The sequence below is a fragment of the Miscanthus floridulus genome, chromosome 11 (assembly GCF_019320115.1).
Source record: "Miscanthus floridulus cultivar M001 chromosome 11, ASM1932011v1, whole genome shotgun sequence".
Taxonomy (NCBI): domain Eukaryota; kingdom Viridiplantae; phylum Streptophyta; class Magnoliopsida; order Poales; family Poaceae; genus Miscanthus; species Miscanthus floridulus.
Genome location: NC_089590.1, coordinates 9,629,211 through 9,701,299, shown reverse-complemented (window position 1 = coordinate 9,701,299; position 72,089 = coordinate 9,629,211). Strand labels below are relative to the sequence as shown.

The following is a 72,089-nucleotide window of genomic DNA, read 5'->3' as shown; positions in this document are numbered from 1 at the left end:
GTCCAGTTTAAAGATAACAGAATCGACAGACCTATATCACCAATGACAATTGGAAATACCACACTGGATAAACAAACTCAATAGATCAGAAATGAACAGTTCTACAGTACAAATGCAGCATTCACATTGAACAAAACAATTACATCTACATCCAAAAAAAATTTAGTTTTATCTCTTGAAAATTGGCAGTACAAAATGAACATAAAAATATTAGCTAACACTCTACCCCTACCCCCCCCCCCCCAACAAAAAATAGGATTTGAGAAAACTTATTCTAACATATTAAGTCATCATATACTACGTGAAAAAACAATTTATAGCAACGGGGATTTTTTTAGGGGCAGCTGGCATTGTAGCAACCCCAACAGTGGCGTACTCGGGCTCCAGCACAGCAGCCGTCCCTACAAATGGCACAGTAGGGGCGGCTGGTAATACGAGCCGCCCCTACAAATGCGTCGATTTGTAGGGGCGACTGGTATGTAGAGGCGGCTATTACCAGCCACCCCTGCTGTGTCCATTTATAGGAGCGGCTAACTCATCAACAGAGAAATTAATTTCGACGGCCAGTGAAACCCGAGCCGCACAACCAACTTGGGCCAGGGCTGCGCTGACCTTTCGGTTGGCCCAAAAGCGGGCGCATAAAAGCACCCGCCCTAACCCTAGCCCTTCTCTCAGCCGCCACAACCTCCCCGGGCATCTCTCTCTCACAAAAGCGGCAGCGCACCTTGGCCCCCAATTGGCGGCGCACCCTGGCCCTAATCGGCGGCGTTCCCTCCCCAGCCCCCAAGTGATGGCGCACGAGGCTAGGTCGACGGCGGCGGCGCATCAGCCATCCTCGGCCCACGACGGCAACGGTGGCAGTGGATCAGCCTTCCTTGGCCTGCAACGACGACGGTGGATCTGTCTTTCTCAACCCGCAACGGCGCCCCCAGTCACCAAGTAGCGCCCTCCCTCCTGGCCACAAGCAGTGGCTCGTTGAGGCAAGGTCGGCAACGACGGGCGGATCCATCTCCCTTGCCCCTTGACGGCGCATCCCCCAAGTGGCAGCGCCCCTATCTCCTCTGGCACCAGCATGAGGTTTGGTAGGCGACAGCGATGGATCCGGCTGCCTTGTGTCATCTCCACGTCGTTTTGGGCAGCGCTAACCCCATCTCTGTGCTGGTCGGTTCCCCTCTCTTCCTCCCTCCCTAATCCATATGATTTCGCTTCGATTTTGATCACCATGCAGCAGATCCATTTATATCTAATCAGTTAAATAGATATAATTAACAAAGATTTCATCTGTTGTTTCATTTAATAATATTATGAAGCAGTGCCTGCGAGTGTGAGTGTGTCTGATGTATAATTTTCAGGGAGCCTCATGAATCATGTTCTTTGCATGCTTTTCTACGATTGTTTTCATATTTGGATTCTTTCAATTTGCAATGGCAACCAAAAAGGTACTAGTGAGATGAGTAACTAATTTGTTGGTATAATGCCAGGAAGCTTGATCCCTTTGAATTGTGAACCTTTGACTGCAGATATACATGGATGCTTACAGAAAATGCCTAGGATGTCTGACTATCTTTGACTCTGGTTGCTTTAGTTCTCTACTGTAGTTCAGATTTGATTATCTTTGAATAACTCTTTTTCTGGTTCAGTTATGCTTGCAGGCCGATACCAACACAAAGATCAAGCACATATATTCAGCAAGGTTTGAGCTGTCACTTCTCTGAACCTTCCTTTTATTTGTTTCTGTGTCGTCAAGTATCCGTCTCTGTATCTCAACAGTTCTTCAAATTCTTATTAAATTTTTAGTCAGATGGATTATAAGTTTGACTGTTGTTGTCTCTTTCTATTGCCTAAGTTAATATTTATATTAAATTGGTTGATAATTTATATGTGTGTTTGACTGCTGTTGTCTCTTTCTATTGCCTAAGTTAATATTTATATTTAATTGGTTGATAAATTTAATGATGGATTGTATATATTCTTGTGAATTAGACTTGTTATGGTAGTTTATATAATGCTCTTATGCTTGTGGTCAGATTTGAATTATATATGCATATTTGAATTTTTTTGGCGGAAAAATATACTGTAGGGGCGGTTCTAGACTGAACCACCCCTACAAACAGGTATTATAGGTGCAGCTGGTACTACAGCCGCCTCTACAAATCGATTTTGTAGAGGCGGCTGGTGCGCCCCTACAAATCGATTTATAGGAGCGGCTGATAACACCAGCCGCCTCTACAAATCGATTTGTAAGGACAGTCTAGGAACCTCCCCTACAAATGCATGATTTGTAGAGACGATATGGTAGGGACGGCTGGTCGAGCCGCCTCTACAAAGCCTTACCAGCCGCCCCTAGAAATCATTCATGTAGTAGTGATAGCATAAACTTAGTCTAAGTGGCATATGAAGTTATTGTGCATTTATTCACACTGAATCGTAACTCATTCTACTAAAAATCATATGAATTTGTTTCCAAGAAACAAACATTATGAACATCTGATAGAACATAAGAAGATTCTAAAATGAACAATAGTAAGGAACAATTGCCATAGAATTATATTATTGGATCAGCTGATTTCCAAAAATCACTAGCAGAAAAAAGGTAACTAATAGATTAAAGTATCCGAAGAAAAAAAATAAAATTTCATGTTGAATAATTATTAGCAGTACCAAAAAAAAGGAACAGGATTATGCAACAAAATAGTCTGGTTGCAACAAATGCAGCATGTCTACAACCTAGAAGAACTAATGTACTTATAAAAGTGCCACTCTAAATTTAGGAAAAATACTGGACATTTTAGGCAGTATAACAATATTAGACTTCTGTGACCAATAAGAACTAAAAATTCCACGCTGAATAAAAAATCTCATTAGAACTAAAATGAACAGTTCTACCCTACAAAAGCAGCATTCTTCAGATGCAACAAAATAAGCACATCTAAAACCTCCAAAATCTATTTTTAACTCTAAAAGTGGAAGTATAAAATGAACATGAATACTGAACAAATTCCTGAGTATAAGAAGTTTTAAAAAATTGTTAGATACTATATAAGTAACAACTAAACCCATTACATCTTCAGAAGTGGTATAAACCTACCCCACTCCTTGCCAAAAAAAGTGGAAAACTCGCACAGGCATCAGATCTAGCTAAGAGCAAATGGCTTATAGACTCGTAGCAGCACCCAGATCTAACAAATGTTGAAGATGTGCACATAGAGCAATTAATTTTACCTGCAAATTTGACCCAATGATGCGGTGTGCTTGCTGGGGAGCCACCGCTGTCCTTGGTAGTCGAGTGAGTCGAAAAGATTAGGGTTGCATGCGAAGGTTCAGGCGGAGCAACAACATTTTCAAGTATATTATTATTTTCTCCATCCATGGTTTATGGAGAAGACGACCTTCGCATCCGACGGAGAGGGAGATCAAGACAACTGAGAGAGGTAGAGAGAAGACAGATCTGGAAGGAGACACCGATCAAGAGAGAGTATTGATAGCCGTTCTTGAGCAGGAGAAAGTAAGAGTGTCAAAGGTGGAAGAGAGTCAGCTGCAGTAGTAATTGAAGGAACGGAATCGAATGTAAGCAATGGAATGCAAGTATGGAAAGGAGAAAGAGAATAGAAGGTGGGAAAGATGGCAAGGGAGTGCTAGCTCAGCAGTATTAGAATGGAACCTGGGAATAGGTGTGTTGAACCCATGGTTGACCACCACAAATCTTGAAGTAGTACCAACTGCGAGATAAGGTTGGTGGCCGCCAACCATTGTGGAAAAACTAGGTTGAACCCTGGCCCTAAGGGCATCCACAAAGGGCCATTAAGCTCCCTAGGAGAGTCTCCTAAAACAAGTGTTTGTGCTACTGCAGAGAAGATTTTTGGAGACATAGGTTTTTTATTTTTATAGAATTGTGAGCAAGTAGACCACTTCTATCAAATAGTCTATGCTAATGACCATTTACAGTGACAGTCGGCATAGATAACCTCTCTCTACCACTGCAATACACACCCATTTATGATCACTTTATGTAGAATGTTGGATGCTATTGTTTTGTATCAGTATTTTGTAATCATGTATTGAATATTTCAGCTATTAAATATTTTTAACTATATTGTTTTAGATCTTGTCGAGCACTACAATTTTAATAATGGGTGTATATATCTCCATCCGAGATAGTTTGAATTTCCAAAAAAATGAATATCAAAATCCATGAATTTTGAAATGAATAATTTCGAAAAATGTCTTCAAATAATAAACTTTGTCAACTGCAAAGTTGTAGATTGCATTGACAACTTCAACTTTGTTATGCATCATGTCAACATCCAATGTTATTTGAATTTATAAATTTTAGATTTCAAAATCTTAGAGCTTAAAACAAAATTTTGCGATTGTAAACAAATTCAAATAAAAAATTTATCAACTACAAAGTTGAGATCATATCGAGATCTATAAATTTTGTATAAAGTTTGCCTTTTTTTGTCAAAGTTCATGTGAAAAAGTTATGGTTTTTTAGACAACTATTTCGAGAGACGTGCTCTTAAATTGGTCGACTCTGTTAATCAATTTATAGAGGGACTCTTAGAATGCCCGCATCTGTAAATATTCATTTTCAAACTCGAGCATCTTAAGATAATTTTCTCAGCTAATCTATTAACAAAGGCAGACACATTAGGATGCCCTTCTCTATTAATAGTCGATTAACAAAGGTGGTCACTTTAAAATGCCTTCCTCCGAAAATTGGTTAACAAAGGCGAGCGTTTTGTATAGAGCCTCCAGACCATTTATAGAGGAGGCACACAAAATGCCCACCTCTATTAATCAGGAGGCTTGTCTCCTAAAATCCTATTTGTAGTAGTGGATCTCCCCATCTCTCTCTCTAGCAGTGGATGCAAGCTAGGCAATGGCGCGACTTCAAGCTTAGCCTGGTTGTGAGTGTGGGTTTAGGCCACCATTGCCACTACAAGACAATCTTGGACCCTGGCCATGCAAAGGTGTGAGCTCGACGGCTAGCACGATAAGGGAGAACCATGGATCGCATGCATCGACCATCACCACAAGTGAGGCCAGGCTCATCTGCCACAAGAGATGCACTAGCGAGATCTTCCTAGCCAATGCGCACAGGCGAGTTTGTGCCATGGCGGGTTCTGGCTTGAGGAAACTCACGCATAGGCATGATCTTCGATGTTTGGTTTTAGTAATTAAGTAACAACCTAGGTGGACTATATGTGTTTGATGTGGAGACACACATGTGATTAGTCCATAGGTACACTAGTGTGAGCAACCCTTAAAGCCATGGTTGAGAGATGGCATGGTTATGTTGCAAGTGTTCAACTAGTGTTTTGGAGGAGCTCATTGCATATGAGACATGACATGATGTCATGTGGCTAGGTGGAGAAGATCAAGAGACACGGCTTGGCTATGAAGGACCAGGTTGCTAGTGTGAAGGGCAAGTCAGAGGCGCAGGTGTGATGGACTGCCTGGCGGTGAAGCTAGAGCAAGGACTAGGCACCGATGGACCGGGTGCAATAGTGAAGAGCAAATGAAGTTGCCATCACTGAACCAATAATGACACATGATGACATGAAGTAGATCATATCATCACTAATGATGGAAGACTTGTGTTGATTACAAGTGGCTTGATGGAGGTTGCATGCTTGTGTGGCATCACTAATGATGGATATGAAATGGAATGCGGAAGGCAAATGTATATATGCAGAGCATTTTAGTTCACTAGGTCAAAGGTTTAGTAGAGAAGTGCCTGACTAGGTTTAGGATATATAGTCATACTATAAAGCTAGGAAATCTTTTTGTTGCAATGGTTTTCTAGTGCCACCATGTGTAAGTTTAATGTGCATTTGCATTGCGCTTAGTGACAGTGGTGAGATGCAAGTTAAACCCTTTAAAAAATTTGTGAAAGGCTAACTCACGTGCACAAGTTGTTGGAACACTTGGAGAGTGGGCACATTTTAAAAAGGGTGAGATTTCAAAGTGTTTGAGGTGGCTCAGCCTATTTTTCCTATGCGCCTCTGAATTTTTGAGCTGGTTAGAAATTCTGAAGAAATATTCGACTTGATCTCTCTGTTGGCTGTAGGAGCCTCAATCGGAATTTCCAAAGTTCCTCCCTAGAAATTCTGGGTTGACTAGTTCGAGTGAGAGGGAGAAGCCATGTTGTGTTGTACTGTGCGCCTCAGAAATTCCGACAATGGCTCAGAATATCCGAGCACACCTGAAATATCCGTGCCTCCGCCTTAGAAATTCTGGGGTAGCATCTTAGTGGTGCCGTTAGGGTTTACGACTGTTAGCTATGCGAGCATGGAGGCCGCCCCAAAATTTCTGGGCCGCCACCCCAAAAATTCTGGTGTGGGAACCTTTTGCGAAGCAATGGTTGGCAAAGGCTTGGGAGAGTGGATTTAAGACACTCTTGTTCCTCTCTTGTGAGATAGAGCATGGGGCTACATATTTGTTAAGCTCAATCTTCCCCCAATCTAGGGAAATATATCCCATCTCCTCTTTTGACTTAGTTCTCAAACTCGTGAGAGATTGGGAGCTTTTTATTGTGTTACATTTGAGAGATTGCATGTGGTGGCATGAGATAGTCTTTGTAACTTGAGATTTCTTGTTACTCTTGGTGATTGCCATCACCTAGCTGGCTTGGTGCTTGAAGAGGATCATTGAGGGGCTCTTGGTGATTGTTGTCGCCTTCAATCGATTAGCTCTTGTGAGGGGTGTTGTATGTGCTCGCACCATGGGAGATCTCAAAGAGCAACTCTAGTAGAAGTGAGGTGTGAAGAGCATCAAGTGGTCCGGTTAGATCAAAGTACTAGAGCTCTTGTGTGAGCACTCCCTTTTGTGGAGAGAGTGAGCTGTGTGCTCGCCACTAGCAATAGGATCGGAGGCAACCTTGGGCTCGCCTCAATGCGGATTAAGTGCTTGGCAAACTACCAAACCTCAGGATAAAAATCATTGTGTCAACATCTTCCCATTGGTTTGCAATTCCCTAACACAAGCTTGAATTTACTTGTTCGCATATTGTGCTTGTGTTGTTGCTCTTTGTGTAACTACTTAACCTTGTGTAGATTTGTAGTTGTTGATCTCTAGTTGTGCTTGTGTAGCCTCTAGTGAGTACTGCTAGTGTAGAGCTAGTGTAGTGTTAGTTGTGCTTATGCTTTGTGCACTTTGCTTACTAGCATGTGTAGCACCTCCCTGGTGTGTTTAGTTGACTAGTTGCATAGTGTGACCTTGCTAACAAGAATTGTTTAGGTGAGCTCTCACTAGCTTAGCACCTTAGTTTCTTCATTCAGGATCTTTTATAAGGTGCTTGTGATATAGATATAGGGGTGTAGTCTTGGCTAGACTAATTAGTTTAACTCCACATCTATTTATGTTAGCCTGCATGATTAGCTTTAGAAAGGACTATTCACCTCCTAGTCTGTCATCTTGACCCTACACCCACCTACCATAGCTGGTGCTCACACAAGCTAGATTGTCCAACATGTGTGGGGGTGGAGAGTGTGGCGGCGCTAGTGCTGGAGGGAGGAACGAGGGGAAGAGGGAGGTGGATGCGGAGGTGCAGCAGCCAGCGATGGGAGGCATAGTGATGGATAAGGCAAAGGCAAGGTGGAGGCGTGGAGGCCTGCTGGGTGGAGGCATGGAGGCCTGCTAGGCTATGATGAGGTGGTGGTGTGGCAGCTAGCGGGCGGGCAGAGGTGCTTGGTGGAGGACGATAGCAGCCTCGATGTTGACTCGATGGAGACACATCATGGTGCAGCACGAGTGAAGAAGATAACAACAAAGGTGAATGCTAGACTTGGGAGTGAAAAGGCTAGACCTAGATAGCATATTGAAAAGGGCTTGCCATTACAATCTTCAACTTTAGAGATCTGCCATTACAATTCATCAATTTTGAAACTTTCCATTATAATTCTTCCTCTACCTGATCCTTGCCTATTTTCACGTATTCTAGGTGTCTAGGCCCACTTTCAGATCGTATGTTGATGGTCACTTACAACCATTTTGACCATCAACATTCCACCCAAAAGCAAAGTAAAACAACATCACAAGTACCATTTTATGTTTATAATTCACCTAGTTCTACTTGTACTTGGAACAATTATTTGTATGTAGGAAATTTCACAAAAATGGACAAAAGACATGCATAGAAGGCAAGTGGATGTGGTAGGGGGTTGTGGACCCATAGGGCCACGTTGGGTGATGCCAAGTGGCAGTCGCCCAATGGCCCCACCCCCTTGCCACATCACTGATCCACGAGAAGGACTCCACACTGCCTCACCAGTGTTGATCCATGTCAGTTTGATCCAAAGGTGTAAGTTGAGCTGCCTTGGATCCATGGACCCATTGTCATCCACTTGGAGGAGCCAAACCAACCTTCTTAGCGCCTTACCTGCCAAAGCAACTGACCTACCCACATGCAACCGCCATCCTGAGGCCATCCATTGCCATTGCATGAAAAGGTGGTGCCATGGACTGGTCGGCCGATGCCCCCTGCCTCTCCACCGCCTCATTATTGGCTATAAGTACCCCCCTGCCCTCTACACACTATAAAGGGGTAGTGGTGCTCGGTGGAGATCATCACTCATGCATTCCAAGCTCTCAAGAGTAGTAGCTTAGAAGTAGTAGCTAGGTAGTAGTGATAGGGTAGAGCGGAGCTCACCTCGGAGTCCGGAAGAGTCTTCTGGTCTAGTATAGCTCCTTTGTAATCTTTTATTTAGCATTTACTTTATTTAGTACTTTACTTTGTCAAGTACTTTATTTAGTAATATAGCTCTGCTTAGTTCAAGTCATGTCTTGCTCTTGTTTATCATTAGTGAGCGTAGGTGCTTGTTCTCTGGCAATGGCATCATAGTTATCTTAGTGTTTAGTTTGTTCATCGTTAGTACTTGTTCTACCATTTGGTTAGGGTGCTTCGATGTTATTTCATCGGAGCTCCGATTGAAGCAGCGAGTTTATAGATGAAGCATGGTGCTTAGACTACATCTTTCCTGTAGGTATGGCTCAATCTCCAAATAGATTATGGTAGATGGCAGGTGGTCATAGCCCTGTCCTTCCTCTGTATTCCACCACACTAGGTCTAGTTATTAAAATGTAGCGCTCGTTGTGCTTTGTGCTTGATTGAATTCAGGGCAGGTACACCCCTCGTACTAAGGACAATCTTATTGTCATTATATTACATTTGTTGCTTAAGATTACTTGCTCTATCTCTTCCACTCAGCTACACTAGACTTCTAGCTACTGCTGTTTGTTGTGACATACCCTTTTACCTTTTACCTCCATCAACCCCGTGTTGTTAAATGCACCTACATAGCTTACCTAACCATAGTTCCCAAACATGCCCATCCGCCTTCCTTTGGGAAAAATATAAATTTCACACTTGGTTCTCACCAAGCGAAGTGCTACACGATAGTTCTGTGCGCTTGTGGAATCCCCTTTGCTATATACACATACGAACCGTCAACAAGGATTTCTGGCGCTGTTGCCGGGGAAGGCAATTGGTGCATGTTAGCAATCTGTCGTTTGGTGCTGCTAGCTAGGCTCTTAGCCTCCATTCTAGCAACCATGTTTTCCCTTCCCATTCTTTCATTTACCTTTCCTCTTCCTAACATGGTTATGGCCAATAAGACCATCCATGAGTTTTCTACCCCTTCGGCTGCTAACGTAGCCACAAGTCCCAATGCCATTAATGCAGACACTCACTTTGAGCTTAAGCCTACATTGATCACGATGGTGCAAGCTAGTCCTTTCTGTGGTAAAGCCCACGAGGATGCTAATGCGCATCTCCAACACTTTTTGTAGATTTGTAGCACGTTTACCATTAAGGCAGTGACCCAAGAGGCCATACGTCTTCATCTTTTCCCCTTCTCCTTATTGGAAAAAGCGAAACAATGGTTCTACTCTAACCGCAACACTGTAGATACATGGGATAAGTGTTCCAATGCTTTCCTAGTTAAGTTCTTCCCAATGGGTAAGACCAATGCTCTTCGCAACAAAATCTCTAGCTTTCAACAGCAAGCTGATGAGTCGATTACTGAAGCTTGGGAATGAATGAAAGAGTATGTCACCGCATTCCCACACTATGGTATGGAAGACTGGCTTTTGATCTAGAACTTTTACCATGGCTTAGTCTTGCTAGATAGGAGCAATTTAGATGCTGCCGCAGGAGTAGCATTTTTTTGCTTAATGTCACAGATGCCAAGGCATTGATCGAGAAGATGGTTTCCAACCAAGGATGGAGCGATGAATGACTATAGCCCCACAAAGAGGTATGCATTCTCTTAAAGAAGCTGACATGCTTGTAGCTAAGATGGATCTACTCACAAAGAGACTCAAAAATTGCAAGATGATGAGTGCCCAAGAAACTGTACAAGCCATGGACACCCACATGACTTGTGAAGTTTGTGGAGAGACCGGACATTCAGGATATCTCTGCCCCTGAGACCCATGAAGATCTCAACTTCATCAATAATGACAATGGGTTTTGTCCTCAAAATCAAGAATGGAATCAGCGCTCCAACAACCAAGGAGGTAATAATTACAATAATTGTAAGTCACAACACCAGAGTAATCAAGGTAATAATTATCCTTTCCTTAAGGATCTTGTCTATAGTCAAGGTAGAATGATTGATAGTATAAAGAAGAAACTCCATGCTAATGACAAGATGTTGGAAAATATAAATGCTAAATTGGATGATTTTTCTTCCGCTATAAAGAATCAACTTAGCTTCAATAAGATTCTAGAAACCCAATTAGCACAATTAGCAGGTGCTCTCCCATCTAATGAGAAAGGAAGAATACCTAGCAAGCCTAAAGAATTCATGGAGACTGCCAACCTCGTCACATCAAGGTATGATTTTGGTTCAGATGGTTGGGGAGTTCCTATTAAGAAAGGTGATCCGAGAAGTCCTGTCATTACTTGCTCTATTGGTCCTCATACTTTTCAAAATGCAATTTGTGATCTTGGATCTAGTGTGAACATAATGTCTAAAGAAACTTAGGAAAAGTTGTTCTACATAGACTTAGCACCAACTTCTGTTTATTTGCAACTAGCTGATCAATCAGTTCGCTACGTAGAAGGTGTAGCCACCGACCTTTTGGTCAAAATTAGAGATGCTTATGTCCCTGCTGATTTCATGATATTAGACATGGGAAATGACAAGGATACACCACTCATCCTTGGTCATCCTTTCCTCAATACCGCTAATGCTTGTATATATGTGGCATCTAGAAAAATTCAATTCCACTTTGCTAGAAAGAAAGAAACATTTGCTTTTGCCCCTGGAAAACCAATCTTTGATGAGAAACAGGTAAGGAAGAAGCAGCCAAAGAAGAAGAAATCTAGAAAGCCAAAACCAACTGAGCAGAAGGAAGAGCCCGGTAAGAATAAGCCAAAGCCAAGAAGGACATGGCGCAAGAGAAGGAATCATCCTCTACATCATCATCGCCTGATCCTACGAACATCTCTGAAGAAAATAAGGAAGAAGCATTCCCGTACAAGAAAGAAGAACCCCCGCACAAGGAAGAATAGCCATGAGCTAGCATTGGAAGGTACGCTTTTATAGCATTTTCATTGCATTTAGTATAGGTTGCATTTGCATATTTCCCTTTCCAAACTTTGCATCACATGTTTAGATTATTAGTTGCATCTCATGCTTAAATTTTCAATAAAGGTACTTAGAAAGTACTAGCATTTAGAATAAGTTCACAATAATATAAAAAACTCATAATAAATAGGTCTAGTAGTAATGCATTATCATAGTAGTAGTAATAAATAAAGAAAGAATCAAAGAAGAGGCGGCCGAGAAGAAGACTCCAACCTACGCAAAAGGCGAGCTTGGGGGAGAGCCTCCCCCACTTAGGTATGAAATCATTCAAACACTCTCTTTTATTTGCATCAGTTCCTTATATTGAGAAATATATATATACAATGATAAAGAAAATAATGATCGTGTGATAACTAATGATAACAATAAAAATGATTATGTTTAACTGATGTAGAAGATAAGAGGAGTATCATTAAAGCTGCCTTAATCACTCTTGCTCTAAAAAATTGATGTGTAATTCCTCTTGAAAATGATGAATAGTTGCTATGTGACACTTTGCAAAAGCTTGCTATACAACCCTTTTACTTCTCAAGTTTTGAGCATGTGAAATTAGAGTTCATCTTAAGTTGAATGCTTTTGTGGGTTGCAAATGCTAGAATCAAGTCTAGGCTTTTGTGAGATGTGTTGTGGCAATGACTAGAGTAAATCTTTTAACTTGTCTGAGGAATAATTGAGACAATCTGGAGTTTTGTTTTACAAAAATGATAAAAGCTCTTGCTAGAAGTTTCTCAATGGTGAAAAATTCCTACCAGAGCCAAATACATGTTTACTGATATGATAAGCCTACACAAAAAAACTGTTTGTTTGTTTTGAGCTTTGTCAAGCCTTGTTGATTTGAGTGGAGAAGCTTATCATACCTTTTGATCAAGATCACGTACACTCCACATATATATGCTACTTCTACACTAGAAGTATGCAACCACCCATTTCATATTCATGCACCCCTGCTCCATAAGAGACATATATTGATTCTATAACACCCCAGGTGTTTGTCACCAGTTAAGCAATGGGTTTGAGCTCAAACATGACATGTTAAGTGGTGATGAAGGTGTCAAGATCAAATCTACAAGAGTGAGCTCCAACTTAAACTTGGACAACACACCCTTACTTACATGTGTACCCTTGTGAAGATTATGCAAGAGTAATGTTAAACATGCTTATTTCACTGTATATTACATCAACATGCATCCATCTTGACCAGTGGAAAAGTTTCATGAAGTTTGGAGCCAAAAAAAGTCACATGAAATGATGGGTTACATTCTTGCTTGAATTGCACTATTAAGTGAATGGAATTATAGGTCATCAACCAAACCTTGATACCTTGCCCAAATGACTCTAATTGAACTCTACAAAAAAAGTCATGAAGGGTTTGTGTTGAGCAAATGTCAAGAAAAGGCCTCAATTGGTCAAAAACCCAAATTCTAGGGTTTAACGAGATGCTGCTTTGACCAAGATGAAGAAATGGTTTTTGTAATAGATATGAGGTTTGACCTTTAATAAAAGTTGAATTTTGAGTGGAGTACAATAAACTTTATTTTTGGACCAAGACCTGATTCAACTCCTAAGTGGCTCAAATAGAGGACTCAAGATGGAATCAATTGATGTTTCTGGGCTCTAAATAATTCTGTCTAGAATTCATCACCATTGACATTGGTGTTTCACATTCTCATATTTTTGTTAAGAAACTCAAATTAAGCCAAATATAAAAGTTGGAATATATGTTTTGGAGAAGGACATAAAAATTGGAATAAATTTGACCACGTTTTGACCATGTAATTCGAGCTCAAGCAGAGAAAGGCTTAATCCTTGATTAGTCGCTGACACTATCAACTTCAGGCTTCATTATGCGCTAATGGAGAGATCTAATGGCTAGGCACCCTTAAAGAGTTTTGTAGATCATTAGGTGGGCTAAAACTTCGCTTTTGGGCCTAAGGTCCAAAACGGCCAGTAGCTGGCCCAAAAACAGCGCCCACCTTACCCACATCGCTGACTGCCACCTATTCAGGAAATTGTCTCAAAGGGCGACGCATGTCCAAGATGTGGCCTCCATACTTGAGCTGTGCACCCCACCCTGCTCCATGCATCGGGGATGCCCTGCCTAAGCTGTGCTGCTGCCAGACATTGTCCCGTACCAAGCTCCACTCCGAGCTCGCCTTATCTTCCCTTTCTTTCACTTTCACCGTCGCTGCCACTCCTCCACGGCCGCTACCACCATGGAGAGCCGCTAGGTAGAGCCTAAACTGCTATCATAGATGCTGCTCCCTCTCCTCCTCCTCTGCGTAGCTCTATAGCCGCCTGCTCCACTGCCACATGCCGCTCTCTCACTAGCGCTGCTGCTGCTGTCGCTTGCGGCCATGCCCGCCATGGACGCTAGAGCAGAGCTTGACACCACCCACACCCCCCATCCCCTCTACACCTCCTCCACTCTTGCAACCACCGCCACCACCTTCGCGACGGCATGTTCCACATCACGCGCGCGCTCGCCCTAGCTGGCGTCGCTAGAGCCTGCCACCGCCACCACCATGGCTGGCTCCCAAGCCAAGCTCGCCGTCACTGCTATGAGCTTCCTTCATCCCAACTGGCCTCACATTCATGTTCCTTGAGCCGCCCCATGCGCGCCACGCCTCTCCTCCAAATGCCTCCACCACTGTGCGCGGCTGCCGCGACCGTCGCTGGCTCACGTGGCCAGCCCTCCACCGGCCATCTCCGTCCATGATTGGACCTCCTATGGGTGTAGCTGGGCATGTTGATGCTCTAGGACCCTCCTTCACCGCGGACTGAGCACCACAACGGCCAGAATTGCAAGCTCCGGCGAGCTGCCCTGCTTCTAGCTGGGTGAAGAAGAGGAGGGAGCTTCTCGCGTAAATAGGGAGTCTTCTAGGGGGTTAAGTGTAGAATCCAAGACTCATACAAATAGTGTTATTAGGACTTGTTTGCTTGGTTTAATTAAAGTTTCTTGCAGGGTCTTCTATGCAAATGTGTTTTTCATTTATTCCTTTTTAATTGGATGAAGCTTTGAAAAATCCTAATAAATTGTAGAAAAATCCAAAAATAGCAAATGAGTACTTTTTGGAATCCTTGTAAATAGATGTACACATTAGACTCACAATATTTTATGTTTTATTAGAAAGTTTTCACTGTTTTTATTTATCTATGATAATTAGGGTTTTCTAGGAAGAAATTCATATCTAAAGTTATGGTGCTCCAATTGCTGTCAAATGTTTATGGTAGGCTACTGATGCTATGTGTGTGCTGTGGTTAAAATTTCATGCTCATTGTATGCAGCATGAAGGAGTTATTGATTTATCTTGTTTAGGGTTTGACAAATAGCTTTAAATGGTTTTAAATAAGTTATAATTTTTATGTAGGTGTAAAAATAGAAAATGTGCTTCCACTACCTTTGTATGATGTTGTGCTACCATAATAACATATAATATGGCTATGTGTTTATAGAAAACTATGGCCTTTAGATTTATCTTGCTTTTACATGTTTTCTCGCAATAGCAATTTATCTTTTTCATAGTAATTAAATTATAAAACTTGAGCATGTGAAATTCATGCAGTAGCCATGTTTTGATAACATCTCTCATCAATAAAAATGCCATCTCCACATGAGGTGTTTGTCACATCACCTATAATTAATATATATGTTTTAGTATATAATTGGATAATGAAAGGTTGCTAGTAGATGCATGCAATTAAGTCATGTGATGCTTCTAATACATCTTGTTAAGTGATATATCAGATGCTAAGTTATGATAAGTAGTGGGTAAGCTTCAACTATAACTTATATGTATGCTCTCATAGTTAATATAACAACTAGTGATTATGTTGCTTATACAAGTTCTTCATCCTTGCTTTAATTCTTACTTAAAATGTTTAGGGTGTTTCATGTTACATAGAACCAATGCTAATTAACTAGGTTCATAGTAGTTGTGAGCTATGTGTTTAACTTATGCATATGTTACCTTGTTAAAGAACTAAATGAAGAAACTTGTCGCATACGTGTTGAAATGGCTGCATGTATAGTTGTGGTTAGGCAATTAATTTCGTAGTGATAATGATGTTTTCTGTGAATATGGTGAATACTAAAGTTGTAGGTAACTTCATAATCTATCTTGTGTTAAATTTTCATGACCATAGGCCTGATAATTTAGGAGCTATAGATTTTAAAAAAAATTTGTCACTGTTTTCGCATGTCCTCTGGACAGATCTGAATGATTATATTGTTTGGCCCACGAAAAAAATAGCGCGCTATTTTGCCGCTATAGCGTGCTAATAGCGTCCCAGATAGCTCGCCGCGACGATATCTTGCATTTTCACGCTATACGCGCTATTGCCGCTATAGCGCGCTATAGCGTCGCTATTGCCGCTATAGCGCCATAGCGCGCTAAATCGCCGCTATTGCTGTTTCATGTGCTGACAAAAAAAACAAGGCAGAGTCAGATTTAGGCCCATCTTGAGCCCTCTAACCCTAATCCAGAGTACCCTTCGTTATTGTTGTTTCATGTTAGCTACTGAATATTTGAACCTTATGGATGTTTAGACTGTATGGAAGTATGAAACTATGAATATGTTGCTTGTTTGGACTGTTTATTATTTTTTTGCCTGGCTGTATATAAATAGCGCGCTATAGCGGCGCTATAGCGGCGATATAGCGTGAGCAGCTATCTCACGCTGCGGCGCTATAGCGGTGCTATAGCGCGGCTATAGCGGCGCTATAGCGACGCTATAGCGGCGCATAGCTCCCAGGAGTGGCCGCCGCTAAATTATATAGCGCGCGATTTTTTTCATGGTGTTTGGCTCATTTGAACATGGAATCATGTATTGGTTATAATAGAATAAGTGTAGTTCTTTTCATGAGCTTTCCAAATTGTTAAAGACCACCTCTGTTGGTGGTCTAAATCTCTAGTTATGAGCTTGTGAAGTGGAGTGACAGATTCTGTCCTAATCTGATCAGAGATGTCTTAATTGTGATGTTTGACCTAGTTACCTTTGGAATTAGCTTGTGGTGTTTATAACAAAGTTGTGAATGGTTTGCTAAAATTTCTAAAAAGTCTAGAACCACCTTGTTGTGAAAGCTAGATATAGGTGGATACCAATGCACGGTTGGCTATAGTTGCTATCATGGAAATAACCATGTGTCAATAAATAAAGGAGAACGGGTGGGATCATGATAGAGAACCAAGGCATGAAGGTCTTGGGTGCCTTTCTATCCCCGTCTATCTTGATTAAGGACCAATTCACTGTACGTCCTTATGTTATGTTGAACGCATGCCTAGCACTTAGTTGGCCAGATCGGGTGATACGACCGTGAAGCCGAGTAGCTCAATTCAGGTCAGGGCCCCGATAAGTGAAAGTGCGCACACCGAAGGCAGTAAGGATGTGCGGAGAGCTAATGGCGTGAGTCCAAGGGTGGGACCGTGTCCTGATCTTCCTACCATATTGGTAGAATCTCTGAGGGTGCGGCGCTAATTGGACCCGTGAGTTAGTTCTGAATTGTACCAAAGGTGACCTGAGGCTACCTTCATGGGGTGTACCTCAGTTTGTGTCAGGAATAAATTCCCCAGCTGGGTAGGAATCGATTCGAATCGCCGTCTCTCTAGAATAGTGAGAACTTAACTGAGCAGCGACAACATAGAGTAACTTAATGGAAACTTGATGATTATGATGATGATACTCATATTACTACACCGGCTATGGTTACTATTGCCTGCTACTAAATGATATTCCACATGTTTGGCATAGGTTAGTTGCTAATCTAGAGATGAATAGCTATAATTAACTTGGTTACCGAATTGTAAAATGTATAGCTCAACTAGTATCTTTTATGCAAAATTTTGTCAAGCTAGCTCCACCTATAAAGCCTTGCATACTCCTTGGTGTCACTTTATATCTGGTTTATGATGGGTAAGTCTAGCAGAGTACATTCGAGTACTCAGGGTTTATCCCACCATGTTGCAGGTGAAGTTCTCGTACTGCTGAAGATGGTGGCTAACTGCGCGGTGGGTTCGGTGACTCTATATTTATTTCTCCTCTATATGCTTTTATCCGAGGATGTCACTTATGCTAGCAATGTATTTAAAACTTATATTAATGTAATCACTGAAAGCTATGTTATTTTCCCTTAATCAGTTTTGAAACCCAAACTTATACTATTATTTGTGAACCCATTTGTAATATTATTTCCGCTGCAACTCTGTGTATGTAATGTGTATTTGCTTAATCATGCGATCTTGGTTATGATGTTGATTTACCGAGGTCCTTCGTGGCACTCGGCGGAATACCAAATTTATATAAGTGAAAGTATGTGCATGTCAATGTGTTAGCGAGGACAGTCGTACTTGATCTTGTATAAATTGGGCGGTTCTAGTCACAGCTGGCATCAGAACAAGATTAAGCATAATACTGTCATGTACATAGTTTTAAAAATAAAGTTTTAGTTTTAAAAAGCCTATTTTAACTAAACCTTTAGCTATAGACAAATTTGTCAAAAACTTATTTGCAAAACTATGCTAGCGACAACCTCCAGTTAAGCCTAATTAAGGACCTTTAGGTGGCAATAAGTAAACTAACACTAACTATGGGGGATGTACTTTATTGCAATTTTTACTTTCGTCGTCCATACAGCGTGCTATTGTACGGATGCCGTTCACTTGAATGGTAATGTATGGATCACTATACCTCTACACCCAGGTAAGAAGTTAAGTTGATGAGTGGCATGACCGCAAGTGTGAGCGTGTGGTTAGAGAGAGCTAGCTTTGATATGACTATATACGCATGCTTGCATGTGTGTATGGTGCGTATTTAATCAGTGGGTAGCAAATTTAATGGTCGGGTAGCTTTGATACGGAAGTATATATATATGGGTATATATATGGAAGTATTTAGCTTGCAACCTAGAGCCTAGACTTTTATTTCTGCATATATAATTGTGGGGTTGGGCTAAAATAAAATTCTTCTGCAGGTACTGTTAACCACGAATGTATAGATTGAATGTCGCTGATGACTAGCTTATATATCGGGAGAGTACATGTTGTGCCACCAACATAGAACTTGATTGCCACCTTAGGCTAGCAATTTGTGAGGACGAATAGGATGGTCATGCATCATGGTTGTGTTTGTGCATAAATAGGCTTCCCTCATTTGTTCTAATACTAAGTCACTTGTGATCCATGTGATGTTATCTCCCCTATGTGAAGCTAGGAAAAATGCCATGTTCCATGCCACTTGAATAGCTGTGCTTGAAGATAGTGTGTGATTAGCTTCACCTTGTATGTTGCTTCCAAAGGAAATTGATGACAAGTTAGTAGTTAGCAAAAACTTCACCCCTTCGAAAACTAATTTGCTAAGTATAAGTAAAACTTGTTTGGAAGAGATATTCACCTACTCGGTAAAAAGGAAATAAAAGATAACAGTACCTTACCACCATGTTTTGCATGATATGTGTAGTGGTGTTGCTACAGGTGACTGCTTGTTATGTGCGAGCTTTGTGCTTAGTAATAGTCGCTTAAGCTAATTAGGGTTGAGTGTTTTGAATTGCTTGCTTAAGACCATGATGTATGTGTGGATGGTCGTTATCTAGGTAGTGCCGTAGTTGTCACCCCTTTTGCCCTCGGTAAGCATACGAGTGTCAAAGAGTGCTATCCTAGAACAACTGTCTAAGTTTTGATAACCACATGGTTGTTCCGCTCCTGTGTGGGAGGACCCTGCTAAAAAATCCTTGTCGGACTTCATTGCTCCTTCTTCTATAGATGATCTGGTGCAACACTAATCGCTATCTACCCTAGCTTCGAAACCTTTTCCTCATAGATCATGTTGTTTCTTTATCAACTAAATCCCTAGTCAGTGCTTTGGCTCTATCCCTCGAATCTCATTTGTTTAATCACCAACTCTTTCAAGTCTCTAGGATGTTTATCAGTCTTGATATCATGTTGCTGCTCGGCAAGACCAAATCTCATGTTAATTTTTATCTGGTAATCACTTTGGTGAACACAAGGCGTATATGGAAATTAGGCAAGAGTCCCCTAGGTCAGTTGTCTTTGGCAATTAAGCTATATTCTCTTGCGCTATGTTTTGATCTTTAGATCACCTCCTTGTTGACTCCTAACCTTGTGACTACCTTTGCTTGCTATTCCTCCTTCACATGGTGCTTGCTCCTATGCAACAAAATTTGTGCCATGTGAGAATTCTTGTGGGTTGTATATTCAGTAATGGTGCCACGATTAGCAATCTATGGTGCCACAATGAACTGAGAGCTCCTGTGGGTGCACACACAAGGCTATGCTGCTTGGCATGAGCTGGTATCAAGGTTCCTAGTCATGATCCATTGCAGAACTGCACTGATGTATTATTTTCACATGAGCTCTTCCTTGGTTATCTCTGCTTATCTTGTTAGAAGATCTGTATGTTGAACTAGATATAATAGGACTTCCTTCTAGAGTTGTCCAAAGGATAACCTTTGAAGAATAGGTCAATGACATGAACATAAACATACTGCAAGAGATGGTAGACAAGTGACTCTACTAGACTATCCCTGTAATGACATCGGTCGTATAGTGAGCAACTTATGTCATCCCCATTGGATCAGAAAGGTGCACCCCACTTAAGGTTGAACAAGTTGTCAGTTGAATGACAATGGATGGAGATATTATGTGATGTAATAGGTCAGCTAGGTACTCATGAGCTTCCTATCCAAGTTCGCAATCTTTAGGTGCATAAGGATCATGCAGACAAAAACCGACCTTCTTCGGTGTCACCCCTTTTCTGCTGAATTCCATGGTAACTATCTGTTTTCACATCCACTACAATGGTTGCCAGTCAAAAAGGAAGTTTTGGAGCTTTTTAAATGTTCAGAGACAACTAATTAGTTACCAGTAGTAAGGTCAATCTCCAGCTAGGTAACGACTCTTTGGTAGCCCTGAAGGCTATGTCTCACCGAACAATGTTAAGCAAAGAAACAGCAAAGCCGGTCAATAATGCAAGTACTGCTTTCTTCTCTAGACTCTATGTCATTAAGTCAATTCCATCTTGGACAATCACATGGGTAGTGCAAGATGTTGTATCAGCTAAGTAAAGAGCTAGAGAAAGCACGTCCCTAGTTTCAGTCAACATCATTATGTATATGATGCTATCAAAGGACTTGTTCAGGACTCTATTGGATGAGCACAGAAGGATAATCAAAAATGTTCCCTTATGTTTGTAGGACTATCACTCCACGTGAAGTATGCATTGTGCCCTGCAAGAACATCCCACCAATCCAATGCTTGTGCATCGTTGAGTTGGTGTCTAAATCAACGGTTGAGGTTGCTTCCTAAGAGGCATGTAAGGAAAACCCTAGCCTCCATCCTTAGCGAGAAAGCTACCGCTATCATAAAAAGAGTTAAAGATTACTGAACACACTTCCCAATGTGTAAATCAAAGGAAAAGAAGAGTGGAAAATCTATCGAGATTTCATGGCACTAAACCGATTATCTTTAAGCAGTGATTAGGGCTCAAACATGGTTGAATTCAAACCAAACTTGGTGATATCATTCGTCACTTAAGGTACTTCGATGTCTTAAGTTGGTTTGAGGATTGGTTCAGTAAAGCGTTGGATTTGAGAGATGTTTGGACAGTTTGGTCCCAAACTTTCAGAACAAAGAAGTTTTGGTAGATGATTTGTTTGGATAGTCAAACGGTGTCCATTTGAGCCAAATTTTGGTCAGTAGTTAGAGGACTTTTGGATCTAAATGCCTACCAACAACTTGTGCATAATGGAGTAGTAGTTTGTAGGATATGAATTGATTATCGTGAGGTACAGAATCTGTGATTTCTCTGCTGACTACTAGCATCCCTCATATTAGTACGGTTGTGTTGTAGTTCAGGTCATGTTGGCAATGTGAGGATTGTTAATACTTTAGATGCCCTAGAGAAGACTCCTTGCACCCCTTTTTGCCTTGCTTTTGTCCTCTCATATCAACAATGGTGAGTAGTCAAAGGTGTTCTACAAGTCAATTTGTGCCATTACAAGTCAAAAACAATTTGAAAAGTGTCAAACAACAGATTTCAAACTTTGATTTTGAGTTGTTAATTGGCATTAGAAAGAAAGCCTTAATGTAAAAAGTAGTCCAACCAGGCTAATTTGTGCACTGTGCACCCAACTTACTACGCCACTGCACCATGAAGGCCTTCGCTATCATCCTTCTTCAGCAAGGATTTCCAAGGCAGACTTGTTCTTTGGTACCTTCCATGTGTTTTTACCCAAGAGGTTGCATCAGATTCAACCCAGGTAACTATTGCCGCTTGGATACAAGGATTCCCTCAAATAATGATCATCGAAAACGCTGAGTCAACAAGAGTCAGCTATCACATTCACCGCTCACTCAACAGACTCAGATAATATGGTTTTATCATTAGAGATGGAGAGTTGTACAAAGGAACATTATGTAATTTTCCATCGGTTGGCATCCGAGTGATTGAACGGTTACGACAGGCATAGATATTGTTTGTTAGTTACTCAGTTTCTTATAGCCTCGAAGGATGCTTACCCCATCTATGATCTCATCCCTTATGAAAGGTTGTACTCAAGCCACTTTGCTAGAGGAATGCTTTTCAAACTTTATGAATGAACACAGAACCATTATAATGAGTAGCTTTTAGAAGCTTGCAGTCTAGTGCAAAGTTCACATGGTCTATGCTATATTCACTAGGGAAATAGAGATTGTCGGTAATTAGTTTATGCTCCATAGTACTCTTCGTATCCCGAGAACGAAGTATTGTGCCATCTCGGATTCCTCCCAAAGTAACAATGCTTCATGGAAGCCAACTGAAGGAAATTCTTCAAACAAAACTTACTACAAAGAGCAAGTATCAGAAAGTGTCTTGACCAAATTAGCCACTCTGATATGCTGAAGTTAAGTAGTCGAAGGCTAGCACTGATGTTGGAAAATGGATGACATGTTTCTCTTCCCTTAAAAGTCTTTCGCACCGAATCTCGGGGTGAGATTCTCGTAAGGGGGGAGGGCTGTAACACCCCATTGTCACCAGTTAAGCAATGGATTTGAGCTCAAAGCATGACATGTTAAGTGGTAATGAAGGTATCAAGATCAAATCTACAAGAGTGAGCTCCAACTTAAACTTGGATAACACACCCTTACTTACATGTGTACCCTTGTTAAGATTATGCAAGAGTAATGTTAAACATGCTTATTTCATGTACATTACATCAACATGCATCCATCTTGACCAGTGGAAAAGTTTCATGAAGTTTGGAGCTAAAAAAAAGTCACAAGAAATGATGGATTACATTCTTGCTTGAATTGCACTATTAAGTGAATGGAATTATAGGTCATCAACCAAACTGTTCTACCTTACCCAAATGACTCTAATCGAATTCTACAATAAAAGTCATGAAGGGTTCGTGTTGAGCAAATGTCAAGAAAAGGACTCAATTGGTCGAAAACACAAATTCTAAGGTTTAATGAGATGCCGCTTTGACCAAGATGAAGAAATGGTTTTTATACCAGATATGAAGTTTGACCTTTAATAAAAGTTGAAGTTTGAGTGGAGTACAATAAACTTTATTTTTGGACCAAGACCTGATTCAACTCCTAAGTGTCTTAAACAGAGGACTCAAGATGGAATCAAGCTATTGTTTCTAGGCTTTAAATAATTCCAAGTCCGGAATTCATCGTCATTGACATTGGCGTTTCACGTTCTTGGATTTTTGTTAAGCAACTCAAGTAGAGACAAATATAAAAGTTGGAATATATGTTTTGTAGAAGGACATACAAAAGTTGGAATAAATTTGACCACGTTTTGACCATGTAATTCGAGCTCAAGCAGAGAAAGGCTTAATCCTTGATTAGTCGCTAACACTGTCAACTTTGGGCTTCATTAGGTGCTAATGGAGAGCTCTAATGGTCAGGGACCCATAAATGAGTTTTGTAGATCATTAGGTGGGCTGCAACTTTGCTTTTGGGCCTAAGGTCCAAATCCGGCCCAGTAGCTATCCCAAAAATGGCACCCACCATACCCACGTTGCTGACCGCCACCTGTTCAGGAAATTGTCTCAAAGGGCGACGCGTGTCTAGGATGGGGCCTCCATGCCCGAGTTGATCACCCAACCATGCTCCACGCGTCGGGGACGCCCTGTCTAAGCCATGATGCTACCAGACGATGTCCTGCATTGAGCTCCACTCCGCGCTCGCCTTCTCTTCCCTTTCTCTCGCTCTCGCCATCGTTGCCGCTCCTCCATGGCTGTTGTCACCATGGTGAGCCACCGGGCAAAGCCCGAGCAACTACCATGGGTGTTGCTCCCTCTCCTCCTCTACGCAGCTCCACGGCTGCCTACTCTGCCGTCGCACGCCTGCTCTCTCTCTAGCTCTGCTGCTACTGTCGCTCGCGGACACGCCCACCATGAACATCGAAGCAGGGCTCGATGCCACCTGCACCTCCCTTCCCCTCTGTGCCTCCTCCACTGTCGCGACCATGACCACCACCTTCACGATGGCATGTTCCACCTCGCGCGCGCGCTCGCCCTAGCTGACGCTGTCGGAGCCTGCCGCCGCCGCAGCCATGGCCAGCTCCTGAGCTGAGCTCGCTGCTGCTACTACAAGCCTCCTCTATCCCAACTAGCCTCACGTTCATGTTCCTTGAGCCACCCCATGCGCAGTCATGCCTCTCCTCCAAACACCTCGACCACCGTGCGTTGCTACCGCCAGCGACGGCTACAGCGACTGTCGCTGGCTCGCATGTCTGGCCCACCATCGGCCGTCTCTATCCACTATTGGACCTTCAACGGGTGCAGCTAGGCATGTTGATGCTCCGAGGACCGCTCCTTAGCCACCGACGAGCACCACGGCGGCCGGAATCGTGAGCTTCGGCGAGCTACCCTGCTTTCGGTCGGGTGAAGAAGAGGAAGGAGCTTCTCGCATAAATAGGGGAGTCTTCTAGGGGGTTAAGTGCAAAATCCAACACTCATACAAATAGTGTTATTAAGACTTGTTTGCTTGATTTAATTAAAGTTTCTTGCAGGGTCCTTTGTGCAAATGTGTTTTTCCTTTATTCCTTTTTAATTGGCTGAAGCTTTGAAAAATCCTAATAAATTGTAGAAAATCCAAAAATAGCAAATGAGGACTTTTAGGAATCCTTGTAAATAGATCTACACAGTAGAGTCACAATATGATATGTTTTAGTAGAAAGTTTTCACTGTTTTTATTTATCTATGATAATTAGGGTTTTCTAGGAAGAAATTCATATCTAAAGTTATGGTGATCCAATTGCTATGAAATTTTTATGGTAGGCTACTGAAGCTATGTTTGTGCTGTGGTAAAAATTTCATGCTCATTGTATGTAGCATGAAGGAGTTATTGATTTATGTTGTTTAGGGTTTGATAAATAGCTTTAAATGGTTTTAAATAAGTTATAATTTTTATGTAGGTGTAATAATGGAAAATGTGGTTCCACTACCTTTGTATGATGTTGTGCTACCATAATAACATATAATATGATTATGTGTTTATAGAAAATGATGGTCTTTAGATTTATCTTGCTTTTACATGTTTTCTAGCAATAGTAATTTGTCTTTTTCATTGTAATGAAATTATAAAACTTGAGCATGTAAAATTCGTGCAGTAGCCATGTTTTGATAACATCTCTCATCCATAAAAATATCAGCTCCAAATGATGTGTTTGTCACATCACCTATAATTAATATATATGTTTTAGTATATAATTGAATAATGACAGGTCACTAGTAGATGCATGCAATTAAGTCATGTGATGCTTTTAATAGATCTTGTTAAGTGATATATCAGAAGCTATGTTATGATAAGTAGTGGGTAACCTTCTACTATAACTTATATGTATGCTCTCATGTTAATATAACAACTAATGATTATGTTGCTTATATAAGTTCTTCATCCTTGCTTTAATTCTTGCTTAAAGTGTTTAGTGTGTTTCATGTTACCTAGAACCAATGCTAATTAACTAGGTTCATAGTAGTTGTGAGCTATGTGTTTAACTTATGCATATGTTACCTTGTTAAAGAACTAAATGAAGAACCTTGTCGCATACGTGTTGAAATGGCTGCATGTACAGTTGTGGTTAGGCAATTAATTTCATGGTGATAATGATGTTTTATGTGAATATGGTGAATACTAAAGTTGTAGGTGACTTCATAATCTAGCTTGTGTTAAATTTTCATGACCATAGGCCTGATAATTTAGGAGCTATAGATTTTAAAAATTTGTTGTCAGGTTTTCGCATGTCCTCTGGACAGATCCGAATGATTGTATTGTTTGGCTCACATGTATTGGTGACAATAGAAGAAGTGTAGTGCTTTTCATGAGCTTTCCATATTATTAAAGATCACCCCTTTTGGTGGTCTAAATCTCCAGTTATGAGCTTGTGAAGTGGAGTGATAGATTTTATCCTAATCTGGACAGAGATATCTTCTTTGTGATGTTTGACCTGGTTAATTTTAGAATTAGCTTGTGGCGTTTATAACAAAGTTCTGCATGGTTTGCTAATATTTGTAAAAAGTCTAGAACCACCTTGTCGTGAAAGCTAGAACTCAACTTATTGCTATCTAAAGTTGCATGTCAGATTTTGTCCATGTTTTGGATAGAATTGTTGCTTTGTGTGTTTAAGGCCAAATAATTGTTGAATCACCTAAAGATGTTAATAAGAAAGTTGTAGATAACTTAATAAGATTTCTATAAAGTTAAGGATCATGCTTGTTTGATGATTAAAACTCCAGTTATACATTTCTGAATTTCATGTCAGGTTTTTGTCCTTATCGATATAGACCTGAGATATTGGCATATTTGATCATGTTAACTTATGAATTAGCCTTTGGAATGAATAACAAAGTTTTAGATAATTTCATTATATTTACAGAAAGTCTAGGGTCACCCTTGTTGGATGATTATATCTCCTGTTATGGTTAAAACAAGTGACTGTTGTGCTGCTGTCCAGATTTCTATACATGTGCTAGGTGATTGCTTTAGCTTGCTCTTGTTTTGGCTAAACATGTCAGTTAGTTCTTGATCGATAAATGGGTGCAATATTTGAACTTAAGTTCACTTGTGTGCTAGGACTAATATGCTTGCTATCCCTCTATAATAGGTTGTGTGATGTTTAGTTAAAAAACTCGAGGTGCCTATGTCTTGCAAGATCTTATGTTTGCCTCGAATGCTATTATGTGATGCATCTCATATTACCATTCTTCATATTCATGCACTTTCATCTTGCATCTCATCTAGGTACTGCTAGATGAACCATGTGAAGGACATGATGTTGGAGCCGAACCCAAAGACGGTGTATTGTGGACCTATCCTGAAGATGGAAGGACAAAGCAAGTGCCTATATGGGAGATGCTCACCAAGCGAGTGTCATCTAACAAACACTGACCTAGTGTTGGATCACAGGCAAGCCCCGGAGCATTCTAAGCCTCCTATGTTTTTATAAATATCACTTGAGTCCTTTATGTTTGATGCATTAGTTATAAGAGTTGATTGGAACCACTTGATGCATAGAACTCCCTTGTCTAGAAATATACCTTGAACCCTATGTAGGTCCAAGATCGAATGTCTGCTTAGCAATGCTTAGACCGGTAGAAGTCGGGTGATTTTGTTATCACCTACGAGATATAGGTGGATACCAATGCACGGTTGGCTATATTTGCTATCATGGAAATAACCACGTGTCAATGAATAAAGGAGACCGGGCGGGATTGTGATAGAGAAGCAGCAAGGCATGGAGGCCTTGGGTGCCTATCTATCCATGTCTATGTCAATTAATGACCGATTCGCTGTATGTCCTCATGTCATGTTGAACGCATGCCTAGCACTTAGTTGGCCGGATCTGGTGATACGATCGCGAAGCCGAGTGGCTCAATTCAGGTCGGTCCAAGATAAGTGAAATTGCACACACTAGAGACAATAAGGATGTGCGGTGAGCCAATGGTGTAAGTCCAAGGGTGGGACCGGGTCCCAATCTTCCTGGCAGATTAGTAGAATCTCTGAGGGTGCGGTGCTAATTAGACCCGTGAGTTAGTTCCTGAATTATACCAAAGGTGACCTGAGGCTACCTATGCAGGGGGATGCCTCGGTTTGTGTTAGTTATAAATTCCCCAGCTGGGTAGGAATCGATTCGAATCGCCATCTCTCCCAGATAGTGAGAACTTGACTGAGAAGGGGCAACGTAGAGTAACTTAATGGAAACTTGATGGTTATGATGATGATACTCACATTACTACATCGGCAATGGTAACCATTGCCGATTACTAAATGATATTCCACATGTTTGGCACAGATTAGTTGTTAATCTAGAGATGAATAGCTATAATTCACTTGCTTACCAAATTGTAAAATGTATAGCTCAACCAGTGGCTTTTATGCAAAATTTTGTCAAGCTAGCTCCACCTATAAAGCCTTGCATACTCCTTGGTGTCACTTTATTTCTGGTTTATGATGGGTAAGTCTAGCTGAGTACATTTGAGTACTCAGGGTTTATGCCACCATGTTGTAGGTGAAGTTCTCAGCCTGCTGAAGATGGTGACTAACCGCCACTAGGCTTGGTGACTCTATATTTATTTCTCATATATATACTTTTATCCGAGGATGTCACTTATGCTTGCAATATATTTGAAACTTATATTAATGTAATCACTGAGAGCTATGTTGTTTTCCCTTAATCGGTTTTGAAACCCAAACTTGTACTATTATTTGTGAACCCATTTGTAATATTATTTCTGCTGCAACTCTATGTATGTAATGTGTATTTGCTTCATCATGTGATCTTGGTTGTGATGTTGATTTACCGATGTCCTTCAGTAAAACTCTATGTATATAAGTATGCGCGTGTCAACATGTTAGCGGGGACAACCACACTTGATCTTGTAAAAATTGGGCAGTTCTATCACTGATACCCCCTCTAGCTATCTATCATCAAAAAGAGAGGCATGAGCTACCGAAAAAATAGAGAGAGAAAAGAAGAGCAAAAGCTCTATAGTTTAAAAGAGAGAGATAGAATAAGGTAGCCATGCTCACAAAAAGAAAGCTAGAGGAGGGGAAGTTCTCAAAAGGAGTACCACTTCCACCAAATACCACACACTTGCACATCTTGATCATTTTGTATGACTTGTTGCTTCTTGTGATCCCAAGTGTTTGACTTAGCAATATATTCAATTCAAGTGAGCCTTGCTTTTTTATCTCCCTACCCATAAACTCCACATAAGCCTTAGAGTAGCAGAAAGGCTAAGATCTTTTAGCCTTGGAGAGGTTTCAAACACCACTGAGAGATTTGAGTGTACCATCTGAGGAACTTAGGCAAGTTTTTCTTTCAAAAATCTTGAAAACCTCTAGGAAGTCTTGACTAAACCAAAGCAAGGAAGAAAGTTTCTATCTACGCTATGCTATCTTACAACCGCCTATGTCAAGGTGAAGGCTATAAGCCCCATATGGCTAAGACTGACGGTGGATTTCTAACACTAACTTGCTCAACTCAAGAGAGAGTATTGGTTTGTATATGAGTTTTTGCAGGGTGTTATATTGAAGCAATTCCTGATCCAACATGCTAAACCCACATCTTTGCTCGGGACGAGCAAAGGGGTAGCTTGGGGTAGCATGTTGATGGTCACTAACACCCATTTTTACCATCAATATTCTACCTAAAACCAAGGTAAAACAACATGACAACTACCATTTTATGTTTATAATTCACCTAGTTCCACTTATACTTGGAAAAATTATTTGTATGTAGGAAATTTCACAAAAATGGACAAAAGACATGCATAGAAGGCAAGTGGACATGGCAGGGGGCCGTGGACCCACAGGGCCACATTGGCCGATGCTAGGTGGCATCACCCGATGGCCCCACCCCCCTTGCCATGTCACTGATCCACGGGAAGGATTCCACACTACGTCACCAGCGTTGATCCATGTCGGTTTGATCCAAAGGTGGAAGTTGAGCTGCCTTGGATCCATGGGCCCATTGCCATCGACTTGGAGGGGCCAAACCTACCTTCTTACCGCCTTACCAGCCAAAGCAACCAACCTACCAGCATGCAATAGCCATCTAGAGGCCATCCATCATCATTGGATGCAAAGGCGGTGTAGTGGACGGTCGACCCATGCCCCTGCCTCTCCACCGCCTCATTGCTACCTACAAGTACCACCCTGCCCTCTACATTAAAAGGGGCAGTGGTGCTCGGTGGAGATCATCACTCAAGCATTCTAAGCTCTCCAAGAAGCTCTCCGGAGTAGTAGCTTAGAAGTATTAGCTAGCTAGTAGTGATAGAGTAGAGCAGAGCTCGCCTTAGAATTTGGAAGAGACTTCTGCTCTGGTATAGCTCCTTTGTAATCTTTTATTTAGCATTTACTTTATTTAGTACTTTACTTTGTCAAGTACTTTATTCAGTAATATAGCTCTGCTTAATTCAAGTCATGTCTTGCTCTTGTTTATCATTAGTTTGCCTAGGTAATTGTTCTCTAGAAATAGCATCATAGTTATCTAAGTGTTTAGTTCAGTTCATCATTAATACTTGTTCTACCATCTGGTTAGGGTGCTTCGATCTTATTTCACCAGAGCTCAGATTGAAGCAGCGAGTTTATAGATTAAGCGTGGTGCTCAGGCTATATCTTGCTTGTAGGTACGGCTAGAACCCCGGATAGATTGTGGTAGTTGGTAGGTGGTGACAGCCATGTCCTTCCTCCTGTATTCCACCACGTTGGGTCTAGTTATTAAAACGTAGGGCTCGTTGTGCTTTGTGCCTGATTGAATTCAGGGAAGGTACACCCCTCGTACTAAGGACGATCTTACTATCATTAATTTACCTTTGTTGCTTAAGATTACTTGCTCTATCTCTTCCACTCAGCTACACTACACTTCGAGCTACCGTTGCTTGTTGTGACATATCCTTTTACCATTTACCTCCATCAACCTTGTGTTGCTAAACACACCTACCTAGCTTACCTAACCATAGTTCCCAAACATGCCCATCCGCCTTCCTTTGGAAAAAATATAAATTCGACACTCGGTTCTCAACAAGCGAAGTGCTACACGATAATGTTGTGCACTTGCGGAATCCCCTTTCCTATATACACATATGAACCGTCAACACCGTATACGTGTACGCATCTTCCATATGGACGAAAAACTCCCTGCTGCTTCTCTCTACCTCCACTTGCAGATGTGTGGGACCCACACATTAGCTTCTCCTTCAAACTCCAGCCATCCTCCACCACGCAACCGCCACTCTCGACCTATGCCTACTCGATGGTGCCTCTAGCCATGCCTCGCCGGAGATGCTCCCCAACAAATTCCCCGCCCACCTCCCCCACCCATTTAATCCCCATCCGGATCTTAGGCTAGAGTGGTTCCAATGGCGGCACCTCCTCCTTCCACACCGGAGATGGTGCCTCCTCACTCACTAGTGGCGGCAGCTCCTTCCAACCACTGCCGCGAAACCTTCTCAAATTTTTATCACAGCCTCCACATATGATATCATGATATCTTGACAAGTTTCATGATTTTTGGACTTCGTTTGCTTTTTATAGAATTTAAAAACAACTCGACCGCAAGTTTGTGGTCATGTTTCGTGAACAAGATGTTCAAAATTGGTGGTCTGATCCTGGATACGGCCTCACATTATACTAAATAACATGAATATCATTTTTCCATTCATTTTTTTCATTATTTGAATGACTAGCAGTTGTAATTTGAATTATCCAAGAAAATTCAATTAAATGAAATAAATGAAAGAAATATAGAAATAGTCCGAGAAATGTGCCACATTAGAACATGGAGTACCAGGTATTTTATGAGGACTGCAGAAAAAGTTTGAAGGTCAAAAGTGAAAAAAATATGGTTTGCCGAGTGTCAAAAAATGACACTCGGCAAATCACCACTTTGCCGAGTGTCAGGAGAAGACACTCGGCAAAGGGTTAACGGCGGCTGCCGGCCATTAATGGCGGCAGTCCTTTGCCGAGTGTTCTGGTTTGCCGAGTGCCCGACACTCGAAAAACCTGATCTTTGCCGAGTGTTATTGTTTGTCGAGTGCTCGGCACTCGGCAAACCACCTCTTTGCCGAGTGCTTTCTCTCTGACACTCGGCAAATAGCCTCTTTGCCGAGCGCCCGATAAAAAGCACTTGGCAAAGTCTGGGACACTCGAGAAAGAAGCCATCTCCAGTAGTGCAGCTATCAGCTAGTTCCCAAACTCCAGAAGATGGGAGATGATCGGCACCGGAAGAAAAGAGACGGAGGAAACCCGATGAAGGCTTCTTCAAAGTCAACATAGATGGTGCTTTTGTGCTGGACTCATGTGTGGGAGCAGTTGGAGCAGTGGTGCGCTGCAGCTCAGGTCAACTACAGGTGGCCTCTGCACGACGGCTCAGAGGCACTCGAGGAATGGGTTCGTCTAATTCCGGCAGGCACTCAAGACCATATTGTGGCCGAGACAAATTGCCAGGTGCTGGTTTCTCGTTGGAAGAACAGAGGTATACACCATTCAGAAATTTTGACAATTCTGAATGAGGTGGAAGAGTTGGTGGCGAGCTTCACGTCTTTCAGACTGGTGCTACAACCGTTTTTACAATTGAACAATGACCTTGCTTGGAAGATCTTCTATGGGAAGCGCTTCTGTAAGAAGTTATATAAATAGAGTAAAAGTGTGATCAGAATAAGTATGTTTGATTTTGGTTCTTCTTTTTAGTACAAGTGGAGGATGTGAGAATAAGCGTGGCTAGAAAAAGTTGCAGAAAAGTGCATTGTTTGGCTGTTAGTTTCAGCTTAGGGCTTTTTGACACGACTGAGTCTGGCCATCCATAATATGGCCCCAACAAGAAGTACAGAGGACCTGGAGCCAATATTGTACTGAGAAGCTGCGGCCATGAAAACATGATTCTTCTGGCCACTCCTCACAAATTTGGCACAAATTATAATAGAAGTGACATTGAAGTCATTTTTGCCAAAAGTTTTTCAAACGGCTTTTAGCTCCACCACTAGAGGAGTCAGAGCTGAAGGCCTTTTTGGAAGAGCCAAAGTCGTGCTAAATGGGTCCTTATTTTAACCATAAGTAGCTTATAAGATGCACCAGATCCAGAGTTTTCAAACCCAAGAACATTATGATTAGCATTGGGACTATTTGTGCTTAATTATTGAAATGACACAATATACATGGTCGAGGTTTCCATAGTAGGGGTGGTGACCAGAGTTTCTACAGTTTTTCACGCTAAGAAAGCTTGGGTGCTAGTAGTGCCATTTAGCCAGCAATAGCGCTATACTAGCCTTCAATTAGCATAGCTACTAAATTATGTTCCCTCAAAACTGGCCAGGCCAAAGAAGGAAAAGGGCCCAACTGGATCAAAGACGATATGTAACCCTAGTCAGCACTCATCTCTCCCCGGTCTCCACTCTATCCTATCGAGCGCTCGCTCTCCAGCTCCGTAGAAAAGAGGAGGCGGTAGCAGTGACCGGCGGTGGGCCAGCAACTTCGAGACTCGAGAGGAGAGACTGGCGGCGGCGTGCGGAGGCGACCGGTGGCTGCGGCGGCGTTTGGTAGCTATAAGCAGCGTCGTGGAGGCAGAGCATTGAAGCAGCAGCATCAATGCCGCCCCCATGGCACAACAATCTGGCAAAGCTTCTTGCTCAGTGCTATGTTTATTTCCTCAATAATGTAATTTTGTGAAACTGATGTTTCAATATTATGTTATGAACCTGAATGATGTACTCCTATGAACCTGTGATGTACTCCTATCAGTCGGTTATGGATCAATTAGTGATGGTTACCCTAGTTATGCCATGGTCATGTGTTTTTTTTGTATTTTTTTTTCAAAAACAGCTAAATGGCTTAGCTGCAGCTATCTTCGGCTATAGCTGCACTTAGCTGTTGAGGAGGTCAGCAGCTAAAAGGCTTAGCCCAAGATTTAAAACCTTAAGAAATTGAGGCGAAGAAACATGTTTGATTTTATTATGGACCAGGAGTGATGTCCCGACAATTACAATTAAGGCCGTAGTGTGGACTTCGGAGTAGTGTAACAAGAGGATGTATGACATGGAGTCCTACGGGGACTCTATCCGTGTGGGTACATGTATATGTACGTAGAATAAGATACATTATATGTACGTAGAATAAGACCGACTGAGAGAGACGTATACAAACCTATATGTACGTAGAATAAGATACATTATATAGCAGGGGATGCCGGATAGTACGTGGTAGCTAGTTGGACGACGCAACTCAGGCCGATGAAGCTCTGTAACTGAACACGACTGCTTATGTCCTTTCAACAATTTTGGGAAGCGGCACAGGGTAGCGGTGGATGGATCCGGCCCAGGGTCCGCTGCCTGTGTCCGCCGTGGGCTTGACGCACTCCCACACGACGCTGCTGCAGTCTATACCCGGGCTGAAGGAGATCATGCACAATCGGTCACCCTTCTTCATCCAGCGCTTGGCCTCGATGTAGTCGAGCTCGAACAGCAGGGAGGTGCTGGCCATGTTCCCGAAGCGGTGCAGCGTCATGTGCAACGCCTCCATGTCGCGGTCCGAGAGGCCTAGCCCCCGCTGCACCTCGTACAGCACCCTGCGCCCGCCCGGGTGGATGCAGAAGTGCTGGAACACCTTGCCGAAGGACGGGCGGTAGTAGCGGCGCCCCTCCTTCGTCCCTGCACTAAAGAGCCTGTTTCTGACGATGGAGAGCGCTACCCGGAGGAGCTCGGAGACAGGCAGCACGGCGGGGCCGAACGCCGTGATGTGGCCCTTGAGCGCGTTCACGGCGACGACGGGAAGGTCCTTGGAGAGGTTGATGCCCGTGATCCCCTCGTCGTCTTCCTCCTGGAATGCGCACCGGTAGTCACTGTCCCGCGCGGCGGTCAGTGTGCGCACGATGGGGCCGAGCCTGAAACGGGCGTGCTCGGGCGAGTTGGTCATGATCATGGCGGCCGCGCCCATGCGGAACAGCACATTGGGCACCAGCATCTCCCGTTTGGTTCCGGTGTAGAGCATGAGCGAGAGGATCTCCGTGGCTATGGCCAGGACGTGCCTCCCCGGCGGACGCCACCCGCAAGAGGTTCCTGGCGAGGCCGATAGCTATGAGTGCTATCTTGTAATCCAGTCGATGTTTTATTTGCTTTTACTAGCTGCATTAGTTAGTTGCACGTTTGTGTTCAGAGGGTAGATATCGTGAGCGATCTGGAGATATGCGTGGATCGCGCCATGACCGCTCCCTGCTTGACTTGTTCTCGCCACGACGTCGTCGACCATGCATGTCGCACGGGCATTCTGAAGATAAGGGCGCACAGTGCAGTGACTGCGTCGTGGTGAGGATGGAGAGCCTCAGGCTCATGTATAGAACATGCATATATAAATGAAAACGGCAATAGAAGGGGGCTGCGCCCGTATGCACTAAAATTTATTGTTGGAACCGGTGGTGACCACTGAGTTCACGATCTTGGAGCTGGCTTACAGCCGGCCCAGCTCGTTACCATGAGCCTGCGATCCCACAGGTCCCAGGTCCACCGGAGCTACAACATACAAGGCCCTTGGGCCTTACTCAACCCAAAAGACTAGCCTGATAGGTGGGGGCTTCTCCCGCCTTGTATGTTGTGCTCCCCCACCATCGCTACACGATGTGGGACTAAACCCCAACAATCTCCCCCTTAGTCACACTATCGGGGTGCCCCCGCCATATGTGACGGTCGAGATTTTTTTATCGAGTTTAGCTTTTCTGACCATGGGCTCTAATACCAATTGTTGGAAACCGGTGGTGACCACCGAGTTCACGATCTTGGAGCTAGGCTTGCAGCCGGCCCAGCTCGTTACAAGCCTGTGCTCTCACAGGTCACGGGGCCACCGGAGCTACAACATATAAGGCCTTTGGTCTTCTCAACCCAAAAGACTAGCCTGATAGGTGGGGGTTTCTCCCGTCTTATATGTTGTGCTCCCCCACCATCGCTACACGATGTGGGACTAAACCCCAACAATTACTCGGTGGTCACCACCGGTTTTCCAACAATTGGTATCAGAGCCCATGGTCAGAAAAGCTAAACCCGATTAAAAAATCTCGACCGTCACGTGGCGGGGGCATCCCGATGTGTGACTAAGGGGGAGATTGTTAGGGTTTAGTCCCACATCGTGTAGCGATGGTGGGGGAGCACAACATATAAGGCGGGAGAAGCCCCCACCTATCAGGGCTAGTATTTTGAGTTGAGAAGGCCCAAGGCCTTATGTTGTAGCTCCAGTGGCCCTGAGACCTGTGGGAGCGTAGGCTTATAACGAGCCGGCAGGCGGCAAGCCAGCTCCAAGATCGTGAACTCGGTGGTCACCACCGGTTTCCAACCATGAGCGCGCCGCTGCACCCCATCCCGGATAGGTTCACGCTCCGCACGTCGTCACGGAGCTTGTACCTGTTCATCACGACGTAGGCGAACACCGGCGTCACCGTGGTGAAGCAGCACGCGACGATGACCGCGTCGATGTCCTCGGGGTTCAGCTTGCTCCTGGCCAACGCCTTGTCGACGGCGGAGAAGATCACCAGCTCGGCTTCCTGCCGGGACGCCTCGATGCTGCGGTTGGGCGGGATGCAGCGGAACGAGTCCGGTACGCTCGTCTCCTCGCCGATCGCGGACTTCTGGTGCAGCCGGACCATGAAGCTCAGGCTCTCCTCGTCGATGAGTTTGTTCATCAGGCGTATGTGCTCCAGGGCCGTCGCGAACGGGACCCTGTGCCGTGGCTTGCCCAGGAAGCAGCCATAGTCCACGAGGTACACCTCCCGCGCCCGGTGAAGGCGCCACAGGCATGGCCAAACCGGCCCCCAGGATCACTAGCATCAGGACGTGAACCGGAAGCAATCCGACGATGACGGCATTGCTAAACGTCCATGATGCACTCTCAAGCATAGCGGCAGCAGGTGCCACCGCCATATATATGGTGGTGTGCACCACGTACGTTATTCTATGCACGACGTCGCTTCACTCTATGCCAGCAACTACTCTGCTGCATCCATATGTGACTATGTGAGGGTGTGGTGGGCGTGAGTATTTAAAGGGCCGGGAATGCCAATGGTAGCATATACAAATTAACTATAAAATGGACGAGGTTAGTTGGGAGTTGGCAAATAAAGTTACGTGCAACTATATCAATGAATGCAGAGACACAGATGCTTCAACCCCGGCCCGAAAACTCCAAAGGGCGACGGCAATGCGGCCGTCTAGCTATCCTATTCCGCACCGTCAAATTTGCTTCAAGATTCGCGCGACGGTCAACTGTCCTTCCCACCCCTCCCTTTCCCTCCAGCTAAATATAGCTTCCGCTATTTCCGGCTATAGATTCCCCACCTAGCGCTCCAGTTGACGCTCGCTGCCATATTAAGATAGTGCGCCATTGCTATTCTAGGCATCCCCGCGCATGTGCAGGACCTCTTCCCTCGCCTGGCAAAAACCCACACGCCGCCAGGAACGTTTCCCATGGGTCCAATTTTTTACTATTTTAGGAGTTACGTTTTGGAAACGGATGGAGAAACCCTTCTTTGTTGCTTTCAATTATTTTTGGAGACTCGGAAAACTCAAGGATTTGGGGAACACTTAGAGATGCTCTTACAACACTGCATTTCCCAAACTTACTGCTGGTTACAGTTCAATTTAGTTGTCTTCCACGCATACACAATGGAAGTGTAAATCCTCTCCATCCCAAAGTTCGAATCGTCTGCATCCCAAAAGTATGCACTGTCTACCCGTCATTCATTTTTGAGTCACTAGATTTCCTCCATCTCTCCAAGTGTTATTGTTGACATATAGGAGGATGACCTTCATTGCCCCTCATAGTTAGCATTTGGTACTTGATGTTAAATTTCTGGGGCCTACTAGCATCTCCTGTTGAAACATAAAAATAGGATTTCATCTGTTAGGTATACATGACTATATATAGATTTATTTCATTTCAGAATTTTTGCCTGAGTTAGTATCCTTGCGAGGATGGTCCCGTCGAAGTACCTAGCATAAAACACTGTGTAAAGCTAGCTCTGTGTTGTTGCAATGAAAAAAAAAACAGGTCTGTTAATGTTTACCATGTTTGTTTGTATTTATTTGTGCTCTTAAATTACTATACTCACCTATCACAACTTGATGCAGTATAACAATTTTATTAAAAATTTTACATCTTAAATATGCATACTACCTGAAAGCAATTCCAGTTTAAAGATAACAGAATCGACAGACCTATATCACCAATAACAATTGGAAATACCACACTGGATAAACAAACTCAATAGATCAGAAATGAACAGTTCTACAGTACAAATGCAGCATTCACATTGAACAAAACAATTACATCTACATCCAAAAAAATGTAGTTTTATCTCTTCAAAATTGGCAGTACAAAATGAACATAAAAATATTAGCTAACACTCTAAACCTACCCCCCCCCCCCCACACACCACACCCAAAAAAATAGGATTTGAGAAAACTTATTCTAAAATATTAAGTCATTATACACTACGTGGAAAATAATTTGTAGCAACGGGGTTTTTAGGGGCGGCTGGCATTGATGCAGCCCCTACAGTGGCGTACTCAGGCTCCAGCACAGCAGCCGCCCCCTACAAATGGCACAGTAGGGGCGGCTGGTAATACGAGTTGCCCCTACAAATGCGTCGATTTGTAGGGGCGGCTGGTATGTAGAGGACGGCTATTACCAGCCGCCACTGTTGTGTCCATTTGTAGGGGCGGCTAAATCCCTGACAGAGAAATTAATTTCGATGGGCGGTGAAACCCGAGCCGCGCAGCCAACTTGGGCTAGGGCTGCACTAGCCTTTCGGCTGGCCCAAAAGCGGGCGCATAAAAGCGCCTGCCCTAACCCTAGCCCTTCTCTCAGCCGCCACAACCTCGCGGGCATCTCTCTCTCACAAAAGCGGCAGTGCACCTTGGTCCCCAAGCGGCGGCGCACCCTGGCCCCCAATCGGCGGCGTTCCCTCCCCAGCCCCCAAGCGATGGCGCACAAGGCTAGGTTGATGGCGGCGGCGCATCAGCCTTCCTTGGCCCGTGACAGCAACGATGGCGGTGGATCAGCCTTCCTCGGCCTACGACGCTGGCAGCGGTTCTGTCTTCCTCGGCCTGCGACGGCACCCCCGGTCACCAAGCAGCGCCCTCCCTCCTGGCCACAAGCAGTTGCGCGTAGAGGCAAGGTCGGCAACGATGGGCAGATCCGTCTCCCTTGCCCCTCGATAGCGCATCCCCCAAGTGGCAGCGCCCCCGTCTCCTCCGGCACCAGCGTGAGGTTGGGTAGGCGACAACAACGGATCCGTCTGCCTTGCTTCATCTCCACGTCGTTTCGGGTAGCGCAAACCCCATCTCCGTGCTGGTCGATTCACCTCCCTTCCTCCCTCCCTAATCCATATGATTTGGCTTCGATTTTGATCACCATGCAGCAGATCCATTTATATCTAATCAGTTAAATAGATATAATTAACAAAGATTTTATCTGTTGTTTCATTTAATATAATATTATGAATAGTGCCCACAAGTATGAGTGTGTCTGATGTATAATTTTCAGGGAGCCTAATGAATCATGTTCTTTGCATGCTTTTCTATGATTGTTTTTAGATTTGGTTTCTTTCAATTTGCAATTGCAATCAAAAAGGTACTAGTGAGATGAGTAACTGATTTGTTGGTATAATGCCAGGAAGCTTGATCCCTTTGAATTGTGAACCTTTGATTGCAGATATACATGTATACTTACAAAAAACGCCTAGGATATCTGATTGTATTTTCATCTACATAGTAGTCTATGTGGTTGCTTCAGTTCTCTAGTGAAGTTCAGATTTGATCGTCTTTGAACAACTCTTTTCCTGGTTCAGTTATGCTTGCAGGTCGATAGCAACACAAAGATCAAGCACATATATTCAGCAAGGTTTCAGCTGTCACTTCTCTAAACCTTCCTTTTATTTGTTTTTGTGTCATCAAGTATTCGTCTCTGTATCTTAACAGTTCTTGGAAATGAAAGAACTTGATGGTACTTTGCTCTGCAAATGTTGAAATTTATAAAATGCCTTTAAATTCTTATTAAATTTTTAGTCAGGTGGATTATAAGTTTGACTGTTGTTGTCTCTTTCTATTGCCTAAGTTAATATTTATATTAAATTAGTTGATAATTTGTATGTGTGTTTGACTGCTGTTGTATCTTTCTATTGCCTAAGTTAATATTTATATTAAATTAGTTGATAAATTTAATAATGGATTGTATATATTCTTGTGAATTGTATTGGTAATGGTAGTTTATATAATGATCTTGTGCTTGTGGTCATATTTGAATATATATATATATATGTGTGTGTGTGTTCAAGTTGAATTTGAATTGTAAATTTAAATTTTTTTTCTAAAAAATATACTGTAGGGGCTGTTCTAGACTAAACCACCCCTACAAACAGGTATTATAGGGGCGGTTGGTACTACTAGCCGCCCCTACAAATCGATTTTATAGACGCGGCTGGTGTTACCAGCCGTCCCTACAAATCGATTTATAGGGGGACGACTGATAACACCAGTCGCCTCTACAAATCGATTTGTAAGGGCGGTCTGGAAACCGCCCCTACAAATACATGATTTGTAGAGATGGTATGATAGGGGCGGTTGGCTGAGCCGCCTCTACAAAGCCTCACCAGCTGCTCCTAGAAACCATTCCTGTACTAGTGATAGCATAAACTTAGTCTAAGTGGCATATTAAGTTATTGTGCATTTATTCACACTGAATCATAACTCATTCTACTAAAAATCGTATCAATTTGTTTCCAAGAAACAAACATTATGAACATATGATAGAACATAAGAAGATTCTAAAATGAACAATAGTAACAATTGTCATAGAATTATATTATTGGATCAGCTGATTTCCAAAAATCACTAGCAGAAAAAGGTAACTAATAGATTAAAGTATCCGAAGAAAAAAATAAAATTTCATGTTGAATAATTATTAGCAGTACCAAAAAAAGGAACAGGATTATGCAACAAAATAGTCTGGTTGCAACAAATGCAGCATGTCTACAACCTAGAAGAACTAATGTACTTATAAAAGTGCCACTCTAAATTTAGGAAAAATACTGGACATTTTAGGCAGTATAACAATATTAGACTTCTGTCACCAATAAGAACTAAAAATTCCACGCTGAATAAAAAATCTCATTAGAACTAAAATGAACAGTTCTACCCTACAAAAGCAGCATTCTTCAGATGCAACAAAATAAGCACATCTAAAACCTCCAAAATCTATTTTTAACTCTAAAAGTGGAAGTATAAAATGAACATGAATACTGAACAAATTCCTGAGTATAAGAAGTTTTAAAAAATTGTTAGATACTATATAAGTAACAACTAATCCCATTACATCTTCAGAAGTGGTATAAACCTACCCCACTCCTTGCCAAAAAAAGTGGAAAACTCGCACAGGCATCAGATCTAGCTAAGAGCAAATGGCTTATAGACTCGTAGCAGCACCCACATCTAACAAATGTTGAAGATGTGCCACATAGAGCAATTAATTTTACCTGCAAATTTGACCCAATGATGCGGTGTGCTTGCTGGGGAGCCACCGCTGTCCTTGGCAGTCGAGTGAGTCGAAAAGATTAGGGTTGCATGCGAAGGTTCAGGCGGAGCAACAACATTTTCAAGTATATTATTATTTTCTCCATCCATGGTTTATGGAGAAGACGACCTTCGCATCCGACGGAGAGGGAGATCAAGACAACTGAGAGAGGTAGAGAGAAGACAGATCTAGAAGGAGACACTGATCAAGAGAGAGTATTGATAGCCGTTCTTGAGCAGGAGAAAGTAAGATAGTGTCAAAGGTGGAAGAGAGTCAGCTGCAGTAGTAATTGAAGGAACGGAATCGAAGTAAGCAATGGAATGCAAGTATGGAAAGAAGAAAGAGAATAGAAGGTGGGAAAGATGGCAAGGGAGTGCCAGCTCAGCAGTATTAGAATGGAACCTGGGAATAGGTGTGTTGAACCCACGGTTGACCGCCACGGAATCTTGAAGTAGTACCAGCCGCGAGATAAGGTTGGTGGCCGCCAACCATTGTGGAAAAATGAGGTTGAACCCTGGCCCTAAGGGCATCCACAAAGGGCTGTTAAGCTCCCTAGGAGAGTCTCCTAAAACAAGTGTCTGTGCTACTGCAGAGAAGATTTTTGGAGACATAGGTTTTTTATTTTTATAGAATTGTGAGCAAGTACGACCACTTCTATCAAATAGTCTATGCTAATGACCATTTACAGTGACAGTCGGCATAGATAACCTCTCTCTACCACTGTAATACACACCTGAAAAAATTAAGATGCCCAAGAGCGGGGGTGAATTGGGCTAATTCTAAAATTATTTGCAATAATTAAACCCTATGGTTAGCCCACTTCACCCCTTGTGCCTAGAAAGTATTTCTATTGTTCTACCGCACAAAACTTTAGCAACCTATGTTCTAATCCTACTCTAACATGGCAATTCTATGAATGTAAAGACAAGAATTGAATTGCTCAAAGTAAATGCTTAAAAGAAAGCGAGAAGGAGGAACACAGCGATATTTTGCCAAGGTATCAGAGAGTCACCACTCCCCACTAGTCCTCATTGGAGCACCTGCGCAAGGGTGTAGCTCCCCCTTGATCCACGAAAGGATCAAGTGCTCTCTACGGGTTGATTCTTCGACACTCCATCGCGTTGAATCAACCACATCCGCTCACAACTTGAGTTGGGTCATCCACAAGCTCCGTCGGATGATCACCAAGCTCCCAATCACCACCAAGCCGTCTAGGTGATGGCGATCACTAAGAGTAACAAGCACGAACTCTCACTTGACCAGGACAAGCCTAATGAGAAGGGTGGATGCACACTTTGCTACTCTTGCTTTCACTAATGAGGCCTCTCCCTTGGATTCTCAAATCTCAATCACCTCACTAGGACCTTGCTCTTCTTGGCACTCTCAAAGGTGTTTCTCAGCTGTTGGAATGAGCAAAAGTAATCCCTTGAGTGAATAGAGGAAGTATTTATAACCCCTTGTGACCGGACTCTGACCAGCATCAGGTCAGCCCTAACTAGACACATCCGGTCACAAAAACTGCCCTCTGGAACCTTACTGGTGTTGACCGGACTCTAGCACCCAGCGTCCGGTCACTTTGCTGCTCAGCGTCCAGTCAGTAGCCGGAGCCTAACCAGCGTCCGGTCAGCACTAACCAGACACGTTCGATCAGGATTCTCCCTCTCTAGGACCTTACTAGAGTTGACCGGACTTTAGCACCCAGCGTCCAGTCACATTTCACTTAGTGTCCGGTCGCATTCAGACGACTTCACCTTGATCAAATGAACTGATTGGACTCTACGCCAGCGTCCAGTCAACATTTGACCCTCCATTCACTTCCAACTCTCAATCATATGTGAATGAAGTTCGCTCCAATTAATCTAAGGGCTATTTAGGAGCTACCTAGTGCTAGATTTGATAAGTGTGCACCACACCTAACCCACTAGACTCACCTAGGTCAAGCTACCCGACCATACCCCCTTAATACTATGGCCAAAGGAAAAACAAAGTCCTAAACTACTCTAAGTGTCTCCTCAATACCAAACGACACTTAGAACTAGTCCATCCTTAACCTTGTCGTTCATCCTTTGAAAACCAAAATGATTTCCATCATAGGGGCATAACAACCATGATTGCCAATCAATTGTCATTACCATGACCAAACTTAATTGCATCTACAAAACACACATTAGTCACAGTAATCTCGTATTGTCATTAATCACCAAAACCCAACTAGGGGATCACTTTATGTAGAATGTTGGATGCTATTGTTTTGTATCAGTATTTTGTAATCTTGTATTGAATATTTTAGCTATTAAATATTTTTAACTATATTGTTTTAGATCTTGTCGAGCACTACAATTTTAATAATGGGTGTATATATCTCCATCCGAGATAGTTTGAATTTCCAAAAAATGAATATCAAAATCCATGAATTTTAAAACGAATAATTTCGAAAAATGTCTTCAAATAATAAACTTTGTCAACTGCAAAGTTGTAGATTGCATCGACAACTTCAACTTTGTTATACATCATGTCAACATCCAATGTTATTTGAATTTATAAATTTTAGATTTCAAAATTTTAGAGCTTAAAACAAATTTTTGGGATTGTAAACAAATTCAAATAAAAAATTTATCAACTACAAAGTTGTAGATCATATCGAGATCTATAAATTTTCTATAAAGTTTGCCTTTTTGTCAAAGTTCATGTGAAAAGTTATGATTTTTTAGACAACTATTTCGAGAGACGTGCTCTTAAAATGGTCGACTCTGTTAATCAATTTATAGAGCGACTCTTAGAATGCCCGCATCTGTAAATATTCATTTTCAAACACGAGCATCTTATGATATTTGTCTTAGCTAATTGATTAACAAAGGCAGACACATTAGGATGCCCCTCTCTATTAATAGTCGATTAACAAAGGTGGTCACTTTAAAATGCCTTCCTCCAAAAATTGGTTAACAAAGGCGAGCGTTTTGTCTAGAGCCACCAGACCATTTATAGAGGAGGCACCACAAAATGCCCACCTCTATTAATCAGGAGGCTTGTCTCCTAAAATTCTATTTGTAGTAGTGGATCTCCCCATCTCTCTCTCTCTAGCGTGGATGCAAGCTAGGCAATGGCGTGACTTGGAGCTTAGCCTGGTTGCGAGCGTGGGTTTAGGCCACCATTGCCACTACAAGACAATCTTGGACTCTGGCCATGCAAAGGTGTGAGCTCGACGGCTAGCACGATAAGGGAAAACTATGGATCGCATGCATCAACCATCACCGCAAGTGAGGCCAGTCTCATTTTCCACAAGAGATGTGCTAGCAAGATCTTCCTAGCCAATGTGCATAGGTGAGTTTGTGCCATGGTGGGTTCTGGCCTGAGGAAACTCATGCATAGGAAAGATCTTTGAAGTTTTGTTTTAGTAATTAAGTAACAACCTAGGTGGACTATATGTGTTTGATGTGGAGACACACTGGTGATTAGTCCACAGGTACACTAGTGTGAGCAACCCTTAAAGCCATGGTTGAGAGATGGCATGGTTATGTTGCAAGTGTTCAACTGGTGTTTTAGAGGAGCTCATTGCATATGAGACATGACATGATGTCATGTGGCTAGGTGGAGAAGATCAAGAGACATGGCTTGTCTATGAAGGACCAGGTTGCTAGTGTGGGTGCAATAGTGAAGAGCAAATGAAGTTGCCATCAACGAACCAATAATGACACGTGATGGCATGAAGTAGATCATATCATCTACAAGGTATCAAGCCATGGAAGACTTGTGTTGATTACAAGTGGCTTGATGGAGGTTGGATGCTTCTGTGGCATCACTAATGATGGATATGAAATGGAATGCAGAAGGCAAATGTATATATGCAGAGCATTTCAATTCACTGGTCAAAGGTTTAGTGGAGAAGTGCCTGACTGGGTTTAGGATACATAGTCATACTATAAAGCCAGGAAATCTTTTAGTTGCAATGGTTTTCTAGTGCCGCCATGTGTAAGTTTAATGTGCATTTGCATTGTACTTAGTGATGTGGTGAGATGCAAGACAAAACCCTTTAAATTTTTTTGTGAAAGGCTAACTCATGTGCACAAGTTGTTGGAACACTTGGAGAGTTGGCACATTTAAAAAAGGGTGAAATTTCAAAGTGTTTGAGGTGGCTCAGCCTATTTTTCCTATGCTCCTGTGAATTTTTGAGCTGATTAGAAATTTTGAGGAAATATTTGACTTGATCGCTCTGTTGGCTGTAGAAGCCTCAATCGGAATTTCCAAAGTTCCTCCCCAGAAATTCTGGGGTGACTGGTTCGAGTGAGAGGGAGAAGCCATGTTGTGTTGTACTATGCTCCTTAGAAATTCTAACAATGGCTCGGAATATCTGAGCACACCTAAAATATCCATGCCTCGGCCTCAGAAATTCTGGGGTAGCATCTTAGTGGCGTCGTTAGGGTTTGCGACTGTTAGCTATGCGAGCATGGAGGCTACCCAAGAATTTTTGGGCCGCCACCCCAAAAATTGTTGTGCAGGAGCCTTTTGTGAAGCAATGGTTGGCAAAGGCTTGGGAGAGTGGATTTAAGACACTCTTGTTCCTCTCTTGTGAGATAGAGCAAGGGGCTGCAAATTTGATAAGCTCAATCTTCCCCCAGTCTGAGAAATCTATCCCATCTCCTCTCTTGACTTAGTTCTCAAACTTGTGAGAGATTGGGAGCTTCTATTGTGTTACATTTGAGAGCTTGCATGTGGTGGCATGAGATAGTCTTTGTAACTTGAGATTTCTTGTTACTCTTGGTGATTGCCATCACCTAGCCGGCTTGGGTTCTTGGTTATTGTTGCCGCCTACAATCGATTGGCTCTTGTGAGGGGTGTTGTATGTGCTTGCATCATGGGAGATCGCAAAGAGCAACTCTAGTAGAAGCGAGTTGTGAAGAGCATAAAGTGGTCCGACTAGATAAAAGTGCTAGAGCTCTTGTGTGAGCACTCCTTTTTGTGGACAGAGTGAGCTATGTGCTCTCCACTAGCAAGAGGATCAGAGGCAACCTTGGGCTCACCTCAATGGGGATGAAGTGGTTGGCAAACCATCGAGCCTTAGGATAAAACTAATTGTGTCAACATCTTCCCATTGGTGCTTGTATTTACTTGTTCACATATTGTGCTTGTGTTGTTGCTCTTTGTGTAACTACTTAAGCTTGTGTAGATTTGTAGTTGTTGATCTCTAGTTGTGCTTGTGTAGCCTCTAGTGAGTAGTGCTAGTGTAGTGCTAGTTGTGCTTATGCTTTGTGCACTTTTGCTTACTAGCATGTGTAGCAGCTCCTGGTGCGTTTAGTTGACTAGTTGCATAGTGAGACCTTGCTAACAAGAATTGTTTAGGTGAGCTCTCACTAGCTTAGCACCTTAGTTTCTTCATTCAGGATCTTTTATAAGGTGTGTGTGATATAGATATAGGGGTGTAGTCTTGGCTACACTGATTAGTTTAACTCCACATCTGTTTATGTTAGCCTGCATGATTAGCTTTAGAAAGGACTATTCACCTCCTAGTCTACCATCTTGACTCTACACCCACCTACAACAGCTGGTGCTCACACAAGCAAGATCGTCCAACATGTGTGGGGGTGGAGAGTGTGGCAGCGCTAGTGTTGGAGGGAGGAACGAGGGGAAGAGGGAGGCGAATGCGGAGGTGCAACAGCCAGCGAGGGGAGGCATAGTGACGGATAAGGCAAAGGCAAGGTCGAGGCACGGAGGCCTGCTAGGTGGAGGCATGGAGGCCTACTGGGCTATGGCGAGGTGGTGGTGTGGCAGCTGGCGGGCGGGCAGAGGTGCTTGGTGGAGGATGATAAGCAACCTCGACGTTGACTCGATGGAGACACATCATGGTGTAGCACGAGCGAAGAAGATAACAACCAAGGTGGATGCTAGACTTGGGAGGGAAAAGGCTAGACCTGAATAGCATATTGAAAAGGGCTTGCATTTACAATCTTCAACTTTGGAGATCTGCCATTATAATTCACCTATTTTGAAACTTTCCATTATAATTCTTCCTCTACCTGATCCTTGCCCTTTTTCACGTATTCTAGGTGTCTAGGCCCACTGTCAGATCATATGTTGATGGTCACTTACACCCATTTTGACCATCAACATTCCACCCAAAACCAAAGTAAAACAACATCACAAGTACCATTTTATGTTTATAATTCACATAGTTCCACTTGTACTTGGAATAATTATTTGTATGTAGGAAATTCCACAAAAATGGACAAAAGACATGCATAGAAGGCAAGTGGACGTGGTAGGGGGTTGTGGACCCATAGGGCCATGTTGGCCGATGCCAGGTGGCGTCGCCCAATGGCCCCACCCCCTTGCCACATCACTAATCCATGGGAAGGACTCCACACTGCCTCACCAGTGTTGATCCATGTCGGTTTGATCCAAAGGTGGAAGTTGAGCTGCCTTGGATCCATGGACCCATTGTCATCCACTTGGAGGAGCCAAACCAACCTTCTTAGCGCCTTACCTGCCAAGGCAACCGACCTACCCGCATGCAACAGCCACCCTGAGGCCATCCATCGCCATTGCATGCAAAGGCGGTGCAGTGGATGGTCAGCCGATGCCCCCTACCTCTACACCACCTCATTGCTACCTACAAGTACCCCCCTGCCCTCTACACACTATAAAAGGGGTAGTGGTGCTCGGTGGAGATCATCACTCATGTATTCTAATCTCTCAAGAGTAGTAGCTTAGAAGTAGTAGCTAGCTAGTAGTGATAGAGTAGAGTGGAGCTCGCCTTGGAGTTTGGAAGAGTCTTCTGGTCTAGTATAGCTCCTTTGTAATCTTTTATTTAGCATTTACTTTATTTAGTACTTTACTTTGTCAAGTACTTTATTTAGTAATATAGCTCTGCTTAGTTCAAGTCCTATCTTGATCTTGTTTATCATTAGTGAGCCTAGGTGCTTTTTCTCTAGCAATAGCATCACATTTATCTTAGTGTTTAGTTCATTCATCATTAGTACTTGTTCTACCGTTTGGTTAGGGTGCTTCGATCTTATTTCACTAGAGCTCCGATTGAAGCAGCGAGTTTTATAGATGAAGCATGGTGCTTAGACAATATCTTGCCTATAGGTATGGCTAGATCTCCAAATAGATTTTGGTAGTTGGCAGGTGGTGATAGCCCTGTCCTTCCTCTATATTCCACCACATTGGGTCTAGTTATTAAAATGTAGGGCTCATTGTGCTTTGTGCCTAATTGAATTTAGGGTAGGTACGCCCCTCGTGCTAAGGATGATCTTATTGTCATTAATTTACCATTGTTGCTTAAGATTACTTGCTCTATCTCTTCCACTCAGCTACACTAGACTTCTAGCTACTGCTGTTTGTTGTGACATACCCTTTTACCTTTTACCTCCATCAACCCCGTGTTGTTAAACACACCTACATAGCTTACCTAACCACAGTTCCCAAACATGCCCATCCACCTTTCTTTGGGAAAAATATAAATTTGACACTTGGTTCTCACCAAGCGAAGTGCTACATGATAGTTCTGTGCGCTTGCAGAATCCCCTTTCCTATATACACATATGAACCATTAACAAGCATTTCTGGCACCGTTGCTGGGGAAGGCAATTGGTGCATGTTAGCAATCTGTCATTTGGTCCTGCTAGCTAGGCTCTTAGCCTCCATTCTAGCAACCATCTTTTCCCTTCCCATTCTTTCATTTACCTTTCCTCTTCCTAACACGGTTATGGCCAACAAGACCATCCGTGAGTTTTCTATGCCTTCGACTGCTAACATAGCCACAAGTCCCAATGTCATTAATGCGGACACTCACTTCAAGCTTAAGCCTGCATTGATCATGATGGTGCAAGCTAGTCCTTTCTGTGGTAAAGCCCACGAGGATGCTAATGCGCATCTCCAACACTTTTTGGAGATTTGTTGCACGTTTACTATTAAGGGAGTGACCCAAGAGGCCATACGTCTCCGTCTTTTCCCCTTCTCCTTATTGGAAAAAGTGAAACAATGGTTCTACACTAACTGCAACACTATAGATACATGGGACAAGTGTTCCAATGCTTTCCTAGTTAAGTTCTTCCCAATGGGTAATACCAATGCTCTTCGCAACAAAATCTCTAGCTTTCAATAGCAAGCTTATGAGTTGATTGCCGATGCTTGGGAACGAATGCAAGAGTATGTCGCCGCATGCCCACACCATGGTATGGAAGACTGGCTTTTGATCTAGAACTTCTACCATGGCTTAGTCCTACTAGATAGGAGCCATTTAGATGCTGCCGCAGGAGGAGCATTCTTTTCGCTTAATGTCACAGATGCCAAGGCATTGATCGAGAAGATGGTTTCCAACCAAGAATGGAGCGATGAACGACTACATCACCACAAAAGAGGTATGCATTCTCTTAAAGAAGCTGACATGCTTGTAGCTAAGATGGATCTACTCACAAAGAGACTCAAAAATTGCAAGAAGATGAGTGCCCAAGAAACTGTACAAGCCATGGACACCCACATGACTTGTGAAGTTTGTGGGATGACCAGACATTCAGGATACCTCTGCCCCAAGACCCATGAAGACAATGTGTTTCTTCCTCAAAATCAAGGATGGAATCAGCGCTCCAACAACCAAGGAGATAATAATTACAATAATTATTCATCGCAACACCCGAGTAATCAAGGTAATAATTATCCTTTCCTTAAGGATCTTGTCTATAGTCAAGGTAGAATGATTGATAGTATAAATGAGAAACTCCATGCTAATGACAAGATGTTGGAAAATATAAATGCTAAATTGGATGATTTTTCTTCCACTATAAAGAATCAACTTAGCTTCAATAAGATTCTAGAAACCCAATTAGCACAATTAGCAGGTGCTCTCTCATCTTTTGAGAAAGGAAGAATACCTAGCAAGCCTAAAGAATTCATGGAGACTGCCAACCTCGTCACATCAAGGTATGATTTTGGTTTAGATGGTTGGGGAGTCCTATCATTACTTGCTCTATTGGTCCTCATACTTTTCAACTTGCAATTTGTGATCTTGGATCTAGTGTGAACATAATGTCTAAAGAAACTTAGGAAAACTTGTTCTACACATACTTAGCTCCAACTTCTGTTTATTTGCAACTAGCTGATCAATCAGTTCGCTACGTAGAAGGTGTAGCCACCAACCTTTTGGTCAAAATTAGAGATGCTTATGTCCCCGCTGATTTCGTGATATTAGACATGGGAAATGACAAGGATACACCCTCATCCTTGGTCATCCTTTCCTCAATACCGCTAATGCTTGTATATAGGTGGCATCTGGAAAAATTCAATTCCACTTTGCTAGAAAGAAAGAAACATTTGCTTTTGCCCCTGGAAAACCAATCTTTGATGAGAAACAGGTAAGGAAGAAGCAGCCAAAGAAGAAGAAATCTAGAAAGCCAAAACCAGCTGAGCAGAAGGAAGAGCCTGGTAAGAATAAGCCGATGCCAAGAAGGACATGGCAAAAGAAGATGGAATCATCCTCTGCATCATCATCACCTGATCCTACGAACATCTCTGAAGAAAATAAGGAAGAAGAATTCCCATACAAGAAAGAAGAACGCCCACACAAGGAAGAACAGTCGTGAGCCAGCATTGGAAGGTACGCTTTTATAGCATTTTCATTGCATTTAGTATAGGTTGCATTTGCATATTTCCCTTTCCAAACTTTGCATCACATGTTTAGATTATTAGTTGCATCTCATGTTTACATTTTCAATAAAGGTACTTAGAAAGTACTAGCATTTAGAATAAGTTCACAATAATATAAAAAACTCATAATAAATAGGTCTAGTAGTAATGCATTATCATAGTAGTAGTAATAAATAAAGAAGAATCAAAGAAGAGCCATCCGAGAAGAAGACTACAACCTACACAAAAGGGAAGCTTGGGGGAGAGCCTCCCCCACTTAGGTATGAAATCATTCAAACACTCTCTTTTATTTGCATTAGTTCCTTATATTTAGAAATATATATATATATACAATGATAAAGAAAATAATGATCATGTGATAATAATGATAACAATAAAAAGATTATGTTTAACTAATGTTGAAGATGAGAGGAGTATCGTTAAAGCTGCCTTAATCACTCTTGCTCTAAAAATGTTGATGTGTGATTCCTCTTGAAAATGATGAATAGTTGCTCTTTGACACTTTGCAAAAGCTTGCTATACAACACCTTTTACTTCTCAAGTTGTGAGCATGTGAAATTAGAGTTCATCTTAAGTTGAATGCTTTTGTGGGTTGCAAATGCTAGAATCAAGTCTAGGCTTTTGTGAGATGTGTTGTGGCAATGCTAGAGTAAATCTTTTAACTTGGCTAAGGAATAATTGAGACGATCTGGAGTTTTGTTTTACAAAATGATAAAAGCTCTTGCTAGAAGTTTCTCAATGGTGAAAAATTCCTACCAGAGCCAAATACATGTTTACCGATATGATAAGCCTACACAAAAAACTGCTTGTTTGTTTTGAGCTTTGTCAAGCCTTGTTGATCTAAGTAGAGAAGCTTGTCATACCTTTTGATCAAGATCACGTACACTCCACATATATATGCTACTTCTACACTAGAAGTATGCAACCACCCATTTCATATTCATGCACCCCTGCTCCATAAGAGACATATATTGATACTGTAACACCCTAGGTGTTTGTCACTAGTTAAGCAATGGGTTTGAGCTCAAACATGACATGTTAAGTGGTGATGAAGGTGTCAAGATCAAATCTACAAGAGTGAGCTCCAACTTAAACTTGGACAACACACCCTTACTTACATGTGTACCCTTGTTTAGATTATGCAAGAGTAATGTTAAACATGCTTATTTCATGTATATTACATCAACATGCATCCATCTTGACCAGTGGAAAAGTTTCATGAAGTTTGGAGCTAAAAAAGTCACATGAAATGATGGGTTACATTCTTGCTTGAATTGCACTATTAAGTGAATGGAATTATAGGTCATCAACCAAACCTTGATACCTTGCCCAAATGACTCTAATTGAACTCTACAACAAAAGTCATGAAGGGTTCGTGCTGAGCAAATGTCAAGAAAAGGCCTCAACTGGTCGAAAAAACCAAATTCTAGGGTTTAACGAGATGCTGCTTTGAACAAGATGAAGAAATGGTTTTCGTACCAGATATGAAGTTTGACCTTTAATAAAAGTTGAAGTTCGAGTGGAGTACAATAAACTTTATTTTTGGACCAAGACCTGATTCAACTCCTAAGTGGCTCAAATAGAGGACTCAAGATGGAATCATCTGCTATTTCTGGGCTCTAAATAATTCTAAGTTCGGAATTCATCGTCATTGACATTGGTGTTTCACATTCTCGGATTTTTGTTAAGCAACTCAAGTTGAGCCAAATATAAAAGTTGGACATACAAAAAGTTGGAATAAATTTGACCATGTAATTCGAGCTCAAGCAGAGAAATGCGTAATCCTTGATTAGTCGCTGACACTGTCAACTTCATGCTTCATTAGGTGCTAATGGAGAGCTCTAATGGCTAGGCAACATTAATGAGTTTTGTAGATCATTAGGTGGGCTGCAACTTTTCTTTTGGGCCCAAGGTCCAAAACGGCCAGTAGCTGGCCCAAAAATAGCGCCCACCTTACCCACGTTGTTGACCGCCACCTGTTCAGGAAATTGTCTCAAAGGGCGACGCGTGTCCAGGATGTGGCCTCTATGCCTGAGCTATGCAGCCCACCCTACTCCACCCGTTGGGGATGCCCTGCCTAAGCTGCGTTGTTGCCATACGCTGTACCGCATCGAGCTCCACTTTGCGCTCGCCTTCTCTTCCCTTTCTCTCGCTCTCGTCGTTGCTGCCGCTCCTCCATGGCCGCTGCCACCATGGCGAGCCACCGGGTAGAGCCTGAGCTATTGCCGCAGGTGCTGCTCCCTCTCCTCCTCCTTTGTGCAGCCCTATGGCCGCCTGCTCCATGACCGCACGCCGCTCTCTTGCTAGCACTTCTACTGCTGTCGCTCGTGGCCACGCTCACCATGGACGCTGGAGCAGAGCTCGATTCCACCCGCGCCCCCGTCCCCTCTACGCCTCCTCCACTGTCGCGACCACTGCCACCGCCTTCATGGCATCATGTTCCACCTCATGCATGCTCACCCTAGTTGGCGTCGCCAGAGCTTACCACCGCCGCCACCATGGCCGACTCCAGAGCCGAGCTTGCCACTGCTGCTACGAGCCTCATCCATCCCAACTAGCCTCACCTTTGTGTTCCTCGAGCCACCCCATGCGCACCGCACCTCTCCTCCGAACACCTCCACCACCGTGCGCGGCTGCCACCGGTGAGGCTGCCACGACCGTCGTTGGCTCGAGTGTCTGGTCCTCCACCGACCGTCTCTATCCACGATTGGACCTCCTATGGGTGCGGCTAGGAACGTTGATGCTCCGGGCCCCTCCTTCACCATCGATGAGCACCATGGCGGTCGAAATCATGAGCTCCAGTGAGCTACCCTGCTTCCGGCCGGGTGAAGAAGAGGAGGGAGCTTCTCACGTAAATAGGGAGTCTTCTAGGGGGTTAAGTGCAGAATCCAAGACTCATACAAATAGTGTTATTAGGACTTGTTTGCTTAATTTAATTAAAGTTTCTTGCAGGGTCATCTGTGCAAATGTGTTTTTCCTTTATTCCTTTTTAATTGGTTGAAGCTTTGAAAAATCCTAATAAATTGTAGAAAAATCCAAAAATAGCAAATGAGGACTTTTTGGAATCCTTGTAAATAGATCTACACAGTACAGTCATAATATGATATCTTTTAGTAGAAAGTTTTCACAATTTTTATTTATCTATGATAATTAGGGTTTTCTAGGAAGAAATTCATATCTAAAGTTGTGGTGATCCAATTGTTGTGAAATTTTTATGGTAGACTACTATTGCTATGTGTGTGCTGTGGTAAACATTTCATGCTCATTATATGTATCATGAAAGAGGTGTTGATTTATCTTGTTTAGGGTTTGATAAATAGTTTTAAATGGTTTTAAATAAGTTATAGTTTTTATGTAGGTGTAAAAATGGAAACTTTGGTTCCACTACCTTTGTATGATGTTGTGATACCATAATAACATATAATATAGCTATGTGTTTATAGAAAATGATGGTCTTTAGATTTATCTTGCTTTTACATGTTTTCTCGCAATAGCAATTTGTCTTTTTCATAGTAATGAAATTATAAAACTTGAGCATGTAAAATTCATGCAGTAGCCATGTTTTGATAACATCTCTCATCCATTAAAATATCAGCTCCAAATGAGGTGTTTGTCACATCATGTATAATTAATATATATGTTTTAGTATATAATTGGATAATGAAAGGTCGCTAGTAGATGCATGCAATTTAGTCATGTGATGCTTTTAATAGATCTTGTTAAGTGATGATATCAGATGCAAAGTTATGATAAGTAGTGGGTAAGCTTCAACTATAACTTATATGTATGCTCTGATGTTAATATAACAACTAGTGATTATGTTGCTTATGCAAGTTCTTCATCCTTGCTTTAATTCTTGCTTAAAGTGTTTAGGGTGTTTCATGTTACATAGAACAAATGGTAATTAACTAGTTTCATAGTAGTTGTGAGCTATGTGTTTAACTTATGCATATGTTACCTTGTTAAAGAACTAAAAGAAGAACCTTGTCGCATACGTGTTGAAATGGTTGCATGTATAGTTGTGGTTAGGCAATTAATTTCATGGTGATAATGATGTTTTCTGTGAATATGGTGAATACAAAAATTGTAGGTAACTTCATAATCTAGCTTGTGTTAAATTTTCATGACCATAGGCCTGATAATTTTGGAGCTATAGATTTTAAAAATTTGTTGTCAGGTTTTTGCATGTCCTCTGGACAGATCTGAATGATTATATTGTTTGGCTCACATGTTTTGGTGATAATAGAAGAAGTGTAGTGGCTTTTCGTGAGCTTTCCAAATGTTTAAAGATCACCCCTTTTGGTGGTCTAAATCTCCAGTTATGAGATTGTGAAGTGGAGTGACAGATTCTGTCCTAATCTGGACAGAGATATCTTCTTTGTGATGTTTGACTTGGTTAACTTTGGAATTAGCTTGTGGTGTTTATAACAAAGTTGTGCATGGTTTGCTAAGATTTCTAAAAAGTCTAGAACCACCTTGTTGTGAATGCTAGAACTCAACTTATTGCTGTCTTAAGTTGCATGTCAGATTATGTCCATGTTTTAGATAGAATTGTTGCTTTGTGTGTTTATGGCCAAATAACTGTTGAATCACCTAAAGATGTTAATAAGAAAGTTGTAGATAACTTAATAAGATTTATATAAAGTTAAGGATCATTCTTGTTGGAAGATTAGAACTAGTTATACATTTCTGAAGTTCATGTCAGGTTTATATCCTTGTCGGTACAGACCTAAGATATTGGCATATTTAATCATGTTAACCTATGAATTAGCTTTTGGAATGAATAACAAAGTTTTAGATAATTTCATTATATTTATAGAAAGTCTAGGGTCACCCTTGTTGGATGATTATATCTCCTGTTATTGTTAAAACAAGTGATGGTTGTGCTGCTGTCCAGATTTCTATACATGTGCTAGGTGATTGTTTTAGCTTGCTCTTGTCTTGGCTAAACATGTCAGTTAGTTCTTGATCGATGCATGGGTGCAAATCTAAACCAATAACAATTGGAAATACCACACTGGATAAACAAACTCAATAGATCAGAAATGAACAGTTCTACAGTACAAATGCAGCATTCACATTGAACAAAACAATTACATCTACATCCAAAAAAATGTAGTTTTATCTCTTCAAAATTGGCAGTACAAAATGAACATAAAAATATTAGCTAACACTCTAAACCTACCCCCCCCCCCCCACACACCACACCCAAAAAAAAAGGATTTGAGAAAACTTATTCTAAAATATTAAGTCATTATACACTACGTGGAAAATAATTTGTAGCAACGGGGTTTTTAGGGGCGGCTGGCATTGATGCAGCCCCTACAGTGGCGTACTCAGGCTCCAGCACAGCAGCCGCCCCCTACAAATGGCACAGTAGGGGCGGCTGGTAATACGAGTTGCCCCTACAAATGCGTCGATTTGTAGGGGCGGCTGGTATGTAGAGGACGGCTATTACCAGCCGCCACTGTTGTGTCCATTTGTAGGGGCGGCTAAATCCCTGACAGAGAAATTAATTTCGATGGGCGGTGAAACCCGAGCCGCGCAGCCAACTTGGGCTAGGGCTGCACTAGCCTTTCGGCTGGCCCAAAAGCGGGCGCATAAAAGCGCCTGCCCTAACCCTAGCCCTTCTCTCAGCCGCCACAACCTCGCGGGCATCTCTCTCTCACAAAAGCGGCAGTGCACCTTGGTCCCCAAGCGGCGGCGCACCCTGGCCCCCAATCGGCGGCGTTCCCTCCCCAGCCCCCAAGCGATGGCGCACAAGGCTAGGTTGATGGCGGCGGCGCATCAGCCTTCCTTGGCCCGTGACAGCAACGATGGCGGTGGATCAGCCTTCCTCGGCCTACGACGCTGGCAGCGGTTCTGTCTTCCTCGGCCTGCGACGGCACCCCCGGTCACCAAGCAGCGCCCTCCCTCCTGGCCACAAGCAGTTGCGCGTAGAGGCAAGGTCGGCAACGATGGGCAGATCCGTCTCCCTTGCCCCTCGACAGCGCATCCCCCAAGTGGCAGCGCCCCCGTCTCCTCCGGCACCAGCGTGAGGTTGGGTAGGCGACAACAACGGATCCGTCTGCCTTGCTTCATCTCCACGTCGTTTCGGGTAGCGCAAACCCCATCTCCGTGCTGGTCGATTCACCTCCCTTCCTCCCTCCCTAATCCATATGATTTGGCTTCGATTTTGATCACCATGCAGCAGATCCATTTATATCTAATCAGTTAAATAGATATAATTAACAAAGATTTTATCTGTTGTTTCATTTAATATAATATTATGAATAGTGCCCACAAGTATGAGTGTGTCTGATGTATAATTTTCAGGGAGCCTAATGAATCATGTTCTTTGCATGCTTTTCTATGATTGTTTTTAGATTTGGTTTCTTTCAATTTGCAATTGCAATCAAAAAGGTACTAGTGAGATGAGTAACTGATTTGTTGGTATAATGCCAGGAAGCTTGATCCCTTTGAATTGTGAACCTTTGATTGCAGATATACATGTATACTTACAAAAAACGCCTAGGATATCTGATTGTATTTTCATCTACATAGTAGTCTATGTGGTTGCTTCAGTTCTCTAGTGAAGTTCAGATTTGATCGTCTTTGAACAACTCTTTTCCTGGTTCAGTTATGCTTGCAGGTCGATAGCAACACAAAGATCAAGCACATATATTCAGCAAGGTTTCAGCTGTCACTTCTCTAAACCTTCCTTTTATTTGTTTTTGTGTCATCAAGTATTCGTCTCTGTATCTTAACAGTTCTTGGAAATGAAAGAACTTGATGGTACTTTGCTCTGCAAATGTTGAAATTTATAAAATGCCTTTAAATTCTTATTAAATTTTTAGTCAGGTGGATTATAAGTTTGACTGTTGTTGTCTCTTTCTATTGCCTAAGTTAATATTTATATTAAATTAGTTGATAATTTGTATGTGTGTTTGACTGCTGTTGTATCTTTCTATTGCCTAAGTTAATATTTATATTAAATTAGTTGATAAATTTAATAATGGATTGTATATATTCTTGTGAATTGTATTGGTAATGGTAGTTTATATAATGATCTTGTGCTTGTGGTCATATTTGAATATATATATATATATGTGTGTGTGTTCAAGTTGAATTTGAATTGTAAATTTAAATTTTTTTTCTAAAAAATATACTGTAGGGGCTGTTCTAGACTAAACCACCCCTACAAACAGGTATTATAGGGGCGGTTGGTACTATAGCCGCCCCTACAAATCGATTTTATAGACGCGGCTGGTGTTACCAGCCGTCCCTACAAATCGATTTATAGGGGGACGACTGATAACACCAGTCGCCTCTACAAATCGATTTGTAAGGGCGGTCTGGAAACCGCCCCTACAAATACATGATTTGTAGAGATGGTATGATAGGGGCGGTTGGCTGAGCCGCCTCTACAAAGCCTCACCAGCTGCTCCTAGAAACCATTCCTGTACTAGTGATAGCATAAACTTAGTCTAAGTGGCATATTAAGTTATTGTGCATTTATTCACACTGAATCATAACTCATTCTACTAAAAATCGTATCAATTTGTTTCCAAGAAACAAACATTATGAACATATGATAGAAGCATAAGAAGATTCTAAAATGAACAATAGTAACAATTGTCATAGAATTATATTATTGGATCAGCTGATTTCCAAAAATCACTAGCAGAAAAAGGTAACTAATAGATTAAAGTATCCGAAGAAAAAAATAAAATTTCATGTTGAATAATTATTAGCAGTACCAAAAAAAGGAACAGGATTATGCAACAAAATAGTCTGGTTGCAACAAATGCAGCATGTCTACAACCTAGAAGAACTAATGTACTTATAAAAGTGCCACTCTAAATTTAGGAAAAATACTGGACATTTTAGGCAGTATAACAATATTAGACTTCTGTCACCAATAAGAACTAAAAATTCCACGCTGAATAAAAAATCTCATTAGAACTAAAATGAACAGTTCTACCCTACAAAAGCAGCATTCTTCAGATGCAACAAAATAAGCACATCTAAAACCTCCAAAATCTATTTTTAACTCTAAAAGTGGAAGTATAAAATGAACATGAATACTGAACAAATTCCTGAGTATAAGAAGTTTTAAAAAATTGTTAGATACTATATAAGTAACAACTAATCCCATTACATCTTCAGAAGTGGTATAAACCTACCCCACTCCTTGCCAAAAAAAGTGGAAAACTCGCACAGGCATCAGATCTAGCTAAGAGCAAATGGCTTATAGACTCGTAGCAGCACCCACATCTAACAAATGTTGAAGATGTGCACATAGAGCAATTAATTTTACCTGCAAATTTGACCCAATGATGCGGTGTGCTTGCTGGGGAGCCACCGCTGTCCTTGGCAGTCGAGTGAGTCGAAAAGATTAGGGTTGCATGCGAAGGTTCAGGCGGAGCAACAACATTTTCAAGTATATTATTATTTTCTCCATCCACGGTTTATGGAGAAGACGACCTTCGCATCCGACGGAGAGGGAGATCAAGACAACTGAGAGAGGTAGAGAGAAGACAGATCTAGAAGGAGACACTGATCAAGAGAGAGTATTGATAGCCGTTCTTGAGCAGGAGAAAGTAAGATAGTGTCAAAGGTGGAAGAGAGTCAGCTGCAGTAGTAATTGAAGGAACGGAATCGAAGTAAGCAATGGAATGCAAGTATGGAAAGAAGAAAGAGAATAGAAGGTGGGAAAGATGGCAAGGGAGTGCCAGCTCAGCAGTATTAGAATGGAACCTGGGAATAGGTGTGTTGAACCCACGGTTGACCGCCACAATCTTGAAGTAGTACCAGCCGCGAGATAAGGTTGGTGGCCGCCAACCATTGTGGAAAAATGAGGTTGAACCCTGGCCCTAAGGGCATCCACAAAGGGCTGTTAAGCTCCCTAGGAGAGTCTCCTAAAACAAGTGTCTGTGCTACTGCAGAGAAGATTTTTGGAGACATAGGTTTTTTATTTTTATAGAATTGTGAGCAAGTACGACCACTTCTATCAAATAGTCTATGCTAATGACCATTTACAGTGACAGTCGGCATAGATAACCTCTCTCTACCACTGTAATACACACCTGAAAAAATTAAGATGCCCAAGAGCGGGGGTGAATTGGGCTAATTCTAAAATTATTTGCAATAATTAAACCCTATGGTTAGCCCACTTCACCCCTTGTGCCTAGAAAGTATTTCTATTGTTCTACCGCACAAAACTTTAGCAACCTATGTTCTAATCCTACTCTAACATGGCAATTCTATGAATGTAAAGACAAGAATTGAATTGCTCAAAGTAAATGCTTAAAAGAAAGCGAGAAGGAGGAACACAGCGATATTTTGCCGAAGGTATCAGAGAGTCACCACTCCCCACTAGTCCTCATTGGAGCACCTGCGCAAGGGTGTAGCTCCCCCTTGATCCACGAAAGGATCAAGTGCTCTCTACGGGTTGATTCTTCGACACTCCAGTCGCGTTGAATCAACCACATCCGCTCACAACTTGAGTTGGGTCATCCACAAGCTCCGTCGGATGATCACCAAGCTCCCAATCACCACCAAGCCGTCTAGGTGATGGCGATCACTAAGAGTAACAAGCACGAACTCTCACTTGACCAGGACAAGCCTAATGAGAAGGGTGGATGCACACTTTGCTACTCTTGCTTTCACTAATGAGGCCTCTCCCTTGGATTCTCAAATCTCAATCACCTCACTAGGACCTTGCTCTTCTTGGCACTCTCAAAGGTGTTTCTCAGCTGTTGGAATGAGCAAAAGTAATCCCTTGAGTGAATAGAGGAAGTATTTATAACCCCTTGTGACCGGACTCTGACCAGCATCAGGTCAGCCCTAACTAGACACATCCGGTCACAAAAACTGCCCTCTGGAACCTTACTGGTGTTGACCGGACTCTAGCACCCAGCGTCCGGTCACTTTGCTGCTCAGCGTCCAGTCAATAGCCGGAGCCTAACCAGCATCCGGTCAGCACTGACCAGACATGTTCGATCAGGATTCTCCCTCTCTAGGACCTTACTGGAGTTGACCGGACTTTAGCACCCAGCGTCCAGTCACATTTCACTTAGTGTCCGGTCGCATTCAGACGACTTCACCTTGATCAAATGAACTGATTGGACTCTACGCCAGCGTCCAGTCAACATTTGACCCTCCATTCACTTCCAACTCTCAATCATATGTGAATGAAGTTCGCTCCAATTAATCTAAGGGCTATTTAGGAGCTACCTAGTGCTAGATTTGATAAGTGTGCACCACACCTAACCCACTAGACTCACCTAGGTCAAGCTACCCGACCATACCCCCTTAATACTATGGCCAAAGGAAAAACAAAGTCCTAAACTACTCTAAGTGTCTCCTCAATACCAAACGACACTTAGAACTAGTCCATCCTTAACCTTGTCGTTCATCCTTTGAAAACCGAAATGATTTCCATCATAGGGGCATAACAACCATGATTGCCAATCAATTGTCATTACCATGACCAAACTTAATTGCATCTACAAAACACACATTAGTCACAGTAATCTCGTATTGTCATTAATCACCAAAACCCAACTAGGGGATCACTTTATGTAGAATGTTGGATGCTATTGTTTTGTATCAGTATTTTGTAATCTTGTATTGAATATTTTAGCTATTAAATATTTTTAACTATATTGTTTTAGATCTTGTCGAGCACTACAATTTTAATAATGGGTGTATATATCTCCATCCGAGATAGTTTGAATTTCCAAAAAATGAATATCAAAATCCATGAATTTTAAAACGAATAATTTCGAAAAATGTCTTCAAATAATAAACTTTGTCAACTGCAAAGTTGTAGATTGCATCGACAACTTCAACTTTGTTATACATCATGTCAACATCCAATGTTATTTGAATTTATAAATTTTAGATTTCAAAATTTTAGAGCTTAAAACAAATTTTTGGGATTGTAAACAAATTCAAATAAAAAATTTATCAACTACAAAGTTGTAGATCATATCGAGATCTATAAATTTTCTATAAAGTTTGCCTTTTTGTCAAAGTTCATGTGAAAAGTTATGATTTTTTAGACAACTATTTCGAGAGACGTGCTCTTAAAATGGTCGACTCTGTTAATCAATTTATAGAGCGACTCTTAGAATGCCCGCATCTGTAAATATTCATTTTCAAACACGAGCATCTTATGATATTTGTCTTAGCTAATTGATTAACAAAGGCAGACACATTAGGATGCCCCTCTCTATTAATAGTCGATTAACAAAGGTGGTCACTTTAAAATGCCTTCCTCCAAAAATTGGTTAACAAAGGCGAGCGTTTTGTCTGGAGCCACCAGACCATTTATAGAGGAGGCACCACAAAATGCCCACCTCTATTAATCAGGAGGCTTGTCTCCTAAAATTCTATTTGTAGTAGTGGATCTCCCCATCTCTCTCTCTCTAGCGTGGATGCAAGCTAGGCAATGGCGTGACTTGGAGCTTAGCCTGGTTGCGAGCGTGGGTTTAGGCCACCATTGCCACTACAAGACAATCTTGGACTCTGGCCATGCAAAGGTGTGAGCTCGACGGACTAGCACGATAAGGGAAAACTATGGATCGCATGCATCAACCATCACCGCAAGTGAGGCCAGTCTCATTTTCCACAAGAGATGTGCTAGCAAGATCTTCCTAGCCAATGTGCATAGGTGAGTTTGTGCCATGGTGGGTTCTGGCCTGAGGAAACTCATGCATAGGAAAGATCTTTGAAGTTTTGTTTTAGTAATTAAGTAACAACCTAGGTGGACTATATGTGTTTGATGTGGAGACACACTGGTGATTAGTCCACAGGTACACTAGTGTGAGCAACCCTTAAAGCCATGGTTGAGAGATGGCATGGTTATGTTGCAAGTGTTCAACTGGTGTTTTAGAGGAGCTCATTGCATATGAGACATGACATGATGTCATGTGGCTAGGTGGAGAAGATCAAGAGACATGGCTTGTCTATGAAGGACCAGGTTGCTAGTGTGGGTGCAATAGTGAAGAGCAAATGAAGTTGCCATCAACGAACCAATAATGACACTGTGATGGCATGAAGTAGATCATATCATCTACAAGGTATCAAGCCATGGAAGACTTGTGTTGATTACAAGTGGCTTGATGGAGGTTGGATGCTTCTGTGGCATCACTAATGATGGATATGAAATGGAATGCAGAAGGCAAATGTATATATGCAGAGCATTTCAATTCACTGGTCAAAGGTTTAGTGGAGAAGTGCCTGACTGGGTTTAGGATACATAGTCATACTATAAAGCCAGGAAATCTTTTAGTTGCAATGGTTTTCTAGTGCCGCCATGTGTAAGTTTAATGTGCATTTGCATTGTACTTAGTGATGTGGTGAGATGCAAGACAAAACCCTTTAAATTTTTTTGTGAAAGGCTAACTCATGTGCACAAGTTGTTGGAACACTTGGAGAGTTGGCACATTTAAAAAAGGGTGAAATTTCAAAGTGTTTGAGGTGGCTCAGCCTATTTTTCCTATGCTCCTGTGAATTTTTGAGCTGATTAGAAATTTTGAGGAAATATTTGACTTGATCGCTCTGTTGGCTGTAGAAGCCTCAATCGGAATTTCCAAAGTTCCTCCCCAGAAATTCTGGGGTGACTGGTTCGAGTGAGAGGGAGAAGCCATGTTGTGTTGTACTATGCTCCTTAGAAATTCCGAACAATGGCTCGGAATATCTGAGCACACCTAAAATATCCATGCCTCGGCCTCAGAAATTCTGGGGTAGCATCTTAGTGGCGTCGTTAGGGTTTGCGACTGTTAGCTATGCGAGCATGGAGGCTACCCAAGAATTTTTGGGCCAGCCACCCCAAAAATTGTTGTGCAGGAGCCTTTTGTGAAGCAATGGTTGGCAAAGGCTTGGGAGAGTGGATTTAAGACACTCTTGTTCCTCTCTTGTGAGATAGAGCAAGGGGCTGCAAATTTGATAAGCTCAATCTTCCCCCAGTCTGAGAAATCTATCCCATCTCCTCTCTTGACTTAGTTCTCAAACTTGTGAGAGATTGGGAGCTTCTATTGTGTTACATTTGAGAGCTTGCATGTGGTGGCATGAGATAGTCTTTGTAACTTGAGATTTCTTGTTACTCTTGGTGATTGCCATCACCTAGCCGGCTTGGGTTCTTGGTTATTGTTGCCGCCTACAATCGATTGGCTCTTGTGAGGGGTGTTGTATGTGCTTGCATCATGGGAGATCGCAAAGAGCAACTCTAGTAGAAGCGAGTTGTGAAGAGCATAAAGTGGTCCGACTAGATAAAAGTGCTAGAGCTCTTGTGTGAGCACTCCTTTTTGTGGACAGAGTGAGCTATGTGCTCTCCACTAGCAAGAGGATCAGAGGCAACCTTGGGCTCACCTCAATGGGGATGAAGTGGTTGGCAAACCATCGAGCCTTAGGATAAAACTAATTGTGTCAACATCTTCCCATTGGTGCTTGTATTTACTTGTTCACATATTGTGCTTGTGTTGTTGCTCTTTGTGTAACTACTTAAGCTTGTGTAGATTTGTAGTTGTTGATCTCTAGTTGTGCTTGTGTAGCCTCTAGTGAGTAGTGCTAGTGTAGTGCTAGTTGTGCTTATGCTTTGTGCACTTTTGCTTACTAGCATGTGTAGCAGCTCCTGGTGCGTTTAGTTGACTAGTTGCATAGTGAGACCTTGCTAACAAGAATTGTTTAGGTGAGCTCTCACTAGCTCAGCACCTTAGTTTCTTCATTCAGGATCTTTTATAAGGTGTGTGTGATATAGATATAGGGGTGTAGTCTTGGCTACACTGATTAGTTTAACTCCACATCTGTGTATGTTAGCCTGCACTGATTAGCTTTAGAAAGGACTATTCACCTCCTAGTCTACCATCTTGACTCTACACCCACCTACAACAGCTGGTGCTCACACAAGCAAGATCGTCCAACATGTGTGGGGGTGGAGAGTGTGGCAGCGCTAGTGTTGGAGGGAGGAACGAGGGGAAGAGGGAGGCGAATGCGGAGGTGCAACAGCCAGCGAGGGGAGGCATAGTGACGGATAAGGCAAAGGCAAGGTCGAGGCACTGGAGGCCTGCTAGGTGGAGGCATGGAGGCCTAGCTGGGCTATGGCGAGGTGGTGGTGTGGCAGCTGGCAGGGCGGGCAGAGGTGCTTGGTGGAGGATGATAAGCAACCTCGACGTTGACTCGATGGAGACACATCATGGTGTAGCACGAGCGAAGAAGATAACAACCAAGGTGGATGCTAGACTTGGGAGGGAAAAGGCTAGACCTGAATAGCATATTGAAAAGGGCTTGCCATTACAATCTTCAACTTTGGAGATCTGCCATTATAATTCACCTATTTTGAAACTTTCCATTATAATTCTTCCTCTACCTGATCCTTGCCCTTTTTCACGTATTCTAGGTGTCTAGGCCCACTGTCAGATCATATGTTGATGGTCACTTACACCCATTTTGACCATCAACATTCCACCCAAAACCAAAGTAAAACAACATCACAAGTACCATTTTATGTTTATAATTCACATAGTTCCACTTGTACTTGGAATAATTATTTGTATGTAGGAAATTCCACAAAAATGGACAAAAGACATGCATAGAAGGCAAGTGGACAGTGGTAGGGGGTTGTGGACCCATAGGGCCATGTTGGCCGATGCCAGGTGGCGTCGCCCAATGGCCCCACCCCCTTGCCACATCACTAATCCACTGGGAAGGACTCCACACTGCCTCACCAGTGTTGATCCATGTCGGTTTGATCCAAAGGTGGAAGTTGAGCTGCCTTGGATCCATGGACCCATTGTCATCCACTTGGAGGAGCCAAACCAACCTTCTTAGCGCCTTACCTGCCAAGGCAACCGACCTACCCGCATGCAACAGCCACCCTGAGGCCATCCATCGCCATTGCATGCAAAGGCGGTGCAGTGGATGGTCAGCCGATGCCCCCTACCTCTACACCACCTCATTGCTACCTACAAGTACCCCCCTGCCCTCTACACACTATAAAAGGGGTAGTGGTGCTCGGTGGATATCATCACTCATGTATTCTAATCTCTCAAGAGTAGTAGCTTAGAAGTAGTAGCTAGCTAGTAGTGATAGAGTAGAGTGGAGCTCGCCTTGGAGTTTGGAAGAGTCTTCTGGTCTAGTATAGCTCCTTTGTAATCTTTTATTTAGCATTTACTTTATTTAGTACTTTACTTTGTCAAGTACTTTATTTAGTAATATAGCTCTGCTTAGTTCAAGTCCTATCTTGATCTTGTTTATCATTAGTGAGCCTAGGTGCTTTTTCTCTAGGCAATAGCATCACATTTATCTTAGTGTTTAGTTCATTCATCATTAGTACTTGTTCTACCGTTTGGTTAGGGTGCTTCGATCTTATTTCACTAGGAGCTCTGATTGAAGCAGCGAGTTTTATAGATGAAGCATGGTGCTTAGACAATATCTTGCCTATAGGTATGGCTAGATCTCCAAATAGATTTTGGTAGTTGGCAGGTGGTGATAGCCCTGTCCTTCCTCTATATTCCACCACATTGGGTCTAGTTATTAAAATGTAGGGCTCATTGTGCTTTGTGCCTAATTGAATTTAGGGTAGGTACGCCCCTCGTGCTAAGGATGATCTTATTGTCATTAATTTACCATTGTTGCTTAAGATTACTTGCTCTATCTCTTCCACTCAGCTACACTAGACTTCTAGCTACTGCTGTTTGTTGTGACATACCCTTTTACCTTTTACCTCCATCAACCCCGTGTTGTTAAACACATCTACATAGCTTACCTAACCACAGTTCCCAAACATGCCCATCCACCTTTCTTTGGGAAAAATATAAATTTGACACTTGGTTCTCACCAAGCGAAGTGCTACATGATAGTTCTGTGCGCTTGTAGAATCCCCTTTCCTATATACACATATGAACCATTAACAAGCATTTCTGGCACCGTTGCTGGGGAAGGCAATTGGTGCATGTTAGCAATCTATCATTTGGTCCTGCTAGCTAGGCTCTTAGCCTCCATTCTAGCAACCATCTTTTCCCTTCCCATTCTTTCATTTACCTTTCCTCTTCCTAACACGGTTATGGCCAACAAGACCATCCGTGAGTTTTCTATGCCTTCGACTGCTAACATAGCCACAAGTCCCAATGTCATTAATGCGGACACTCACTTCAAGCTTAAGCCTGCATTGATCATGATGGTGCAAGCTAGTCCTTTCTGTGGTAAAGCCCACGAGGATGCTAATGCGCATCTCCAACACTTTTTGGAGATTTGTTGCACGTTTACTATTAAGGGAGTGACCCAAGAGGCCATACGTCTCCGTCTTTTCCCCTTCTCCTTATTGGAAAAAGTGAAACAATGGTTCTACACTAACTGCAACACTATAGATACATGGGACAAGTGTTCCAATGCTTTCCTAGTTAAGTTCTTCCCAATGGGTAATACCAATGCTCTTCGCAACAAAATCTCTAGCTTTCAATAGCAAGCTTATGAGTTGATTGCCGATGCTTGGGAACGAATGCAAGAGTATGTCGCCGCATGCCCACACCATGGTATGGAAGACTGGCTTTTGATCTAGAACTTCTACCATGGCTTAGTCCTACTAGATAGGAGCCATTTAGATGCTACCGCAGGAGGAGCATTCTTTTCGCTTAATGTCACAGATGCCAAGGCATTGATCGAGAAGATGGTTTCCAACCAAGAATGGAGCGATGAACGACTACATCACCACAAAAGAGGTATGCATTCTCTTAAAGAAGCTGACATGCTTGTAGCTAAGATGGATCTACTCACAAAGAGACTCAAAAATTGCAAGAAGATGAGTGCCCAAGAAACTGTACAAGCCATGGACACCCACATGACTTGTGAAGTTTGTGGGATGATCCAGACATTCAGGATACCTCTGCCCCAAGACCCATGAAGACAATGTGTTTCTTCCTCAAAATCAAGGATGGAATCAGCGCTCCAACAACCAAGGAGATAATAATTACAATAATTATTCATCGCAACACCCGAGTAATCAAGGTAATAATTATCCTTTCCTTAAGGATCTTGTCTATAGTCAAGGTAGAATGATTGATAGTATAAATGAGAAACTCCATGCTAATGACAAGATGTTGGAAAATATAAATGCTAAATTGGATGATTTTTCTTCCACTATAAAGAATCAACTTAGCTTCAATAAGATTCTAGAAACCCAATTAGCACAATTAGCAGGTGCTCTCTCATCTTTTGAGAAAGGAAGAATACCTAGCAAGCCTAAAGAATTCATGGAGACTGCCAACCTCGTCACATCAAGGTATGATTTTGGTTTAGATGGTTGGGGAGTCCTATCATTACTTGCTCTATTGGTCCTCATACTTTTCAACTTGCAATTTGTGATCTTGGATCTAGTGTGAACATAATGTCTAAAGAAACTTAGGAAAACTTGTTCTACACATACTTAGCTCCAACTTCTGTTTATTTGCAACTAGCTGATCAATCAGTTCGCTACGTAGAAGGTGTAGCCACCAACCTTTTGGTCAAAATTAGAGATGCTTATGTCCCCGCTGATTTCGTGATATTAGACATGGGAAATGACAAGGATACACCCTCATCCTTGGTCATCCTTTCCTCAATACCGCTAATGCTTGTATATAGGTGGCATCTGGAAAAATTCAATTCCACTTTGCTAGAAAGAAAGAAACATTTGCTTTTGCCCCTGGAAAACCAATCTTTGATGAGAAACAGGTAAGGAAGAAGCAGCCAAAGAAGAAGAAATCTAGAAAGCCAAAACCAGCTGAGCAGAAGGAAGAGCCTGGTAAGAATAAGCCGATGCCAAGAAGGACATGGCAAAAGAAGATGGAATCATCCTCTACATCATCATCACCTGATCCTACTGAACATCTCTGAAGAAAATAAGGAAGAAGAATTCCCATACAAGAAAGAAGAACGCCCACACAAGGAAGAACAGTCGTGAGCCAGCATTGGAAGGTACGCTTTTATAGCATTTTCATTGCATTTAGTATAGGTTGCATTTGCATATTTCCCTTTCCAAACTTTGCATCACATGTTTAGATTATTAGTTGCATCTCATGTTTACATTTTCAATAAAGGTACTTAGAAAGTACTAGCATTTAGAATAAGTTCACAATAATATAAAAAACTCATAATAAATAGGTCTAGTAGTAATGCATTATCATAGTAGTAGTAATAAATAAAGAATCAAAGAAGAGCCATCCGAGAAGAAGACTACAACCTACACAAAAGGGAAGCTTGGGGGAGAGCCTCCCCCACTTAGGTATGAAATCATTCAAACACTCTCTTTTATTTGCATTAGTTCCTTATATTTAGAAATATATATATATATACAATGATAAAGAAAATAATGATCATGTGATAATAATGATAACAATAAAAATGATTATGTTTAACTAATGTTGAAGATGAGAGGAGTATCGTTAAAGCTGCCTTAATCACTCTTGCTCTAAAAATGTTGATGTGTGATTCCTCTTGAAAATGATGAATAGTTGCTCTTTGACACTTTGCAAAAGCTTGCTATACAACACCTTTTACTTCTCAAGTTGTGAGCATGTGAAATTAGAGTTCATCTTAAGTTGAATGCTTTTGTGGGTTGCAAATGCTAGAATCAAGTCTAGGCTTTTGTGAGATGTGTTGTGGCAATGCTAGAGTAAATCTTTTAACTTGGCTAAGGAATAATTGAGACGATCTAGGAGTTTTGTTTTACAAAATGATAAAAGCTCTTGCTAGAAGTTTCTCAATGGTGAAAAATTCCTACCAGAGCCAAATACATGTTTACCGATATGATAAGCCTACACAAAAAACTGCTTGTTTGTTTTGAGCTTTGTCAAGCCTTGTTGATCTAAGTAGAGAAGCTTGTCATACCTTTTGATCAAGATCACGTACACTCCACATATATATGCTACTTCTACACTAGAAGTATGCAACCACCCATTTCATATTCATGCACCCCTGCTCCATAAGAGACATATATTGATACTGTAACACCCTAGGTGTTTGTCACTAGTTAAGCAATGGGTTTGAGCTCAAACATGACATGTTAAGTGGTGATGAAGGTGTCAAGATCAAATCTACAAGAGTGAGCTCCAACTTAAACTTGGACAACACACCCTTACTTACATGTGTACCCTTGTTTAGATTATGCAAGAGTAATGTTAAACATGCTTATTTCATGTATATTACATCAACATGCATCCATCTTGACCAGTGGAAAAGTTTCATGAAGTTTGGAGCTAAAAAAGTCACATGAAATGATGGGTTACATTCTTGCTTGAATTGCACTATTAAGTGAATGGAATTATAGGTCATCAATCAAACCTTGATACCTTGCCCAATTGAACTCTACAACAAAAGTCATGAAGGGTTCGTGCTGAGCAAATGTCAAGAAAAGGCCTCAACTGGTCGAAAAACCAAATTCTAGGGTTTAACGAGATGCTGCTTTGAACAAGATGAAGAAATGGTTTTCGTACCAGATATGAAGTTTGACCTTTAATAAAAGTTGAAGTTCGAGTGGAGTACAATAAACTTTATTTTTGGACCAAGACCTGATTCAACTCCTAAGTGGCTCAAATAGAGGACTCAAGATGGAATCATCTGCTATTTCTGGGCTCTAAATAATTCTAAGTTCAGGAATTCATCGTCATTGACATTGGTGTTTCACATTCTCGGATTTTTGTTAAGCAACTCAAGTTGAGCTAAATATAAAAGTTGGACATACAAAAAGTTGGAATAAATTTGACCATGTAATTCGAGCTCAAGCAGAGAAATGCGTAATCCTCGATTAGTCGCTGACACTGTCAACTTCAGGCTTCATTAGGTGCTAATGGAGAGCTCTAATGGCTAGGCAACATTAATGAGTTTTGTAGATCATTAGGTGGGCTGCAACTTTTCTTTTGGGCCCAAGGTCCAAAACGGCCAGTAGCTGGCCCAAAAATAGCGCCCACCTTACCCACGTTGTTGACCGCCACCTGTTCAGGAAATTGTCTCAAAGGGCGACGCGTGTCCAGGATGTGGCCTCTATGCCTGAGCTATGCAGCCCACCCTACTCCACTCGTTGGGGATGCCCTGCCTAAGCTGCGTTGTTGCCATACGCTGTACCGCATCGAGCTCCACTTTGCAGCTCGCCTTCTCTTCCCTTTCTCTCGCTCTCGTCGTTGCTGCCGCTCCTCCATGGCCGCTGCCACCATGGCGAGCCACCGGGTAGAGCCTGAGCTACTGCCGCAGGTGCTGCTCCCTCTCCTCCTCCTTTGTGCAGCCCTATGGCCGCCTGCTCCATGACCGCACGCCGCTCTCTTGCTAGCACTTCTACTGCTGTCGCTCGCTGGCCACGCTCACCATGGACTGCTGGAGCAGAGCTCGATTCCACCCGCAGCCCCCGTCCCCTCTACGCCTCCTCCACTGTCGCTGACCACCTGCCACCGCCTTCATGGCATCATGTTCCACCTCATGCATGCTCACCCTAGTTGGCGTCGCCAGAGCTTACCATCCGCCGCCACCATGGCCGACTCCAGAGCCGAGCTTGCCACTGCTGCTACGAGCCTCATCCATCCCAACTAGCCTCACCTTTGTGTTCCTCGAGCCACCCCATGCGCACCGCACCTCTCCTCCGAACACCTCCACCACCGTGCAGCGGCTGCCACCGGTGAGGCTGCCACGACCGTCGTTGGCTCGAGTGTCTGGTCCTCCACCGACCGTCTCTATCCACTGATTGGACCTCCTATGGGTGCGGCTAGGAACAGTTGATGCTCCGGGCCCCTCCTTCACCATCGATGAGCACCATGGCGGTCGAAATCATGAGCTCCAGTGAGCTACCCTGCTTCCGGCCGGGTGAAGAAGAGGAGGGAGCTTCTCAGCGTAAATAGGGAGTCTTCTAGGGGGTTAAGTGCAGAATCCAAGACTCATACAAATAGTGTTATTAGGACTTGTTTGCTTAATTTAATTAAAGTTTCTTGCAGGGTCATCTGTGCAAATGTGTTTTTCCTTTATTCCTTTTTAATTGGTTGAAGCTTTGAAAAATCCTAATAAATTGTAGAAAAATCCAAAAATAGCAAATGAGGACTTTTTGGAATCCTTGTAAATAGATCTACACAGTACAGTCATAATATGATATCTTTTAGTAGAAAGTTTTCACAATTTTTATTTATCTATGATAATTAGGGTTTTCTAGGAAGAAATTCATATCTAAAGTTGTGGTGATCCAATTGCTGTAAAATTTTTATGGTAGACTACTATTGCTATGTGTGTGCTGTGGTAAACATTTCATGCTCATTATATGTATCATGAAAGAGGTGTTGATTTATCTTGTTTTGGG

General features: G+C 42.4%; 3 non-coding genes and 1 pseudogene across 3 annotated transcripts; all 4 read right to left on the bottom strand.

Moving 5' to 3' along the window:
* Positions 1–9,972: 9,972 nt before the first annotated feature.
* On the bottom strand, positions 9,973–10,079 carry LOC136494975 (small nucleolar RNA R71). The gene has a single exon (XR_010768764.1). It is a non-coding gene; the product is annotated as a small nucleolar RNA R71 (small nucleolar RNA).
* Positions 10,080–33,532: 23,453 nt separating this feature from the next.
* LOC136491626 (3-ketoacyl-CoA synthase 6-like) lies at positions 33,533–71,545 on the bottom strand (annotated as a pseudogene).
* Positions 49,221–49,327, bottom strand: LOC136495022 (small nucleolar RNA R71). Its single transcript, XR_010768816.1, has one exon. It is a non-coding gene; the product is annotated as a small nucleolar RNA R71 (small nucleolar RNA).
* LOC136495020 (small nucleolar RNA R71) lies at positions 67,209–67,315 on the bottom strand. Its single transcript, XR_010768814.1, has one exon. It is a non-coding gene; the product is annotated as a small nucleolar RNA R71 (small nucleolar RNA).
* Positions 71,546–72,089: the final 544 nt, after the last annotated feature.